The 60,948-nt window shown below is 41.6% G+C and overlaps 3 protein-coding genes across 3 annotated transcripts in view; 1 reads left to right on the top strand and 2 right to left on the bottom strand.

Moving 5' to 3' along the window:
• Positions 1-3,291: 3,291 nt before the first annotated feature.
• LOC140993623 (syntaxin-10-like) lies at positions 3,292-17,041 on the bottom strand. Its single transcript, XM_073463120.1, has 9 exons — positions 16,974-17,041; positions 16,398-16,473; positions 14,326-14,419; positions 13,570-13,664; positions 12,275-12,337; positions 11,213-11,314; positions 10,229-10,335; positions 8,107-8,201; positions 3,292-7,150 (listed from the first exon to the last, which is right to left on the bottom strand). Exons 1-9 carry the CDS (start codon positions 17,039-17,041, stop codon positions 7,074-7,076), a joined length of 777 nt encoding a protein of 258 aa, XP_073319221.1. The 3' UTR covers positions 3,292-7,073.
• A 10,449-nt stretch (positions 17,042-27,490) lies between these two features.
• ier2b (immediate early response 2b) lies at positions 27,491-29,078 on the top strand. Its single transcript, XM_073464033.1, has one exon. The coding sequence runs from the start codon at positions 27,661-27,663 to the stop codon at positions 28,210-28,212; it is 552 nt and encodes a 183-aa protein (XP_073320134.1). The 5' UTR covers positions 27,491-27,660; the 3' UTR covers positions 28,213-29,078.
• A 21,750-nt stretch (positions 29,079-50,828) lies between these two features.
• Positions 50,829-60,948, bottom strand: part of cacna1ab (calcium channel, voltage-dependent, P/Q type, alpha 1A subunit, b) — a 121,073-nt gene continuing 110,953 nt past the window's right edge. Inside the window, exons 45-49 of the mRNA XM_073489847.1 lie at positions 59,891-59,908; positions 59,280-59,315; positions 53,681-53,879; positions 52,258-52,496; positions 50,829-51,557 (exon numbers count right to left, since the gene is read on the bottom strand). Coding sequence (XP_073345948.1) covers positions 50,829-51,557; positions 52,258-52,496; positions 53,681-53,879; positions 59,280-59,315; positions 59,891-59,908 — 1,221 coding nt within the window. The remainder of the gene's footprint in view (positions 51,558-52,257; positions 52,497-53,680; positions 53,880-59,279; positions 59,316-59,890; positions 59,909-60,948) is intronic.

Genomic DNA, 60,948 nt, shown 5'->3' with positions numbered 1-60,948 from the left:
TTTAGGATTTTTTTTCAGGAGAAATTTTTCCTTTTTTTGGGAGATTTTTGTTTTGTTAGGAGAACCTGTTTTTTTCCCAGATCCATTTTCTAAGCCTGATCTAAATAGTTTTCTCTCCTGTGTTTATGACTTGAGAACTTTTTTTCAGGATTTTTGTTTTGTTAGGAGAATTTTTCTTCCAGGAGAATCTGTTTTTTTTTTCAGAATTTCCATTTTTTTTCAGGAGAATTTTTAAATTTTTTCAGGAGATTTTCTTTTATTTTCAGGAATTTCTTTTTTCATCATCTTTTTTCATCTGTGAAAACATGAAGGAAAATCAGGGAAATTTTTTTTCAGGATTTTGTTTTTTCAGGAGAATTTTAACTTAACTGTTTTCAATAGATCCATTTTGTAAGTCTGATCGTGTTTTCTCTTCTGTGTTTATGACTTGAGAACTGGTGGAAATGTTTTGCCATCTGTGAAAACATGAAACATGAGAATCTTTTTTTACAGGATTTTGGTTTGTTAGGGGAATGTTTTTTTCAGGAGAATTTAAAAAAAATTTCGGGAGAATTACGAGACTTTTTTTTTCAGGGGAATTTTTTTTCAGGAGAAGTTTTTCCTTTTTTCCAGGAGATTGTCTTTTTCAGGATTATTGTTTTGTTAGTAGATTTTTTTTTTTCAGATCCATTTTCTAAATCTGGTCTACATAGTTTTCTCTCCTGTGTTTATGACTTAAGAACTGGTGGAAAAAAGTTCTGCCAGGATCATCTTTTTTCATCTGTGAAAATCTGTGATAATTATTTTTTCAGGTTTTCGTTTTTTTAGGAGATTTTTTTTTCAGGAGAATTTAAAAAAAAAAAATTCAGGAGAATTTTTTTTCAGGATTTTGTTTTTTTAGAATTTTTCTTTATTTTCAGGAGAATTTTAAATTTTTTTCAGGAGATTTTCTTTTTTCAGGATTTTTTGTTTGTTAGGAGAATTTTTTATTTTCAGGAATTTATTTTTTCATCATCTCATTTCATCTGTGAAAACATGAAGGAAAAAAATCAGGAGAATTTTGGTTTTTCAGGACAATTTAAGATTTTTTTAAGGACAATTTTAAATTTTTTTCAGTAGAAATTTTTCCTTTTTTTGGGAGATTTTTTTTCAGGATTTTTGTTTTGTTAGGGGCAGCTGTGACTCAGGGATAGAGCCAGCATCTTGTTATGGGAAGGTCGCTGGTTCGTTTCCCCTGGTCTGCATGCTGAAGTGTCCTTGGGCAAGATACTGAACCCCCAGAACTGCTCCTAATGTGCCTATCGGCACCTTGCATGCAGGTATGTGTGTATCAGTGTATGAATGTAAGTCACTTTGGACAAAAGCGTCTGCTAAATGCTGTAAATGTCAGGAGAATCTTTTTTTTTCAGGAGATTTTCTTTTTTCAGGATTTTTTGTCTGTTAGGAGATTTTCTTTTATTTTCAGGAATTTCTTTTTTCATCATATTTTTTCATCTGTGAAAACATGAAGGAAAAAAAATGAGAATTTTTTTTTCAGGAGAAATTTTTCCTTTTTTCGGGAGATTTTTTTTTCGGGATTTTTGTTTTGTTAGGAGAATTTTTCTTCCAGGAGAATCTGTTTTTTTTTTTCAGAATTTCCATTTTTTTCAGGAGAATTTTTTAATTTTTTCAGGAGATTTTCTTTTATTTTCAGGAATTTCTTTTTTCATCTGTGAAAACATCAAGGAAAAAAGGAGAATTTTTTTTCAGGATTTTGTTTTTTCAGGATTTTTTTATAGAATTTTTTTTCAGGATTTTGTTTTTTTAGAAGTTCTTTTCAGGAGAATTTAAAATCTTTTCAGGAGAAATTTTTCCTTTTTTCGGGAGATTTTTTTTTTCAGGATTTTTGTTTTGTTAGGAGAATGTTTTTACAGGAGAATTTTAAAACCTTTTCAGGATAATTTTAAATTTTTTTCAGGAGATTTTCTTTTTTCAGGATTTTTTGTTTGTTAGAATTTTTCAGGAGAATTTTTTATTTTCAGGAATTTCTTTTTTCATCATCTCATTTCATCTATGAAAACATGAAGGAAAAAAATCAGGAGAATTTTGGTTTTTCAGGACAATTTAAATTTTTTTTAAGGACAATTTAAAAAAATTTTCAGGAGAAATTTTTCCTTTTTTCAGGAGATTTTTTTGTTAGGAGAATCTGTTTTTTTCAGGAGAATTATTTTTTCAAGATAATTTTTTCAGATTTTCTTTTATTTTCAGGAATTTCTTCTTTCATCCGTGAAAACATGAAGGGAAAAAAAATCAGGATTTTTTTTTCAGGATTTTGTTTTTTATGAGAATTTAAAAACATTTTCAGGAGAATTTTTTTTCATTTTGAAAATTGGTTATTTTTCCATCTGTGAAAATGTTTTCACAGAATATTTCTGTTTTCATGAGTGAAACTGAGTGGGGGAAATAAGTTTTTGTTTTTTTTTGTCTAATTTTATTTGTCCATCTTTTAATTTCTTTGTATAAACGAGTCGAGCTCTTCTGTGTGAAAGTTCCTGATGTTACAAATCTTTACTAAACCTACAACTGAAACATACATCCGTCTTTTTCTTTATATTTGCACTTACCTGTTGGCAAAATGTAAAATAAGCTAACTCACTCTACTAACCACATTCCCACATAAAACCTGCTCCTGCATGGGACCACCTACCTTTATACGTCCTGGAAAAGTAGAATGCGTCTCCAAAAGGCCCAAATAAGCATTAAATTTAAGTGTGTGATACCTGCAGACACCGTTTAACACTATATTTCACTAAATGTGGGATCTTCTATTGTAGTTTCTACAACAGTGCATTCATATTCAGATCGTCCCTTGTTGCCACAGTGTGAGAGTTGATATTGAGTCCATCACTGACAGCTGACAGATCGCTGTGATGCTGTCAGCGTCTCTCACTCCTGCAGACTTTCAACAGGACGTCTGCTGCTGCTGGTCTGAATGAACAGGACTCCTGCGTGCTGATTTTCACAGCTCCTGCTCGGTTCCCTGAAGCCACCGGGGGACTGGCGTTCTGCTCATTACAGCTAAAGTAAATGTAATTTCACATGATGGTCCCGCTCTCAGAATAGGATGCGATGATGTTTCCATTTTTGAAGAGTGCCTCTCGATTAAACCTCGCTCCTGTGGCGTCTGCAATTTGATGAAAGCTTTTACCTAAAGTACAAATCACAGAGGGAACTGGAGCCAAAAATACTGACTTCAAACAAACACAGCGAGGGAACTACATCAGCTCTGAACAGATACTTTTATTCATGTTTAAAAAAAATCACCAGAATAGCTTCATGTTGAACAAGTTTAATGAAACTCAAAACCTCACTGAACCGTTTCATAAATCTCCAGCAACCAGTAAGAAAACAATCATTTTCACTTCACTTTATGCAGATTTCGTGTTTTGTTTTCGTCAAAGCAGCGACGGAAGCATCGTGACCTTCATTCTACATGTAGTGTGTGAAAGCTAATACTTCAAATATCTTTTAGCAGAGCAGTGAAATGAAGAGCAACGATCAGTCGCCGCCGTCACCCTTTCTTTTAGCATCATACGGCACGATGGCAGACAGTATATTATACAATTATCTCCCTCCTTACCTTTAATATCATGTTACAATAACACAAGTCTTTCAGGAATAAGTTTGGATACATTCAAAGGACAAACTCTCTCCGGCCAGAAGCTGCTCTCTGATCAGTGGCACTTCGATTAAAGGAGACGTTTAGTTTCATTAACAGTTTTGAACCAGTCAGAGGTCAGTTCACAGGTTTGCTTGATTTTACCAAAAGTCACGACTGACGTAACCTCGATCTAACTCATCTTACAGCTCTGATGTTGGCAGGTGATGAGCTATAAGCTGTTTTGAAATATGCTCCTGAAAAAGTTTAAAATTTCAGGCTATGTGCAGTTTCTGTTGGACAAAACAAAGACTAGAAAACCTCAAATGAGTCTTCCTTCAGACCCAGATCAAGCCAAAAAAGAATGAGCTCCCTGGAAAAGCCACGTTTCCACCCAAAAGTACCCGAAACGTTTAGTCCCAGGGACTGCTTTTCTAGAAGCTAAAGGTTCCTTCAGTCTGTTGTTGTCTGCGTTTAGAAAATGAGTCTGCTGACGTACGAAGAAGCAGCAGCTGATTTCACACCATCTTTGTAACAACACTGAACGTCGGTCCATCTGTCGTACGCTTTCTTCTGTAACTCCGGCTGATGTATACTCATTTTTTAAGCTGTTTTTTCTTTTGCTGGCCTTTCTACAACAGGAAGTCATGCACCACTGCAGTGCTCACATAGTCCCACCTCCTCCAGAAGTAAATTAACTTACATACATACATCTTTGTAACTTAACTTTAGATATTTTATGCCCCCAATGTTGTCAATTTTACCCCATGGAATACATTTTTTTTAAGGTATTGATATTTTTCAAGGTATCAAAGCTAGAAATTCCAGTTTCGTGACAACACAAGCGCCTGAAATAAAAAAGTACACGAGCTATCAAAAATCAGCCTCACAAAGTTACCGTACTTTTGGAAAGCACGACCCCACAATCAAGGACTTTTTGCGGGGTAATTAATTTAGATCCCTGCTGTGGAAACACTCCCACAAACGTTCTCAGTCGCTGCGGTGGAAACATGGCTTCTGACACTCTCGCACACAGATGTGACGTTACAGTATCAGATCTGTAAAATCCTATTCAGTCAAATCCAAACAGAAAAGCACTGAACAGCCGGAACAACAGAAAACTCCTCTTCAAGTGTTTCAAGAAGCCGTTACCTTCACATGCTGTATTAAAGTCTTACAGTGACTCATGACTTCATTTGTGCTCGCAGACGTTTTTCCACGTATTCAGTTAATACTCCCCACTGAAGCAGTTAAGGAACGACGGCTTGCATACGTAGAAGCACATTAAAAAAGCATATGTGATGAACTACTGAGAGAAAAGGATTAGAAGAGGCTCTGGCAGTGAAGCATCCTGGACGTCTGACCTCTGACTCGGGGAAATGTCTCCGAAGAAAAATCTCATCTAACTACTGAATTCATTATTTTCTCTGCAACTGGGAGACGAAACACAAACGTGAAAAGAAATCTGGATCACACAGGATTAAAAAATAAGATTCAATCTGGATTTATACAGGAATAAAGTCCATTTACACACACATTTAAAGCATTATAGTATACTGTATATCATCAGTACAGCACTGGAACACACCCTAGCGTGGGCAGCGTTACCTGACATGACACAAAGAAAGCAACATGACCCACAGCCTCCAGCAGAGGGAGCTGTGAGCCCGACTCTGGGCTGCGCGTGGAGACATCCTGCCCAGCAACTGTTCATCCTCTCATTAGCTAAAGCTTTTTCAATAAAACAGGCGAACCCATTCGCTCGGAGCCAAGCTTCTCTCTCATCATCACCCAGTGAGAGTAACAAAGCCTCAGCCAATCGTGTGCTTAACCGCCTGCAGCGGCGCGAAGGCGGTTGTCTGGGCTGAGGACCTGACTTCACCTCACCTCACCGAGACGCATCACGATCAGGGGCAGGGAAATGAAACCGTTATTTCTGGCCGCCGCAGCAGAAAATCAAAAACAGGCATCTAGAATGAGAGATGGATGAGTCTACATGTTTGTTTTGATCACAGACATCACAGCAGCTGATTTCAGAGGACGAGTTCATCGGTGAAATCAGCAGCTGTCGTCGGTACTGGAAGGAAAAAACCTGCAGACTTTAACTGCCCATTCTCCTGATTTAACCGATGACTAATACTCGGTGTTCATTTCCCTCCCTGATTCACATGTAGGCACAGAAACATACTGCACTTTTCACAATATAAAAATATATTTAAGGCAACACTGAAAACCCCTCCTCTCCTCCTCCCTCCCACGCTGCTCCTGTAAGCTTAAAACACAAATAACCGCATTCTTCTCTTGATTTAACAGTTAATAAATCCATTTTTAAAACAACTTTTTGGCTGCTAACTGCCAGGAATCAGATCTCACCACCCAAACTGATTTAATGTGTTACATTTTCTTTACAAAAACACTCCTTTCTCTCCTTCTATAAAGCATTATGAAAACCTTTTTACTTACAAAACAGTTTATCAATAAGTTTGTGGTTCATCGTGGAGTTAGTCTGAGTCACATCGGGCGCCTATTTTCAGATGGCACTCTCCCTCCCTTCTGTTATCCAAAAATCTCCTTCTCTATGGGAAACGGCGACTACCACCTCCGAGCCAACAACCTGCACACTGGAAATCACACGCTACACTAACCTGGTCGTAACCGCTACAAAAATAAACACGCTAGCAGTTGTTACCGTTTCTTTTGCTGGGATTTAGCCATTTCAGTGCCAAGTCGCCTCCTGACACTTTTGTGCAGAGGCTGCATCCCGAGTTTAGCGCCGTCCGAGACTATTTCTGATTGGTTTTAAGATTTACAAACAATCCAGAGCGTTTCCCCAACACCACTAGAGAAACTGGTGCAGCCAGATTTTTCTCCAGCACAATGCGAGACTAAAAGTTATGAATCGTGACAAAAACGAGACTGTTTCGTAGTTTTAAAGTGAAGATGTGTTGATTACTTATTATTATTTTTATTTATCAACAGAAAAGATTTTTCTGCCACTTGTTGGATGTGAATTACAAACCCTGACGTACACCGACAGACATGAAATGACGTTGAACTGATTTGCTTTTTTAACCTGACAGCAGCAGCTTCCTGTCCTGACTCTCACATTCAGTACCATTTTCAACAACAATAACCGAAATGCACCAGTTTGAAATCCGTAACACCTCCGGGGGTTTCCATGTGTTAAGCTCCTCCGCTGACAGACACCAGCAGGCTTTTTTTGTTTTTTTTCCACTTGAATGATTAAAAGCAGAGAGGAGGAGGATTAATATCCTGACTTCTCTCTGCAGGTCACCAGTTTCTCCTCAGTGTGAAGAAAAGGGAGGGGGAAGGAGGAGAGACACGTCCCTCCTCCTCTATCTGTCCGTCCATCCATCCATCCATGTATCGATCCATCTGTCCGTCCTAACGGGGAGGAGTCGCTGAACTCAGTCGGGAGGTCAGAGGTCAACTGGGATCAGAGGGCGAAGAAGAGGATGAGGACGACGATCATGATGGCGACCAGCACGCCGATAGCACACCACTGTCTGCGACCTGAACGACACAGAGACACAACACACACACAGTCAGGCTGACATCAGTGACTAACATCATTAATTAAGTATTGATTGTTGTTGTTCTTTCCAGGCAACCGAGTACCGATTGTTTTAAAGGGAAGGTGTTTGATAATATTTAAGGAATAGTTCAGACATTTTGGGAGAGATATTTATTAGCTTCTTCTTGCTGATTTTCTAAAGTTTTTACAGAACCAAGCTAACTATTCTCCCTTTTTAAGCTAAGCTAACTTAACCAGCTGCTGCCTCTAGTGTCATATTATATATGTACAAACACACCTCAGAGCAGAATCTGTGTTCTCACTTAATTACTGGCAAAGAAAAAGGAGAATAAGCATTTTTCCCAAATCGTCAAATGATATACGTCACCTACATTCAGAGATATGAGACATGTTGAAACTATCTTAGTTACTACAAGGAACTTTCCTTTTTTTGTTTACTTTATGCTCTTTGTTTGTTTATTTTTAGCCTATTTCAATACATTTTTACATACAGTCTTTTAATTAATCATTATTTTTATTGCTCGTATTAATCTTTTATTATTTCAACCACTGTTGGCGTGTCTCGTTTTTCGATCACTTTTTAAGCACTTTGAAATGCAATTTGATTTGTTTGAAAGGTGCTATATAAATTAGGTTTGATTGATTAATTGATTGATGATAATTAAATTCCACCAGTGGAAACCTGACGCATCACAGTCCTGAACAGAAACTGGAAATTTCAGCTTCAGCAAAAAAGGAAGTAACTGGTTTTGGATTCGCTCTGACACAAGCTGGTTGGTTTGAAGACTCACGCTAATCAGGCGTCTGTCAACACGTCTGTATTGCAAGTAGTCAGATTCTCATTATTACAAGTTACGATTAGCAGTAATTACAAAAATGTTTCTGTGTGTGTGTGTGTGTGTGTGTGTGTGTGTGTGTGTGTGTGTAAACTTACTGCTGGTCATGTGCGACACCTTCTCCAGCTTCTTTAAGACCGAGTCCATGCGGGACGACGTCTGGTCCATCTCGTCTCCAAAATCCCCCAACATACTGAACAACAGGAGGACAAAAACGTCAGCAGAAGCACCAAACACTCGTGTGAAACATTATTCACACTCATTTAGCCACTAAAACCAGTCATTGTAATCGGGTCCAAGTGTCCTTGGCCGTTGCAGGACATTTTAAGTGCTGCACGATTTTGAGACAGGAAGAAATTTAATCTGGGTGTCTGAATGATGTAGAAAAACAAACTTCTAAATAAAAGATAGCTGGAACTCTTGAAGGCCACAGTGGTTATTACATCCGGAAGTATTAAAGTATGGGTTTAAAAGAGATACACGGACAATTTTGCTTTTCATAAAGCAGCAGTGGGGCTAAAAATGTGATGACTGTCCTGCGGGTGGAGCTGCAGGGAAGCTGAAGGAGTCATTAAAAATGAAAACTGCTCTGAAGATGACAGGACCGGCAGCTATCGTGACGGTACCGTGACGTCCTGCGAGTCACTGTGTACAGATGATTAAAAGGTGTTATAGTTTGCGTACGTTGCTAGCTGCGTTTCTCCTGACGAGCCCCGCGTGTTTCCATCGGGGATGTTTTAGTCAGTGTTGTTGACGCGAAAGGAGCAAAAAATAACCCTCGCTCTACTTCCTGAAGACGTGTGCCACACTTGTTTTAATCACCCTTCTGTTGACTAAACACGTCTCGATCCTGGACAGTCACGGGAAACATTCAGAGGAATCCAACTCAGATCAGATAAAAGAGCAGCTTTAAGAACTGTGTGGGAGGGTGGTGGTGCTGGTGGGAATGTTCAGTTCTAGCACACGTGTTGTGGTCGCTGGAGAAACATTCACAGTATTTAATTAAACCGGCATAAAAAATAAATAAACAAATAAATAAATGAGAGCACCCTTTGGCTGCAAACACGTGGCGTACTCAGACTTGGCCGTTAAAACTCTTATTACTGAGCAGTAAAGGGATTCAAACCCTCCAACTACTTTCTTTCCGTTAATGATGCCGTAACGTTTCCCAGAATCCTTTCTAATACCTCCTAGAAGAGAGCAGAGAGGTGAAGTCCTTCCTCTTCCGTTGGACCACCATGGGATGTTGTTTTAGAAAAGATACGTACGATAGTGAACGATGAGAGGCAAATAATTTTTGCCATGAATTCAAAAATAATGGTTCATCTTGAGAAAGTCACAGGTACACCCAGGTATCGTCTTTAACACAAAAACCCAAAACCTGACCCTCCTTTCACATAACATCAGCTGTCAATAAGACCAGTGCCGAGGTGACGGCCATGTTGGTGTTGGCGACATACATTATGCGAGTCGAACGGCCTCCCACAAAACTAAATGGTACGAAAAAGTTTGACTTTCTTGACTTGCAAAATGATCTTCTAAATCGACATCATACCTGTAATTCATGGCACAATTCAAACAGGAGGCATGAGGGACTTCACCTCTCAGGGGTTGATAGATACATTTTGTATTTGATGGTAAGGGACGATGTTTGTTTTCATTATCAGTTCATCTGCTCATTGTTTTCATGAAAGATCAATTTATCCACAAGAAAATGCAATTTTTCGTAAATATAATTTCCTGAAGCCCAGAGTGACGTCTTCAAAAAGCTTGTTTTGTCCGACTGACCGTCTGAAACTCCAAAGATATTCACTCTACTATTACGTAAGACAAAGAAAAGCTACAAATGCTCACAATTAAGAGGCTGGACACCAGGAAATGATTGTCAATTTTTCTCAAAAACTGACTAAATTCATTTTAAAAACAATTTTCTTTCAAGGTTTTTGTCCACTGACTAATCATCTAAATGTTTCAGCTCTATGAGGGACTGACACCAAAGCGTGACTGAACTTGAATGTTTAAAAAAAGACGTCAAAGTAAAAAAAAAAAAAAACACACATCACATTTCACTTTCTCACAAGGTCAGACAGAAGAAAAGTCTTCTTGACCTGAGGAATGATATATTTTGAAGTCATCCTGAGGAGATCTGTAGTTGCTAATAATCTGTTATTTACAGTCAGTCAAGCAAAAGAAGTCAAACAACGCATCGTCTACACTCACACAGCCTGCTCATCCAGCTCGTCCCCGATGCGTCCCGACATGTCTTTGAGGACTCTGATGCTGCCTGACACCAACTCCAGCTGCTCGTCCTGCTCCTGCATGATCAGCTGCACGCACGCAAACACACACACACACACACACACACACACACACACACACACACACACACACATTCATGTCTGTTAACATTGAATTTGCCTGTTTATTGATTATAAATCATGTCAGAGAGTCACAAGTACTGTTGGAGGATCTGGTGAAACTCCACAGGAGCACACATCTACTCCTCCATCGCTAATCAAAGGTGTGAACAAGCACGTTTTTTCATTCACTTCCTACTAAAAACCGACGACCTGACACAGGATGTGTGAAGAAACAGTTTCACCGTTCAACACCACAGGAAACAGAAACCGACAGCTCATACTCTGACTCTGAAAATAACCTTTTACACGTAGATTTCATTTTCATTCACAGCTTGAAGCTTTGTAAAGCGGATAAAGATCTCCTCGTCTACCTCGTCTTTATTAAAAGCGCTGCAGCAGGAGTCCTACGCTCTCTGTGCTCATCTGCTATTCATGTAACGTGACGCTTTGATTAAATCCGTCTCCTCATCTGTTAACATAACCTCGTAAAAAACAAACATCACAACATTTTTTCAGCTTCTGTCTGACGGTTAGGAGGCTCTCATATTGGAGTTTATGAAGTCTCCTTTTACATGAAATCATGTGTAACTGCAAATAAAGTCACACTGAACTCAATTTAAAATGTCTGACGATGCACATGAAGAATGTGGAGGGACTTTACAGGAGGAAACTAGTCCTGGTCACTTTTCTTTACACTTTATTTTTAAAGAGAAATTTAAGTCAAGAGTATAAATAGAGAATACAAAACTGATGAACAAGACTTCTCCCTTCTTCCTTTTCCCCGCTCCTTTGTTCGCTGCTTCCTGTCGCCCAACAGTTTCCTCTTTTTTTTGTATATTTCTACCTGCTGTTGTTCCTGCTGCTCCTCGATGTATCTGGAGTTTGCAGACACCATGTGAGCCTCAAGTCCTGTTGACCTGTCCTGGCCTGATGAAGTCAGCAGAGCCTGGACAAAAAGACGCACACAAGACACAAAGAAGACATAAATATAAGTAACATTTATAAAACATTTACTCGTGATATCAAGTTTTGGCGTCACATAAAAGTCAACCATGAAGTTTAAAAACATGAGCCCACAGCAGCACTCGGATTAAACTACACCAAACTGTACACTGAAGTTTCATGTCAGCAGCATAATTACTTTATTCTAACATATTGCACAATAACATCTATACTTAAAGCATAACATTTGACAAAATTAGTGCGTATGTGAAGATTTTCTATTGTGGATGAACCCGCTAACATAGACATTGACTGCGTTCCAGTTGCAGGAGACAATTTTGCCTTTGTTTTGTTTGCTTTTTGTGTGTGTCACGTTCAACGTCATGAAATCACGAGAACACAGGGAGCAGTAGACAGCAGCATGGAGGCCGGTGACAGTGGTTACTTTTTAAATTTTTCCTCAGTTTCTCGTTCTAGAGAAAAACTACACACCAGTATCCTCAACTTCAACGTGTGTCATAGCGTCACGCCTGAAAAAGGGTGAAAATCAGTGTGCGTCCACCCGGGTGTTGTGTTTCCATGACAAAATTGAAGGTGGAGCCAAACAGTCAAACAGTCATTTGACCTTTGAATGAAGGCTGATTGTACTCTTTCCCATTGAAGACAAAAGCCAGATGTTAGCAGGGTAACATCTGGCTTTGGACCCAGTCTCGATGGGCTGCTGTAAATGTTAAAAGCCACCAGATGTCACTGTGTTCGCTGAGTTTGAAGCCCTGAAGCTTCAGCACATACATTAAAGGAAGCGCTGAAGCTTCATTAAGGCTTCATCCACCCATCACTGCTGTCAACCTCACATTTCTGAGAGTTACATCATTCAGTCCGTGTATCTGTAGTTCATCACATTTCACCCAGTAAAGTGTTTATATTGTTCATGTGCTCATCGTGTGTTTGAACATCCACCCACCTGTCTGTTCTTCTTCTCTGCCTGAGCCACAGCAGAAGGGCTGGACAGCTGATCCTTCATCTCCTGCACACAAAAACACAAGAAAACTTGACATCTCTCCCACAATGTTTCGCAATTGTAGCAGAAATGACTTTAAAAGCCCGGCTCAGTGCAGACAGCTCCATTAATTACACTTTCTGCTTGGCAGCTGGGCAAATCAAAATGTCAGAAGCACTTCTGTTCCCCCTCAGTAAAGCTCCCTTCTTTGGCTCAGATGACTCAGTTCTCTTCGGCTCTATTTAAAGATGGTACCTTTGCCTACAAGACTCGTCTGCTGGTATCTGACTCATATTTTCCACTGTGCATACAGCGTGGCCATTGATTCAATTCAGTCAGGAGCTGAACAGCTGCGGTGCAGGTAAAACGAGCAGACAGCCACCGATGGATAATCGATATCGCATCTCTTTACGATAAAACTCAGTGAAAACACAGAAGTTATTCTGGGCTTTTTATTTGTGGGAGCTGCTGCTCTGACGGATGTTTGACTTTGTCTGACCTGTTCAGTCTGTGGGCTTTATTAGAAACACTTCAGTTGCCAAAACACAACAGAGGCCTCCCAGGCAATGCTTGTGTAAGTGTTTCTGCTCCAACATGACCACTGGTAACCACGGCTAACACCATTCAAAACAAAACACACACGATCTGTGACGACGATACGTCAAGTGATATTTGTTATATCTGAAGAAAACATAGGATTTAAGGATCCTTTAATTAAACAATGAGGATCAAAATATGGGCTGAGCGCTAACTGTTTCTAGATTTGGCACAAACATACAGTATCCTTGACATTTCAAAGTTTGGATATTGTGTAAAAATATATTTACACCTGGCATTAACTGGCATCGTGTTCGGATCTCTCTTTCCTGCTCTAAATGCAAATAAACCCGTACATCATTGGTGTACACTCGTACAAACCAACACGATGTTTATTACACAAAGAAGGAAATCATTTTGTGAATAACATTTGCCGAATTTACAAGAAGCGCCAAATAATTAGGAATTTGTCATAGACAGCGTTCACAACATTTATTATGTTTTCTCTGACTCAACAACAACAAAAATTCAATGATTTGTGAAGGAAGTCTGGGGACTTTCCACACAGGTGACAAACATGTAACCTATATTAGTTACTATTTATAAAATTTGACATGTTTACTGTTCCAAAAAGAGTAAGGATGCTGCAAATATAGAGATTAATAACACGACATGCTAGAAAAACGTGTTTAAAAAAATAATATGGTTGAGGTTGAGTTTACCTGGACAGATTTCCTGGTTCGCTCCACAAAGTCTCTCCTCTCCTGAAGTTCATTGTCACCCAGTTTGAACTTCCCCGGGTTCGACTCCACGATATCCGAGCCAGTTAAAGACCAAACGGACTCACACACTTGTCTGACCCTCCTCGCGCTTACTGTTAAAGACTCTGCAGCACCTTCAGACCATCTTTAATGAAGTCATAAACAAAAGCTTACAGGACTTCAGGTGGTTTTAGAAATAAAATACCAAAAAAAGAAAAGAGGTTAACAGGAAATTGTCGTGTTCACTTTGAAAGCATACAAAACCCCCACACTTTCTCTGTCATTTGAAGTCACCGGGAAACTTTTTACATTTTCAAACTACTCGAGGCTCCATCGTCCACTAATTTCAATCCTTTATTAAAACCCTGGTGAACCAGCTTTATTTGTTAGTGGCTCTCCCATCAAACAAATTCAGCATCCTCTGATATAAAATATAATAACCAGTCATGAGTCACAATAAGTGGTTCAATCACTGAGTGGATGCAGGTCGTGTTCCCTCTTCTGCCTTAAGAATCTGCTCTTTAATAACTAATTTCTGATTTTCCTGACAACTGAGAGGGTCTTTTTATAATTCTGATCTTAATTGTCATGTAGATAAAAATGTCTCTGGTCTGAAAGAAAACAAAGGATCTGTTTGTTTTAAAAATACTGGCGGTCATGTGAAGATACGAGCTGTGAGGATGAGGGAAAGAGATTTTTCCTTCTGTTAAAGGATACTGATGGTCTCACTGAGGTCCTCCAGGTCCCAGTCTATGGCCCTCAGACAGTTCCTCAGTTCATTGGTGCTCCAGTCCAGCTCGTCACGACTTACCTGAGAACACAGAAACCAACAGACACTCACTTACTATGTTTAAAGATATAAACACTGTACTCAGACTCTGTGCGAGCAGGTTTTCACTCCCACTACAAAATTCTACAACGTGGCGCTCACAAATTTGGCATGTGGGAGGTAAAGGTCTGAAACCAGGCGATGAGCACCGTCCTAACGTCAAGATGCATGATGTCAGACACGGAGGACTTAAACCGCTGCAGTAAGGAAGTGTACTAAAGTGTATATTTGCAAAATATTGATTTAACGAGGCAGATAAAATACCAACAATATGATGCGAGATTTGTTGACAATGCACACTATTGTATTGCAGGAATACTGCGTTCTCATCCGGTAATTAACACAGGCAGCAGCCTCAGACAATTGGTTATTTCCACGAAGACGGAAAACTAAATTAAAAACAGATGTTTTGAGATAAATTCAGAACATCATTATATAACTAACTGTTTTAAATAGTTGTGACGATAACTGTAGGTCCAGCGGCACAACGAATTGGAAACTTTTTTGAAGGTTTTTCTGACAGTATTAGTTTAGTGTTTTCCTGTAGGTGCCACAATGTGATAAACATTTGTTCCAGAAGGTTTTTAGTAGAGATTAAAATTCAAAAACAGATTTGAAACTTAACAAAAGCAGAGAAGTGTGTCCACTCCTTTATCCACACAACAATTTCTCATGAAGTAATCATTAACTGATAAACACCTGCATCATCTACTAGAAACGTGTGGAACACAGAGAAAGCTTTCAGCGCAGCAGGTTGCTGATATGCATTTGTTTAAAAGGCTGTTTGAGTTTGGGAGATTTATTGTAATGTACATTATGCACCGTTGACTCGACAGTCTTTCCCTTCATTCACAGAAGCATTTGCATTTGAATACATTGCATGTAGTTTAAAGATTATAATCCCAGTGAGTTCAAAGTGCATTTTAAATGAATTAACAACTATATTTAGAAGTTTCCCCACTTGTGATCAGACCGTGACATAATTGTTTATGCCAAGGTTGACCTACTTAGCTGCCACGGGCCCTCAAAGCACTGCATTTTGAGAAAGTACTGTACATGCAAGTAGACATAACACGAGCAAATGAAATACACAAAAAAATAAATGTTAACCAGTTTGACAGCAGATATGCCTCACAGAGAAACACACTGCACAATCATCAAAAATACGCAAAAACAGAAATGCTGCAGGCTGTACGGAACAAAACAGAAATAAGTTACAAGAAAATAAATGTTTCTGAAGGACATTAAAACTGATGAACACATTAATTAGCAGAAGATAAATGCTTTCTGTATAGCGGATATCTACAAGAATGTAGGAAACAAGCAATCAGAATTTTCAAAGCTACAATAAAGATTATTCGCACATTTTCCTGCACGTCTGACAAGTCGTGTTCAACCGTTTTTAGTGTCTCCCCGAAACTTTTGTTGTGTTGTGAACATTTTTTCATGATTCTGTATTTGCATCATGTGTTTTTGTATCAGACATCAGACAGTCATGTGCATGTCTGTCTGTCCTGGGAGATAGATCCCTCCTCCATGGCTCTTCCTGAGGTTTCTTCCATCTTTTTCTCCCTGTTAAAATGTTTTTTTTTTCATAATATGGAAAGTTTTTCCTCACTTGATCGAGGGTCTGAGGACAGAGGATCTCGCTGTATGGACTGTAAAGCCCACTGAGGCGATGTGATTGTGATTGTGGGGTATATATTTAAAATCGGCCTATAGGTCGTCTTCTTATTCTCTTGTGTTTCAGTTTGCTGTGATGTTTATTTCCAGATTTACTGAACGAGAATTAAGCTTTCTTGGCCACCGTAGACCTGGGCTTTAGACCCTACCCTTTAGTTTCTGGTGTATGTAACGTGTAAGGAAGTCATTGGTAAGAATCTCCATCTATATATAACTTTTATGAGTCCGACAGTGATATCCTGCAGTGATATTGTTGAGGTGGTGCAGGGCTGCTCACCTGTGTCCCATCCTGCAGCAGCTCCTCCCATCTGTCAAACAGGCTCCGGGCACGAGAGAGGGCCTTCTGCACCTCCCTGGGTACACAAGCACATTAAAAAGGACAACATTACCAGCACAGACAGTGTTAGCTAACTGACTTCACCCTTGAGACACCTGGCTGTTCTTCAAGCTCAAGCCCAGCAGCTACACCCCTCAGTTTTAACCACAACAAACACAGGAGCTACATTTCGCATCCCTCTCTTAACTTCGCAGCGGCTTGTAAACTGCCTGACAACAGAGCCGAGGAGCAGCTCAGCTGTTTGCAGTGAAAGCCAGATGAAACAAACACAAATAACGCAGATGTCTCGGTCTCGTTAGCCCCGAAAACAAACATCAACACACTGACCGACCACGTAAGCTAGCAGCGCTGATGCTAGTTAGCCACAGCTAGCCGTTTGGCTACACTTCGCTTGTGTAACTTTGTCCTGAGGGGAAAACAACAACTCGCTGTCCACTTCTGCTTTTATACATGTACTCTCTTGACTTATCTCGATGTAAAGCCGAGTTTTAGGTCTTAATTTTGTTAATTTCTTACCCCTTCACGACGAAAAATGGGTCTTCTATCGACATGATGCCTTCTTCCGCGTTCTCCCCTTCGCGCATGCGCACTTCACAGACAAGTCTCCAATGACTTCATCAATCAGTCAGATGTTCAGTTATTCAGCTATTTCACACATTTAAACACAATTATGCTGATCCACGACACTTGAACAATATAAATATAAACACCATGTACCACCACAGGTTATTATCCAACTGCATATCCTTGGTTTTTTTCATTTTCTAGCTTGTAAAAGTCGGAAAAAGTAAAGAATTTCATCGTCAATCAATCCATTCCTGTAGAATAAAATGAAAACACCAGGCTGAAGATGGTTAAAATGAAGCTGAACAACAAAAGGGGGAAAAAACTGGCTCGTTGGGGCAGAAGAGGAGTTACTAGCACACATCTGTAAAAGATTAGTTGCCGTGGTAACGTCCATGCAATGGTGTAATCGCTGGCTGCGTTTGCAGTAAAATGGCAGGAATCGATACACAGACCGAAACAATGAACTGCACTTAACTCTTTGTATACACAATGTCCAAATATTTACAAAACAGACCGTTTTTAAAACAAAAAGGTGGACACAGCAGACTAAGTAGGAGGATGTCTTCCTCGAGAGTAGGTCGTATACAGCCTACAGACATAAATCTGCACATCTGCAGTACAATTTCATGACAGCTAGGCACTCTTAAACGACCCTGTGGTGGGTAAAATATGATAAAGGATTCTCTATGGTTGCCAAATGTGCAGTAAAACATGATACAGTGCCCCCGAGGGTGCTGTTCCAGTGGAGGAAAAGGGATGTGGGGCCAAAAAGTCGAGCAAATGAGTTGGCCTCAATGTGCCTCTGAATGCAATAACTAATAGTTCACTGTGTGTTTCTATTAAAGAGGAGTAGTTCAACTTTAAATCAGAGTCACATTATAAAAATCATTATAATGTACCAGAGTTTTCACCATTAATACATCATGACACGATGTTAAATATAGTTATTTTGACTTATTCAACAGCTTTGAGCAGAAACACGATGCACTCGTAACTATTTGCTCGTGTTTTCTCGCCTTGTTCCAGACCTCTGAATTTCTGCCTGTATCTTCTCACAGATGGTGATTGTTACATTCACGGCCTGAGGTAGAAGGAGTCAACTTCACTCCTACATCTCGAAGGAGCAGACAGATCCCTTTTTTAAAAAAAAAAAAAAAAAATAGGCATCTCCAACCTCCAGAAAGCGGTCCAGAGCAATGACCGCTGAGCTCTTTCTTCATCTCGGGGTAAGTGGTAGAAATCTGAGGGTGCCAAGTGAGGCGAGTCGGGCAGACGTTGGACAAGTTTAAATCCACATTCCTGGATGGCAGCCATGGCCACCGTGGACTTGTGAAGCTGGAGTGTTGTCAGTGCTGACTTGCAATTTTTCAATTACTCAAAACAGAAACACCACAAAAGGTATTAACTTCTAAACTTTCTGCAAAATCACTCAAAGATTTGAACAAGAGCTGTAAGTCATCTCATTCTTCCTTAGGCCATGAACACATCAATAACCTCTTGTAAATAAATGAACCGTCGTGTTTCTCATGACGTGTCGGGGCCAGATGCACAAAAATACAATCTAAAAAAATACGTGACCCACATTAGACTCTTTGCATACACATCATGCTTCCAATCATAGACGTTGGTGTGTTTCTAATATATATTTATTAATTTTCCAGAACACAAAGTGAGAAAGAGACTCAGGTATTACATCACATACCACCAACAAACCTAACAATAAATCCATTCAATATAAACCCTCGAGTAAGAATAGTAGAAATATCTATTCCAGTGTCGGACGTAAAGGCTCCCTTGTTCCATGACATACATTATCTAGTCGTAACTAGAGAAACATATTAAATTATTACCTTATGCCACTGTGTGTTGCGTGTTATCCACGTCAGAAGTTTACACCATGCACAGAATGTTAGCATTTTAAAAAGCTTTCCTTTAATATTTATCAGTGAAAAAGCTGCTTTGTATTCCAAGTAGCACGCATACTGGATCACTCTCTGGATACAAGTCTAAGATTTTATTAATTTCCGGCCTTATAAAGTGCAGAATCCTCTGTATTGTGGCCAAGACCACAGGCAGTGGTTGAGACTAACCAACTCCAGTTTGCACTTGAGAGAAAAAGGGGAAAGGAAAGTGTTAGATTTATGACGCTGGTGGGAGATATGTGAGCTAACATCCTCTGTTACAGATGCTAAGGTCCTTACACTCTGCAGGGCCTCATCCACAGGCTTTACTTAAACTTTAACTTTAAAATAGTCTATATTTTAATGGACTGTTCAAGTATTTATGTGTGAGATTGTATTTAATTGCTGATGCGCACATTTGCATACTGTAGTGGGGGTGTTTAATGGGTGATTAAGTGGTTACATAAACACTCAGGCTGACCAACAAGCAATGCTAAAACCTTGAAATCATCTTAAAATCACACCACTTTCTTTATAGTATGTTAAATTTTAATGAGTTTTCCAACAAAATGATGTTAAAAGATTCCTGGACGTCTTAAAACAGACCTGCAAACTCCCTCACAGTTATAATTTGTAAGTCGAAGGAAAAGGAGGCTGGTGAATCGTCTGGACAAACATGGAGCTCTCATTAAAAATGAATTAGTAAAGGATCCACGCAGACACAGACGGACTGAGTGGATCGATGTAGAGTGTTGCAGGAAGGAAAAAAAAGAAAAGAAACATGCATGCTCAGCAAATCCTCCAGCTCCAGTTTGCATGTTCTCCTTCCTGTCCCACCCATGTGTCTCTATCCTGAGGGGGTTTGACTCAATCCCACCCTGTCCTGTCCAACTCCTGCCTTCCTGTCTTCATCCTGTTTCCTCCCCTCTTCTCCTCCTTCACTCCACTTCCTCCCTTCCTGTCCTGTGAAAATTCACAGCCAGTTATAAACGTCACTCTCTTCAACACACACACACACACACACACACACACACACACACACACACACACACTGAAGGAGTCCTCTCTGTGGTATTGCTACCACTGGTATTTATCCAGATCAAGACTTCACCCCACCTTCACTCTGTCACAGACATCTGTTTGCAGTTTGCAATTTAAAAACAAATAGATCGTTGTTATACATTTTTGTTCAGTTGCATTCTTAAGTTATCCCAAATGTTTCCAACAACGTGCAAACCCACAGAAAATGTGTCTATGGCAACACAAGAAACATCAGGTGATACATCAGAGAGGGAGGAAACATTACCTCGTCTGTGAACATTTCTGCCTGAGTCACATCAGATAGATTTTTATTAGCAATAGTTGTTGCTTAACACTAAAGACATCAACTCCCATGATCCCACACAACACACAAGTTTGTTTTGTCTTGATTGAGAGCAACCCAAACGCCAGTATAGATCAGTACGTTTCCATGCACACTGAAGTCGAGCTACGGTCATAGCTCCATTAGGCCGTTTAACTGGACTACTGCCATTGTCCCAGTACACAAGCACCAGGGGAGAATCCATTTATTGACGGCAGTACGTCCGACTCGACCACGGTAGGTGGTGATATGCACCGTTTCAGCTGGTTGCTACTGGACCTTCATCCAGTTGACCTATTACATCACATACCAAACAAGTTAAGAAGAAGCAAACAGTGAAAACGTGGATGACTTTTAGGCGCTGTACGTTACATATACTATATATTCGTAGTCGTCTTCTTCTTTTGATTTTTCCAGCTTCCTGCTGCAGATTTATGCAATGGACGACTTCCTGGTCAATGCCCAGGGCGGGGACTGTTGTGCATGCGCAGAACGCCGAGGCCAGTTTGGGTCCGACTCAGATGTATACATGTGTACATCGACTTCTTTATGTTGCAACTTTAGGTTAATTTTTCTGTTCCTCTCTTGTCACAACACTGTCGTTCAGCTCTGGTTAGGTTTAGGCACAAAAACCACCTGGTTAGGGTTAGGAAAACATCATGGTTTGGCTTAAAATACTCATTTTGGTCACCATGATTGGGGATGGAGAGCGTCCGACTTCTTGTGAGAATAACTGGTTTTGGTTGCCACAAAAAATGCAGTGGAAATATCCCGAGGTGTCCTTAAAACTAGGCAGGCTTTTTGCTGGCTTGTTGGCTTGTTGGCTTGTAATAACAGCACCACCACCCTCTCATAGAAAAGCCAGGTTTCATAAAAAAGTCAACTTTGTACATATCTGTGGTTTGCAGAAACATTAACTGCTAAAATTATCTCTTGGTGACCAGGCTGTTTTCTTGATACCGCCCCAAAATCTAAAATCTGCCTTGAAACACTTTACAACCTGTCCAGCAGACAGCAGCATCTATCCCCTACCCTTCAGTACAGATAAGGAAAATAACTCCAGTGTGTAAAAACCCTGAAATACTCAATGAAAGAAAACATGTAGATGTTTTCTTTGTACAACTCGGAAAGTTATTTTCCACCTGCTGCATCTCTTGATTCATCTTTACTGCTCTTCTTCTACTGTCCAGCTCAGCTGTGGAAACTTTGCGTCATTTTAAAACACAATGATGCAGCAGGAAAATGTCCACTGGAACAAAAACAAAGTCTGAAAGGAACCAGGTTGGTCTGTTATAACAAAAGAAAACTGGCTGCGAGTCAACAATCAAAAGGAAACAGCCAGAGAAGCGCTGAGTCTATAAATAGGCACCATGACCCATTCCCTGACGATGCCTTCAAGTGCCGCTCGTAAGGATGACCTACTTTCAAGCTATTTGAGTCGCAGATGCAACTTGCTGTTAGTGCGTTCAAAAGAGTAACTTGCTCTGCTGCTGTCTTCTTTCACAGCTTAAGTTTCGTGGTGCTGCCGTTCAGAAGGAGGAGGAGGGGAAACACACGTCATGATATTAAATTATAGTGAATGAAGCCAGGATGCAACTGAAAACCACAACAAACACCAGCCTGTGCGTCAAACACCTGCAGCACGATGAGACAAGTGCAACCACTTTAACCGCCACTTGTCTCTCAACCTGATGTCTCTGAAACCTTTCGAACGCGGCTCAGAATCCATTAAAAACATTAAAGCGTGCTAAATAGTTCAGAATTTTAAATTGAGAGCCGGTGATGTGGCCGTTACAAAAAATTAATATATACTTTTTTCACAGCCAGCCAGTTTGGCCTTGGACTCTAGGAACCCTTTGGTTTCCAGTTATTTTGTGAATATGTATTAGAGGACGTAAGTTTGAATTAAATTCAACTTGCTTCAAGTTAAATCGTCAAAATGAGTCAGTGCAGTGCAGTCTGACCTTAAACCTACATTAAGTGATATTTTGGCTGCTTCGGGGCAGAGTTGTCTGCAGTTTATTTCCTCAATAATCAATAATTATTGGTCTACAAAATGTCGGAAAATATTGAAAAATGGCCCAACGTAATGTCTTTAGATGTCTTGTTTTGTCCAACAGATAGTTCAAAGACATTCAGTTTGAGAGAACATACAAGAGACTGAATGGGAAATGCTTAGAAAGTGCTAAAACAATCATTAATATGAGAATGAAGCTGCTCCAATACAAATGGTTTGACTATGACACTGCCCCAGTTGTTTAGACTGTATCCGAGCTCTTTGTTAAATACGTGAAGTACGTGAAAAGTTAGGTTTATTTTTCCTTTGATGGTGGAAATCATGTCTAAATTTTTTTTTATTGTGAAATGTAAACACTTGTATTGTTTTCGTCAATTTCAAAATCAATAAAAACATGGTGGAACCTTAACGTTGTCCAGTATTCACTGTTTTTTTCCTCTATTTTGGTCTCCTCCGATCTCAAAGGAAAACGTCCATCTTAGTGGCTCACTGAAACATCTTGTTCACCTGCTAGTCGCTAACTACGTCTGGAGCTTTTGTCGCTAAAATCGGCGGCCTGTTGTGTCTCTGAAACGTGGTTGATGAGAGTCGTGAGCTCGAATCAAAACAGTAAGGCTGTGGGCTGTGAAACCAAAACAATGAGCTGAAAGATGCTAAAACGCTCCAGAGAAGCTGCAGAGTCAAGCGATTATTCTCTGTGGGTTTGTCTTCATGAGCTACCATTTCACATTACACACAGAGTGACACAAATAACTTGGACTCTGAGTTGATTTCACATCTCGAGCTAGTTTCAATAATCTTTTAATTAAGTTTTAATCTTAGAGAAATTAATGGAAACCAACGGTCGCCTACAACTACAACTGTATGAGAAAAATAAACGTAAAAAATGCACAAAAATGATCAGCGAAAAAAAAATTAAGGATATGTGATCCGCAGTTTGGACGCTAACACAACGTTATGGCCCTTTAAAGTCTTTTTAAAAGGAAGTTTAAAGTTGCGATATGTAAGAATTTTAGGGGTTTGCATGCTAACCAGCTAGCTACTGTCTCATGATACCACTCTGAGCTCCCAGTCTGGACAGTTAGCTGCATGGCTAACTGAGCAAACAAGCTAACAGCAGCTACAGTCAGCGGTTACTCTGGTGATGTGCTGCCTCATATTCATTTGCAGTACAGCCAATTCTTACATATTGCACCTTTAACACACTGCCAACCAACATACACAGAGTGCTTAAAGTGCTTTATAAAGTTGATCTTCTTTACCTTCATGTATTGTTAATCGTGGCAACAGTCTCCAAGCTTTCTACCTCTAAAAGGTCATATTTTGGCAACTAGGTCATTTCCCAGTCCTACCAACCAACCAGTGTTTATACAGAAGCAAATACTGCAACTCTTTGAACCAGCAGGCCCCACCCTTTGGTCTGCACACACACACACACTTGCACATACAGTCACACACACACTCTCCAACGCCCATTTTGGCCTCAGGCAGAGGCAGTGTGTAAGTATAATCACACATAACACTGTCACCATAGAGACCGGTCGGGTACAGACCTGAAGTGAAGTCATGTTTGGTTTGTGTTTTCTTTGCTTAGGAAGCGCTCGGCTTATAGAACGACTCATCCGACAGGCATTTAAAGTGCAAACGGCTCGTGATTTAGTCTGTTTAAAAACTTGCAACACATACCAGTAACAACACATCAGCTCATGTTTCACAATTTATCATTTAATTGCCAAACGTGATGAGTGAGAGCAGACAGTGAAAGTGGACATGAGGAGCATAAGTTCTCCTTTATATCCTTTCAGGTGGCCAAATGTACATTTTTTTCTTGAAAACTTTGTACCTTGCACCTTGGATTTGTCCATTTATCAAACATATTTTGTGAGATTACATTATGTGGATGCATTTAAGGGTCAAACTTGAAAAAACTAACTGAAAAATGATCTGCTGACCCGACCAACAATCCCAAAGCGCAAGTGTTTCTCACTTTCTTACATATTGGACCTTTAAGGCATACAAAAGAAATGATCTTATGTTAGTCTGACGTAGATAAACACCTTTCTTTTTGCAAAAAAAGTACAATTTCCACATTAAAATCCTTACAATTATGACTTAATTTAAAGTATATTTTAAATGCAGTGAGATGGTGAGATTTTTGGGCCGTAGTAATCTCCATTATATACAGTAACATCTTGGTGTAATTTTCTGTGAGGACATTTGGTATCCATTACAGTGTACAGTGTTTCTCATGCCACGTTCACGTCATGTGGGGAAGGCAAAGAAGCGATGGGGAAGGTTTCCATGGTTACAGCTTGCATGTTTTTTTTTACAGCATCGGACCACCGAGGGCGGTGACTGCCAGTGTTACTGATAACAAGTGTAATTTGCACTCAGAGTTACAGTTGTATTGTATGACAGGCAGTCAGTGCTCATGGGTGTATAAAGAAATCTGTTTTTTCAGCAGTAAGTCAGAAACGTCTGGATTTGAATTAAACGCCACCTGGATGTTGTCATGACAAAAACAAATACAGATGTGGTTACTTCAAAATTTCCATATGTTGCGTTGGTGATGTGCACAATCTCCCTTCAACACTCACACACTTCGCTTTCTGTCTCTTCATACATTTTTTTTGACACCCAGGAGGGAAATTTAGCTTTAATAGCAGAGATGTAGTAAAAAAAAAAACATACACATGTTGTTTTATTATATTTTAGTGTCTAAATGAGATGAAAATGAGCCCAAACTGTGGATTATTTACTGTCTTTCTCTGAACAACAATGAGAACTGTCCATGAAAAAATAAAATGAATAAAATAAGCAAAAAAAAAGCAAATAAATCAAAGTTTGGTTTTCGTTGGAGCAGCGTGCACGAATTAAAGAACGTGCAAAAGCAATATTGCCACATGTATACAATAATAGTAACATTTTATAATAACTGTCATAAATAAACGGTACGTTTATAGTAGATTAAACTTTAGTTAATAGTTATTTCACTCAAAGTGCTGTATCGTAGGCAACTGGACTTTCACCTCTCATCCAAGAGGCTTCTTCACTTCTAACTAACTGGAGGGGAGCTGCAGGCTTTGACACTCTGTGTGGGAGTGTCCTTACAGAGTCGTTAAGGACACGTGTGAGCTCTGAGTTTCAGAGTCGACTCTGAAACTCAGAGCTCACACGTGTCCTCAGTCAGACCTGAAGAAGCCTCTTGGATGAGAGGTGAGACTTCTGCAAGAAACTGAAACACGTCTGGTTGTCTACGATACAGCACTTAGAAATTACCCTGACCTGGATGACTGAGAACGTTCAACACAGTTATTTCACCGTTATTAAGCAATTGTAAAGGTTAAAAACATTAGTTGCAACACTCTAATGGCCATCCAAATAATGTTTATGAATGAACGACATAGTATTTATGATCCATTTACAAAGTATTATAAACATCAGTTGCAACTTTCCAATAAACAATTGCTAATAAATAGTTTGTAAAGCATTTCATTGCTTGTTTACAGTGAAATTACTATTAACTAAAGTTGAATTAACTTCAAAATAATGTTGAATTATAGATAATTGTTTATTTTGATGACATGATAGATATGATAAAGTGTTACCAAATATATATATATTTAGATATTATAACTTATTGTCTCGTAAGATAACCTGATTAAGTTGAGTTTTTCCTAAGCACCTGTTGCACCACATGTGTGCAAAAGCTGTGACTCTGTGACATTAAAGGGTTAAAAAAAAAAAAGTAATAAGCACTGTCTTGCTGCAGAATTTGCCTCTTTTCTTTTTGTTGTCAATCTGAAATGCTTATATTTCCAACAGCACCTGAAAGCAGCAGCGCGGTGCTCTGGGCGGACTGCCTCCTGCAGTTTGACCTCAGCTGCGCTGCTGCTGCTTAGTAACCTAATTTACACCGGTGACAGCTCCTTATATGGTGCAGAGATGACGACATCACCGCTGTGCACGGGCACACACACACACACACACACACACACACACACACACACACACACACACACAGAGGGGGGAAGAAGGGGGGAGCTGCGGTTGCGCGTTCGCGTCATGGCTTTTCCACTGTGCGCGTCCCCACGGGGCTTTACTACCGGATGGACCATATATGGAAGCTGAGCTTGCGAGTGTTGTGACGTAGTGAGTTGTGTGTTAGAGAGAGAAGAAGAAGAAGAAGCGCAGCAGAAACTCCCGACACGTTTTTTTTTCTCTCCCACGTAAATTCTTCGAACTGCTGACTGGATTTTTCACCAGAACGTAAACACTCACTGACATAATCTCACTTTTACTGAACCGACCGGACTCGTTTCTTCTTCACATCACTTCCTTGTATTTATTTTACACAACACTTCCTCCAACAGCCCTGTCAGACACTTCCTCCTCATGCTGGGAACTGTGAAGTGGGACTTTAATGGACAGAATCTCCCATTAAACCTGATTTTATTAAATAAAATCGTTTATTCTTGAGAAATATAGCCATATAATATATAATTCCTCATAGAAACATTATTTTATAGTAGATTAAACGTTAAACAAATATTTTTATTATTATTATCTCAACAGTTTATCTCTTAAAAATACTTCACCGGAGTAAAATGTGCTATAAATAATGTTTTGCCTGCCTGCTTCTAATAATCTTGAGTTAAATGCTATTTATTTTAATAATATAAGAATATAGATAGATAGATAGATAGATAGATAGATAGATAGATAGATAGATAGATAGATAGATAGAGTAATTTGCATATAAATGAAGACATATTTAAGTGAAGGTATTTGGCTAAAATGCGTTTTTAAACAAGAAAAAAACACCTTTTCCTTCATGTTTATAAAGAAGCTACCAAAAAGAGGCTTAAATCAAAGAGAGGAGAAAATAATAAAGTATAGAACTGAACCTTTAAGAGTTTAGCTGCGGATCTAACGAGCTGCAGCAGCGATGAATGATCTGCAGCAGAAGCTGGAATAGAAATAATAAGAGAAGATCAACTGTGAGAAAAACTCGGTAGACGGAACAGATGGTGTGTGTGTGTGTGTGTGTGTGTGTGTGTGTGCGCTCCCTGCAGCTTACAGCAGGTGTGGGCGGCGCCTGTTTGTCACTTACTGAGGAATGAAGTCCACGTTACGTCAAAGGGGAAATAAAACGCCACCCTGCTACTCGCACACTCTCATTTCTCTGAGTACAACAACTGGTGAGGAGCGGAAGTCCGAGCCGAGACACGTTACAACACTAGAAAAACTAAAGTCTAACTCAGGACAGATCGAGCTCGTCGGGCTTGTTCAGCCTTTTGGTGTGACAGTGCCAAAACAACCGTGCGTAATTACGCGTAAAGAAGACCAACAACAATGAGTGCCACAACCGCCATGGAAGTCAACGCCGAAGCCAGACGGATCCTGGCCGTGTCGATAAGCAAGCTGTACGCCTCCAGGACCCAGAGAGGCGGACTGAGACTCCACCGGAGCCTTCTCCTCTCCATGGTCATGAGGTCTGCCCGGGACATCTATCACTCCTCCCGGGAGATCGAGGGGCCAAGCGGCGCGCAGCCAGCATCGGAGGAGCCGATGGACACCACCCCCAACCCCGAGGAACAACCCGGGCTGCCCGAGCCTGAGCCCCAGCCGGCTCTGAACTCTACCGAGCCACCCCAAGAGGAGCCGGATAGCTCGGAGGAAGACAGTGACACTGAAATCACAGAGGACAAAGAGAACTTGAGCCCGGCGAGGCAGTCCAGGAAACGCCGGGGCAAGGCGTCGGCGGCGCCTGACTTCCTTCCCAGCAAGAGGGCGAGGCTGGAGCCCGGGGAGGAGAGGTATGCGGCCCCGCTGGGCAGCTGCCGCGCCGGGGCCGGGGACACCCTGGCCGCTTTGTCTCTAAATCGGGTTATACCTGCCTTCTGAACAGACGGGGGAAGAAAAAATAGCCTCCAATGAGACTTTGGAGCGGAGTGATTCTCAACTCCTCGTTAGCCTATAAGGGCGGTTTGATCCCTTGGCGCACCAAGGAGCTGACCTACATCGGCGATCCTGGGGACAAAGGGATTACCGGGGCCACGGTGCGAGCTCTCCGGGTCGACCTGAGTGTGCTTGCCGGGGCTGGCAGAGCCTCCCCCCCTCCCCTCCACAACCAGAGATCAACGGGGCAGAGAGGGGAGAAGAAACTGAAGCAGGCCGGAAAGTTTGAGGAAGAAACCGAAGGGGGAACTGGCCGTGTCGCTTTCTCGTTTCCCGGTGATTCACCTTCAGTAAGAATGAGTCCAAACAAGTGACTGCTGCTGACTCAAAGTGTGTGTTATGTGTGAATCAGCAGTGAGTGATGTGAGTCAGTCAGAGGAGAAGTGAAGTGGTGAACGGCTGACCACAAAGCAACACACACACACACACACACAAACACACACACACGAGAAGGACTTCTGGGGAATTTCCTGCCTTTGTGCCGGAATATGAGACTCTGAAAGAGGAAGGACAGCTGAGACTGTCACACACACATTCACACACTGCTGCTGTGGACTTTGGTAAAATCAATACTACTGCTTTGGGACTGTGTCATATACAGTGTTCACATGGTGCTTTGAGAGAAAAAAGAAAAAACCAGGCTCTCCATGTGGTGTTGGAAGCCTGATAATCTAAACTCTTTGTGCGTTTATGTCACTGAAATGTTGTTTTTCATGACTGACATGTGGAAAATAATATTACCTCACATTCAAAGCTGCTTTATTTTATTTGTATGATGGATTTAATGGTGTAATAAACACGTTGAAAGGTTACTCAGCTGTCTCGCTCACTTTGTTCTGAAGTTATTTGAGATTCAGGTCCAAACTTCTATCTTATGTCCGAATTAAAGAGGTCTATATTGGGCCACGGTTCACAGGGTCAATCCTTTTATAAGGGGGAGGAGGCTGGTACAACCCCAGAGCCAGTCTGGCCTCCTGCCGCCGCTAATCTGATACTTACACTAAGACGCACGCACATTAAAACAAACAAACTCACACACACACACACACTCGCAGAGCTTCCAGGGTCGTACCATTTCCTGTTGGATTACGACAGAATTCTGAATCACATCCTTCCTTCCCAACATGACCTGACACCGATTCAAAAGAGGGATAATAAAAAGAGTTACGCAACATCAGCTGGGGGCCGATGAAAATGTGGCTGCTGAACAACACAGAGAGCAGCAGGTTGTGTTTACAGCCTCAGGGGCCTCTTCATCATCATCACCATCATCATCATCAGCAGCAGCAGCAGAGTCATCATCACGAGCAGCCACTTCCTGCCAGATAACTACACCCTGAAACCTCGATGACTGGCAGGGACGTCGAGCTGGTTGTACTGGTTGCTCAGGGTTTTCACCATCAGGTGACAAAGTGTTTAACTAACAGATATCATCATGAAACTCCCCCAGTTGATTACTGACATTATGACAGGTCTTTTTTGTATTACAAGTCGTCTAATCTTTATATGTAAATATGAAAATAAGAAAGAAATCTGAACTTTGGATAAACCCAGGTTCAAAAGGGTTTTTACAGAGGGACATCTCTTGTAAATAAACATTTCCACCATTATTTAGGAGGGAAATCTTTTATAAATCAGGCTGTGAGTGATATAAGAACAGATCCCTCAGTAAAAAACCTTCAGAATATAGAGAGGAATAAAAGTGGAAAGTTTGGTGTATGTAGGTACGACAGAAGTAAAGATTCAGACGAAAATGGTCTTTCTCATCTTCCCCTGTTGACTGCTCGCATTAAAGATGCAATATGTAAAATCTTTAGTTGATGTAGTGTGTAGTTAACAGAATGTGAATAGAGTAGCAGTAATAATGTCGATGTCTATGTGTTGCATGCTTACCCCGGCCCTTCCTGGTCCAGAGCTCCTCAGCCAAATGGTGTAAACAGCAACACTTCCCTGGTGCTCCAAGTTCCCAGTCCTGACTGCTAGCTGCGTGGCTAACTGAGCTAACGAGTCACTTAAAGTGACGTTTGTTGCTCTAATTTTAAGACGGTTAAGGAAGCAAAATACCCCAAAATCTCCAAACTGACTAATTCATGGAGAAGAGGAAGAACAAGAAAAGCAGATAATGATACAAAAGCTGAGGAATGATGATGATTTCACCCCTAAATAGCTCTGAGGAAATGATGATTCTAGTTTTATCACAACTTTGGCCTCATTTTTCACAGTTTCTGTCAGTTCTAACAACAAAGTCAAAGACACGGCGACATTAGTACAGCAAAGTGTGAGAAGCAGCCAGGTTGTAAACAAGCCCAGTCAAGTTTGTTTTTAAAAGAAACTGAATTAACTCTTAATGTGACGCATTTCCTGTTGACACGCTCAGGCAGCGAGGCCGTAGTGAAGCCGTCAGACGCGAGGGCGAAGGTTGTCTCATTTGGTTAGAGAGGCGTTTGAGTTTCACTCGCGGTGCAGCATGAGGTCACCACTAAAGATAAACAAACTTCCTGAAAGTTAAAGTGTCCACGTCATGGTATATTTTCACTGCAGTGTGCAACTGTGAGTACTAAGAAAATGTACATTCAATACATGTAATCATGTTTTTGTGTCCTTTTCATGATGAGGAAGAGAAGAGAGGGCAGGCAGAGTTTATGATGATGACACAGGAAGGAAAAGGGAAGATTAAAAAATGAACAGAGGTCGTGTGAATATAGGAAGGAAAGCTGTTCCATTTCCTGGCCCGTTATCACCTTCATCTGATCACCGTCAATTTCCGCATGTTCCTTTCCAGTGAACGTCCACCCACAGGCCAACACGGACGAGAATCCCCACGAAAAGCTGCAGGTGATCGTGTGTCAACAGATGAACGCTGATAAGACCGCGACGCCGCAGACATCACTGGAAAAAGCTGCGTCAGTGGACTTTGAGCTGGGTTGTTTTTTGTTGACTCATCATCATCCTTATCTTTAAATTGAAGGAAAATACCTTGTTGGCGTCACAAACGTGTGGATTCCCTCTCTGTTGACCTTTAAACTGTTTAGATTGACAGTTTCTGTGTCTGCTGCTTCTGTCTTTTATTTTGAAGAAGACCTTTAAACTGAAAAATGTCATCAATCCATCTTCCCTAATCATTTTCCAATGTTTCTGTTCATTATTTAATTTATGAAACGTCAAAAAACTGTGAATATAACGCTCATCACAACTTCCCAGATCGAAGATGACGCCTTAAAATGTCTTGTCGCGTCCGACCAACGATCCAAAACCGAGAGTTATTCAGTCAACAACGATTTATGACAAAGACAGCCAGCAAATCCTCTCATTCAAGCAGCAGAAACCAGAGAGTGTTTGTCATTTATTCCTCCATTTTCACTACATTTTTCAGTGCTAGTCATTTAATCTTGTTATCATCGAATTTCTTTTCCTCCTACCAACAATCACCACCTTCTTTTCCCCCCATATCGGTCATCAAAACCCTGCATGCTCCCTTTTCTTCCCCTCATTGTAAGTATTTGGATGAAGTGAATCCAAAGAGTGTTTTTCAGAGGCCCGAAGAGGAAAAAGTATTCATGAAAAACAAAACAACAAATGTGAGAAAAGTCAGAAAGAAAATAAATCAATATGTTGGGTAGAAAATCAATACACTTTTCTTCATATCTCCTCAAATTATTCTCTGGGGGACATTCTGACCACCAGGCTTATAAAACGCTTCATGTTTTCATCACGACTTTTCCGCTCACGGATGTTGTTTTGGTACATCGGAGGCTCAGCAGCTGCATTATCACACTGCCAGTGTTAATGCCCCCTCAGTATCCACACAGCATATGAACGTACACATGAGAGTTTTATCACGGTGACCCCGATCTGCTCGATACGTCAGTAGCTTAATGTGAAAAAATCTGGGTCATATAGGAAGTTCACGCTTTTATTTTTTTAAACTGGTGTTAAATCCTTCTTTAAGCAGCCGTAATTATTCATCCGCAGAGGATTCCAGCCTGTAATGGTGTTTATCAGTCTGTGCGGCGAGGACTTAAGTCACGCAGGGTCCTTTGAAATGTGCTTACTAACAGAGTCAATGCCACTCATGTATGTAAATGAGTTTAGTGAGAAGACGTTTTATTAGGTGTTTCATCTCACTGTGGGTGCTGTGATCAGAGAGGAGGAGGCAGAGTGAGGGAAGAAAGGAGTTTTGGGTGAAAAGCAGTGAAGAAATGTAACTAAGTACTTAGACTGTCTGCTTCTTCTCCACTACATCTGGAGGCAAATACTGAACTGTGTACTCTGTGATATTTATTTGAAAGTCTTGATTGTTGAGTCTCGTTCTCAGGCTGTCAAACAGACTTGGGTGAAAACATGGCGGAGGTGATTATAGTCCAGTAATATTTGACTTTCAAACATTCTGTGTGAGTACGTTTGCTGTTTTCCACCATAAAGAACTTTTAATTGGTTATGAAACAGTCTCAATTTAATATTGATGGCCTCTATATGACCTACATGAGCAAGCAAGGCCATCAGTGAGAGGATATTTGAGTCGATCTTAATGCCTGTCACTGGGCACGCAGCTGTTTGAAGGATGCATATCAATGAGGTGATGTTTCTATCTGTGGTTATGTGAGGTTAAGGTAAGTAAAGTATTGAAGTGAGTGTAAAATGACAAAAACAGCCACTCTTGTCGCTGTCAGTCACCAGGATATAATGTCAGCAATTAATGTTTCTGCAAAAACACAGATACGTCCAAGTTTGACGCGGCACAGGCTGCGTACCATACACACAAAACGTGCCATATCTGTACACGAACTGGGAGCTGGAGCAGATGGCGGTGGAGTTACAGACAACAACTGCTTGTGGTATTTGGAACTGGATATTTCTAAGGAGAGCTGGGGACACTTCCAGACGTGTTGTGGTGACCATGACCGGATATTTTTCACGGGAAGTCGGGCCGTCTTCAGCCGTGTTTGTGGCAACGGAAGCCGGCGATTTGAAGGAGACGTTGTGACATTTCTATCCATGTTTGTGGCGACCAAAAGACGTATTTTAAGCCAAACCGTGATGCCTTACTTGCCATAACCAAGCGTTTTTTTTGTGCCTAAACCTGACCAGAGCTCAGCAAACGTAAGAAGTGCACAGCTTGAAGTTGTCTGTAGTTTTGCAGAAATGTACTTAGATAACACAACCCGATTGTGTTGTTAGGTCTTACAGAAGCATCAGTATTAAACATGCTTGTAACAGAGTATTTGCACTGTAGCGTTGCTACTTTTACTGAAATGAAAGAAGGGAACACTTCCTGGTGTGAGCACTGAGACAAAGTGGGTACAGGTTGCCACAGGAAACTGAACGACAATGAAGGGCGGACCTCAACATAATCATAAAACTCAATTTTTAAGTTTTGTTTTCTCAATATGTCGTATTAATCATCCACGTCTGTCATGACTGGGCAGTTGAGAGTTTCGAGCAGAGGCGGGGAGGTGAGCTGTGAATGACAGAAATCTGTCATCGTACAGTCACCGACATCCATCATCAGTTTTCTCATAATGAGGTCACTCTGTGGTATGAATCTGAAGTGTCGTCCGCTTTAAATGACATAACATTAGATTTTCAGTGACTTCTGTGCACCTCAGATGTGTCGCTTTGACGCTGCACATGTTTTGAATGGATCACATCCAAGACGTAACGGCTCAGAGGAGCTGCAGAGCCGAGCTTCAGTGGGTGTTTGTCTGAAAGCGGCGAGTTCTCCACAGACGGGCACAACAGCAGCCGTACATAATGTTCCACACCGCCACTTAAATAAGAATACAACATGTCCTTGGGCTGGAACATGTGCTCAAATCAAAACGGACTCATTCTGGCTCAAATATCCGACGCACTGAGCAGAATTACCAGCTCACAGACATGGTGTTATTGCTTTTATTGTTATTTATATCAATTTGCAGGCTTGTGCTGGTGCGGTCGTGCTGAAAAAGGGGCATTAATGGAGCCGGAGGTGCAAATCTTCCTTTCAATAAAACATGATTGTTTTGTTCCTTTTATTTCACAGTGTTCTGCATCTTAACCAAGAAAAAAATCTGCTTCTCTAATGGAGTCCCTTATTAAAAAACAAAAACAAAAACAGCACAAGAGGAAATTGGACACGACCTCAAGAACAACTGATTCTCTGCTCTGTGTCGCTGTCTATTCCTTGTCACTTAGTTAAAGGACAAACTGACATAAAACAATTATTACTGCTGTATAATGCTGTTGTTGTCCTTGTGCCACTGTATGTAACAATACATGTAATACATGTAAGCCAAGTACGTTTCTGCAAAACCAAAGATAAGTTAAAACTGAATGTTCCTTTATGTTGCAACTTTACGTTTATTTAAACGCTGTGCTTTGGTTTACCCACAAAAAAAAACACTTGGTTAGGGTTAGGAAGACATCATGGTTCGGCTAAAAATACCTGTTTTGGTCTTACTTCCTGTGAAAAATGTCTCCAAGGTGTCCCTAAAAAATATCCAGTGGTGTGTCTCCAGTCACTCTTTATACTACGTCACCTGGCTGCATCCTGCTCCTGTCACAATAGAGCGCTGTATGAATGGGTCCTAAAACCCAGAAATCAGTTGCATTTCTGCACTTCAGGTTCCCTCGTCTCAAAGTCGGGACATTAAACGTCATCACCATGGAGGCTCATCTATAGTCCGTCTTTACAGGCATAATCAATTTACAAAAAACGTGTAGTAATTGTGTAGTAAGACGCTTAGTGGTGGTGAGGCTTCAGTCATGTAGTCTGTTTATAGCCTTACATTAGCTTTTTACCTCTGCTGGTTTCATTTACCCTTCAAAAATCATTACAGTGGTGTTCATCTGTGAAGATTATTGAGAAAACCTGTAAGTATCATAAGCTTTTTTTAGCCACAGAGCTTATTTTTTGCAACAATGCAAAATCCAATGGAAAAATCCTGTAGGCTTTTTTATCGAGGGAACCAGGGCGATGCTAACTTCAGGGTTAGCCTACAAAAATGCATCATACCTCCAGCTCTCTATTACTCAACAATAAACGTAAATATGCCTGTCAGGAGGGAATGGACAAAAACGGAAATGATTTAAGAGGCGATGTATTATTTACACAATACACACTATCAATATTTCAATCGTAAGAAGCTGCCTGTAGGGCCATCTTGGAAAGACCAAGATATCACATTTCCCTCTCCTAATACTTTCCAACATCCATCCTCTGTCTGTGGCTCTCAGCTCCAAGTCCTCTGAATAGTCTGTTTGTTATTTTTTCTATTTTCATCTGTAAATTAATCAGCATTTGGTGCTTTAGTGGCTATTTCCTGCAACTGACTGGTGCATGTGGGTCTGAGTCATGATAAAACTACAATGTGTGTGTTCACGGGGACACAACATCACAATGTGCCACAGTGTGACTCACTGGTGTGGTTCAATAGTTTTTGGACAACAATGGAGTTCAGTCTTCAGTCTTTTGGATAGGAAACAGAATATGTATCAGTAAAATCCATTTATTGCTGGTTTTTGGTCTTTTGATGTTTTTAGAAAAATATAGAACATCTTTAGCCTTAACCTTTAAAATGTAACAATAACCTCTAACATTTCCTGCTACACAAATATATTTTCTGTTTTTCTATAAAGATTTACCGGTGCTACAGCAGATAAGCACCTTTTATAGCGATGGATGGACAAAATCCTGCACCGTGACGACTGCACGCACTGTGTGAGGTATTCTGATTAAGATGCAGAGTGCAGAGGCCAGACAGTCACAGTGACGTGGAGCTCTAACAGCTCCGAGCTAAAAAAAGAAAAAACACACCAGCGCAGGAAATGTCTTCACACAGGATGCATGCAATGCATCGAGCGGGCGCGCTCCTGCCTGTGATGGAGGCAGATACACCGTGCAACCAATCAGAGCGGAGGGAGTCGTGTGGTGCAGATGCGCGGGGGCTAAAACAGGGCGTTTGATCATGTTTCTCATACCACCAGTATGATGACGATGCCGGTGTGTGTGTGTGTGTGTGTGTGTGTGACGGATGGTGTGGTTTTCTTTACGTATGTCTTTGAATAACCCACTAGAGGGTTTCACATTAATATGAATGAGATTGTTAACGGTGATGATAAACATTTATATATTACAGGAGTGTTAAAGAATGACCGGGATGTGGATCTGAAAGTGAAGATAATGCTGGATTGTCTTAAAGCTGCATTCTTCCAAATGACCATCCACTGGTTGCGAAAAGAAGTCCGATTGTATGTAAGCTTATGAGAAATGACCCTACTTCTCACTTGATTCATTACCTCAGCAAACAGTTTCCTGAATGAGTGTATGGTCTCAGTCTCTAGTTTCAAGTCTTCTTCAACACAGCACGATCCCATTTAAAGCAAAATAGCCTTGTGACTGACAAGATGCACCACCGCCAGGTATTCAATCAGGAAATCCTCCCCAGCTCCACCCTCTCGTCCAAATATGGTCACTTTCGGCTCCTAACCACCAAGATGGCGACCTTCAAAACAGACCACAATCCCGTGGGTGACGTCACGGTGGGTTTACACTTGGCTGAGATGTAAAATGTGGTTAATTGATAAAGGCAGAATGCAGAAACGTGTAATAGAAACAGACTTGGCAGATAAAATCATGTTGCACATGAAGCATGTTAGCTCGCCTTTAGCATCTGCTGCTAAGAAATAGCATAACTAGAGAATTAGCACCACCAGCTGTTTAATCTTGATGCAATTATGCTCAACATTGGATGCTGACGGAGCCTTCTGTCCGTATTCTACGTACATTTCTTCCGTATTCCTTCACTTTTTCTAAAAGCTTACGGATACGGAAGAACGGAGCAGTACCTCCGATAGTCGTGTGGGGGCAGCGTAGCAGTGTAGCCACTAGTTCAAGCGAGACACGACCGCAGGACAAGAGGAAGTTTTAAAAAATGCTGAACTTTTTGAGGAGAGGTTATGCAAAGTTTTAAACATCTGTATGCTACTTTTTTTCTGGTCAAGGTGGGAGGAGATTAGGAAGGAGGATTGGACTCTGAGCGGCGCCTTCTAGTGGCTGTTTTGCTTCACATGCACGCCAACGTGAAGGACGCATGGAAACACGTGGGCAGTGATGGTAACGATCGTATCTATTTCCATACGTAAGGGGAGCGTAAATGAGCCTTAATAATCCCATAATGGTAGTAGATGGAAACATACACCAGTTTGTATCATCTTTTACTGATAAAAATGAATCTCTGAAAGCCGTGATGACTTCATCCTTTTCTTTTTTTAATCTCGCAAGTGAAGGTTGAAATGTTAATATGGGCTGAATAAAAATTGATAAAATAAAAAACACCCTCCAATACTTGATGCAAAGTCAGACTGCCTTCACTTCAGCAAAAAGAAATTTAGAAAAATGTAATCCTCCTCCTTTTGACCTCCACTTCCCCCTTTTTTTTTGATATTCAGCACAAAATGTCAGCTAGAAACTTCAAATGTGAAAGGATCAAAAGTGTGTGACTGTGGGAACAGGAAGTCAGTTGAAATTTGTGGCTGTTTCTCCAAAAATGAAGAGGAAGTAATTATGTGTTGTGTATCTCCCTCTGTGTGTGTGTGTGTGTGTGTGTGTGTGTGTGTGTGTGTGTGTGTAAGCAGTTGATGATCACATGTCAAGACGCTGTGATCACATGACCTCACGCCTCTCATCACAGCGCTGATTGTGGGGCTGAGATGTTTCATTACACCAGAGGACTACTGACTAACTGTGAGTGTGAATGAGTGCGAATGCCTGCATGAGTGTGTGTGTGCGTGCACGTGTGTGTGTGTGTGCAGCAGTAGCAGAGCTGGCTGAGACAGGAAGTGATGCGTTGATGCCAGCGGGCGACAGAATGTGTAGGAGGATGCTATTTTTAGACTCGGCTGCAGGAGAACACAGAGCACTCCAATACATCTGGCCTGGTACTGGTGTGTGTGTGTGTGTGTGTGCTTTTATCTGGTGTGTGTGTGGTCATGATGCAGCAGGCAGGCTAATGGCCAGAGGCGGTGCTTTTAGTGTTTTTTAAATGTCCTCAAAGCCCAACAGATAATTGCATCTTTGCACAAAAAATCGAATTAGGACATAATTCTTCTTCATGTTTTTAAGCCTGTGTCGGTCGGATGCCACCCAGAGAGTGTTTTGGAGGCGGAGGTGGGAGACAGACAGACAGACGGACAGACAGATGAGTGGACAGGAGGAGGAGGAGGAGGAGGAGGAAGGACAGATGTGAGGACGGCTGCAGGAAGAGCAGCAGCAGTGTTCAAAGAGAGGACGGGAAGGGAAAAAAAAAAGAAATAGCCGGAGGAAGGATGTCAATAAAACGTGACTACGTGGGGAGGGGGAAGGAGGACACAACAAATGGTTGTGTGAGTGTATCAGTGTGTGTGTGTGTGTGTGTGTGTCTTCCACAGCCCACATCCGTGACGTAGCACCAGACGTAGACAGAGAGGAGGAGGAGGAGGGAGGCAGTCTGAGGACACTCAGTGAGGGGGCGTTTGATTTCAACATGTTTTACATTGTTAAATGGAAAGAGAAGCAGCCCGGCTGTCTCACCTGCGATGAGTCGACTGCCTCCGAGGGTTTTTAAAAAAAAAAAAAAAAAAATCTCTCTGCAGGAACGAAATGAACAAAATGTTTCATTCAGCGCTCCTCGCCAACATTCAGGTACATGCACTACCTGCATTCATCTCCTCTCCGATGAAGAGTCCAGTAAAAAGAAATCAAGCTTCCCTCAGGTTGTTGGGATGTTTGAAATTCTTTTGCATTCAGAATCAGGATACTATGACCAGTTTTAAAGGGGAATTCCACCAATTTTACACATTTAAGTGAGTTTACAGGACAAAAAGAAGTCAGGAGTGTGACATCAATTAAACATAAACACCTGTAGTCTTTTAAAATCATTGTCCACCCTATAAGTCACCTTTAAAATGCTGTTAGCTTTTGAATGCTAATCCTTAAAGGGTAACTCCACCAATTATAAACGTTAAAGTGTGTTTACAGGTCTCTGGGAGTACTACTGCATACATGAAAAAGTAGTATAAAGCCCGTTATCTGATAAATTGCCTCCAGTGATGTCACTCAGTTGCATTGTGGGTAATGTAGGCACCAGGATTTGAAAAGCACTTCACTGACTCCTATAACGCCGTTGGCCTCGTGATCAACAGGTTAAAAACAAATGATGCAAGTCGATGCAGCAGAATCGGAGATATCACCCCCTTTTTTTTATTTCATGCAGTCTTCTTCCCTTTCAAAACCCGGTGCATACATTACCCACAATGCAACTTAGCCAGTGTGTGAGAACATTGGAGGCAATTTATGAGATTACATGCAGCTTTTTGGAGTTAAAGGTGTTAAAGGTGTTGAAGGTGACCTATTAGTGTTAAATAATCTTGTCACATCTTTCCTCTTCTCTAGATTTGATATAAACAGACTCTGACTCAGACTTTATTTAAAAAAATGTTTAAACTAATTTGTTTTTCAGTATTTCAACAGTAATGAACAATGATGCTTTGTTGGGTTCTTTGAGGAAATTGGGCCTGGAAAGTCCTTTAAAAAAGTCCTTGAAGTGGATTTTTAAGAAGGTGTGTGACAGCTGTTAAATGAACATGTTATATTTAATGTTATAACTGAGCTGTAATCTGTAATAGCGTCTCTAAAATGTAATCCTGGCATGTATAATCATATTAGCTGTGTAAAAGCACTGACCAGCAATTACTTGTATACAGTAGTTTATGAAACCACCTTCAAAAAGTTGAATCCTGTTACGTGTAATTACTAAAATCATAATAGGTTTTTTTCTGTTACAGGTTGTCTTTGCCACTTTGTGTGTGAACTAACTGAATAACAGTTATTATGGATACATGATGCTGTTATTGTCCTGTTGTGTGTCTGAAAGCTGTCAAAACTGTCTGAACTAAAAACAGTCATTTATGTAATCCTCAGTGATGAAGGGAGAAGCAGGCTGCTCACCGGTATAATTACAACTAGTCAAAGTCCTGCAATGACAATTATACTCAAGATCATACTCAATGATGATACGTACGTGCTTAACTTCTTACTCAGGGATCAAATGCTTGCTGCGACCAAAGTGTGGACAGACTGACCATGAATGATGTTCGATTTTAATAATTTGACACTTTACCGTCACATTGTATTCAGCAGGTAGGCGTGGGTTGGACTTTCCCGTTCTTTACAATACGTGGCATGATGTTTTCATGCGTAATAGTTGGACGCATCTGTTTCCTACAGATGGCTAATGAGTCGTGTTATTTGTATGCAGGCGGAAGCGACTTGACTGACAGTTTCATCTGTACCTACAGCTGTCACACTAATGTGTCAGAGTAAAAACTACAACACTTACCCCTGAATGTTGTTAAGGAGCCACAGGGAAAACACTTTGTCATCCCTACTTTGTGTAAGTACCCTGTCACCTCCAAGTTCACATCATATACTGCATGTATCATGTAAAGACTTCATGGTCCCAGTCCATTTTTTAATACCAGTCAGCTTGACCCAGTGGGATTACACCCTTATTTTGTTAGGAGGAAAATGCGCACTGTGATGACAGAATTAAAGAATCTGAGGTCTTAAAACTACATTTTGATTTAAGACCTTCTACAAGACAAGAGCCACAAAAGATTAGGTTTAAAAAGGCAGGACTCAGTCTGTGGCTACTGTTGCTTAGTTCCTTAACACATGTATGATTAATAAAATGTACACCCACCTAACACACTGTGAATTTAACACTATGTTTGTTTAATCCTACCAAGTGAAAAATACAGTTGTCTTTGTCATCGGTGGTAGAGGTCTTCTTATTTAACTCATTGCAAGAAAGTGAACATGCACATGAACTTTTCCTTTAAATAAACAAGAGAAAGTTAGGAAAGTTAGCAATGTTAGCAACTAGCTACTAGCTAGTGAATTCTTGGGAGTTGGTGGAGACCAAAACAGAGCTCAAAACTGGACTTAATTCACCTCATGGACACCGACACGACTCCCAGTTAATGCTACGCTGCTCTGTGTCTGTAGCTAACTGTTAGCCATTAGCACTTCTTAATGCTGTCACATATCAGGGTTAAAACCTGTAAAACCTGTAATCAAAACCGTGGAAACATAATGTGATCATGTGTAATCTGAGCGAAGTGGGTGCAGGATCAATAAAGCAGACGGGAGGATGGGTAGAATGCATTCTCTCTGGTTTATTCAGGTTCTTTAGGAAGAGTTCTGTTTGAAATTACAAAATGCACTGGTAGAAACAGCAGAGATAGATAGAGAAAGAAAACAGAGGGAGAGAAAGAGATGGTCAGAGAAAGAGAGAAAGAGAGAGAGAGGGAGGGAGAAAGAAGGGATCTCATAGCCGGAATAAACGGGAATAACATCACCAGATTCAGGTTTCAGGCAGCTCTTTACTCTCAAAGGGATTTGTTTTTCTATCAAGGAAAAAAGTTTTGTATTCCTTCTCCCTCCTTTTTAAAATAATTTTTTCTTTTTTTTTTTTGTAATGTTAGTTTAAAGTGTTTATCTATCCTTTTGTTCCCCCCCCAACGGTTTTCCCCCCGTGAAATAACTGGCAAATATAACAAACAAACATTCTTTGATTTCATCACCAAAGTCATTTCCATTGTGTTTTTTTTTTTTTTGTTTTTTTTTTTTAAATCAGGATGATTTTTTTTTTTTTTTTTTCATTTTTGTTATGTTTTTTTTTGGTCGGGTTTTTGGGATTTTTTTGTTTTTAAAAATAGAAGAAAAAAGAAACACGTTGCTCTTAAAAACATCTATCTATATATATTTTTACATATATATACTTTTTTCTTTATATTTATTTATTTTTTTAATTCCTGAAGTTGACTTGTTACCCCACATAGTGGCATGCACATTGCACATGCAAATCTGTAATTAAATACTTCTCTTTTATCTTAAATTGCCATGTATGTTTTATTTTTTTCTCTTTTTTCCCCAACTTGCTGAGTGAATCCTGTATGGTTTTCTACTGTGGCACTGGTTCGGTTTCTACTGGGTCTGAGTGTCTGATGGTTTGCGTGGTGATGAGATGGATGGTTGGGTAGTTGCTTCAGAGCGTTTCCCACCCGGTGCATCTCCACCCTGATAACACCTCTACACCTCTGCTGATCGGATCTTTTGTAATGATATTTAACCCTTTGTAGCTAGTTTTTAACATCAGATGGTAGTATTAATCTTTAGGGGAAGGGTTTTGTTCCTTATACATACTTATACTCCTTTAGCTTGACCTGGTTTGACGATTTCACGCAGTGTTGCAGCATCATACAGCTTAAGTACCAAATATAAGGACATATAAAAGTAAATAAAGCTTAAAAATACATGGTTTTAAGTCGAAAACCACTGTGAATACCAAAGAAGAAGAGACTGAAATGTCCCTAATCTTTGGCTAAAGTTTACAGGATTGGAATCAAATATCTTTTGACACCTCAATCTTACATCTATCAAATGATCGGTTACCTGAATTTTGTCAAATAAAGGAGTTAACAGTTCATTTTGGTCGGTGCAAACCTAAAAACCAATCGAGCACAAAAAGCCACATAACATAAAAATGTGTCCATTTCTGTTATGATGAACTGTGGATGTGTCACTTTTCCCCTGTTTGGTTCAAGGATGTTAAGTCTTGTTAAGATATAACAATCAAATCAAATCTGTGCTACAAAGGGTTAAAAAAAAAAAGTGATCCTGCCAATTCCCAGATCTTGTGGCACCTCGAGATGTTTTTTGGGGGATGGTGAGATCGTCCTCCTGTCGTCAAGACGCAAGGACAGTTCTTCTTGAAGCAACTCGGTTCACTGGGTTGATGGTGATGGAGAGAGAGAGGGATACATCCAGATAGATGGAAACAGAGAGAGGGACCTTGAGGGTTGCTATGGCGACAGCAGGAGACACTTCACTCGTGTCTCTGAGGAATCATTTCTACTCTGAAGTACCGAGCCCAGCGTGTATCAGAGATGAAAGTTTGGATAACTTGCACGGAAATGAATAATTCACTCCTCGCACTCGTAAGTCCTGCCTTCACAGTAACAACCCTGAGTGTTAGCATCAGGCTAGCAGCAAAAACAACTGCAGCTGTTCAACAAGATGTCATATTAAGTGCATTAATACTAAAATCTTAAAACATTTTTGATGCCGTCTTCTTTTTTACTCTTTTTGATATTTTCTCTGGAGTTGGTGGAGACCAAAACAGAGCTTAAAACTGGACTTAATTCATCGTGTGGGCACAGAAACGACTCCCGGTTAATGCTATGCTTCTCTGTGTCTGTTGGATTTGTCAGTAGCTAAGTGATAGCTAACACATTAGCCATTAGCACTTCTTAATACCATAACAAGTCAGGGTTTTGTTCATTTCTTGCCCTTAGAAGTTGATTAGCGCAGCTTTAACAATGAAATATTTCATTTTTTATCTCGTGTTAGTTTCTTCATAACAAATTTAGTCATTTGAGATTTCAAATAATTAATTCAAATGAATGAATTACAGATTAATGTGCATGAATTGTCAAGAAATTCACCCCTAATACCTGCTGGACCCCACGAGGAGCTGAAGACCTACACAAAGACACTTCAGACAGACCAAACACTCCCACAGCAAGCATGAACTCATTCAACCTACACAGACACACACAGACACACTGGACTGCACACCTTTCATAATGAGTGATGATGGCGAAAGCTCAACCCCACCACCTTGTGTTTTATGAATGGTACTACACGAGGAGTGAGGAGAGAGAGAAACGTGAAGAGTGAAGCACAGCGAGAGAAACAAACACGATGAGTTTTTCCAGAAAGTTTATGGATTATATACACAAGAATTACAGAGCCCAAAATATACAGTAGACAGCATGGGAGAGAATGGGTGAGAGAAATGACATGATTATCTACTGAAACCCTCCTCACCCCTCCTTCACCCACCACCCTCATCAGTCCAGGCTTGACTTCATGGTCCCAGAGGAAGGTGAGGAGTGGGTGAGGGAGGGAGGCAGGGAGGGGGATGAAGATGGCGGATGGCAATGAGGACGTTAAAATCTCACGTGTGCGCGCTGTGATTGTCTCAGTGGGAGAAATCATCGTGTCCTGTACAGTGTAAGGCACTGAGGGGTTACCTACTGTAGCTGATGGCGGCAGGACACGTGCACGCACACACACACACACACACACACACACACACACTAACACACACACTAACACACACAATAATAAATACTTGCAAGTTCACTCGCTTCCATGTCTTCCTCTTACGTGCACACACTCACAGTTAATGCTGAAACGATTAGTCGATTAGTTGATTAATCAACCGACGGATGATAAAACAATAACAACATTGATAATCGATTAATTGGTTGAGTAATCTATTACTTACAACATTCTCTGATTCCAGGAGGATTATTTACTATAATTAGAGCCCTGAGCACAAACCTTGTGAAGGCCCGCTTGAAATGGAGGGACTTTTTTATAATTATTAGTTGTCTGGCGAATAAATTGATAATTTAAGGCTTTAACTCATTAGCTCAACAACTCACAAAGCTCTGCAGGAAATTCAAAGGTGGCGGAAATGTACGTATTTTAATGGTGTATCGCACCTTTGCCCGCAAAAAAGTCTCTTGTGGCCTAAAACCAACAGGGAGTTGTTAATTTTCAATTTAGTGCTAATGTTTTGGTGATTTACACATGCTGTGCTTTAACAAACTCCTCCAAGAGCTTTAATTATTATAATTTGCTATGTTTGATATCCTTGTAAATTAAATATCAGGACTGGTGATGTTAATTGTTGTTTCAGACTAATATAGCAACATAAACACACCACCTGTGCATCATTTTTATTCGTTGTAATTAGTCATATTTTATACTTTTATTTAAGCGTTGCACCTTCATTATCTTATTCATTTCTTTCTAGTTTACTTTTTATTTTATATATTACATTTCAAGAAATACTACACTGACCATCTTGGATGCAAAAATTCCTTTTATGTATCGTATCTTATTGGTATTTTGAAACCATCTATGTAAATATTCAAGGTTTAGGTCAACAACTAAAATGAACCCATAGTCTTAAAACAGATAAATATTTTTAAAAAACATAATTAATTAGCATTTTTCTAACAATTTTCTGATTTCTTGATGAATTAATCAATAATGAAAATAATCTGTTTCAGCCCTAAACACACCGCGCACTCACATCTCCACACAAGTGTCACACATACACACTCAGACATCAACACACACACACACACACACACACACACACACACACACACACAGTAAATGTCTCCCTGTCGCAGCAGTAGCCCCGCCCCTCTCAAAGTGTGACCAAGCGGGTTTGACGGTGACAAAAAATGGCTTCTGAGCATGAGGATGAGCCCGAAAAGTGGTCCAGTGCCATTGTGAAATTGTGTGTTAACATCACTACGACCTCTGCTGCTGCTGCCCCCCCCACCTCCCACCTCCCTAAGACTCCACCCCGAACACCCCTACATCATTAAAATCTCTCTCATTGCCTTTTTGACCCTCCCGCCCCTCCCTCCCCGCCTCGCTCTTGACCCCCCTACACACACACGCATGCACACATTTAGTGCTGTACAAAGGGGAGACCACGGCGTGGCTTCAGCTACATAAGCACGACTTTTGGCAGCACTACTGTACATTAAAACCCACTGTATAGCTTTTTTTTTTTTTTAAAGAGAGCCCTTATTCGTGTTTTTGTCGACACGTTGCCTCACGACTGACCCACTGACACAATTTCACAGCCGACTGAGTGGATGGGTTGGTGCGTTTTGTTAGTTTTTTCCTTCGTCCGATAACGAAGAAGAACATAAAGAGAATGATTAGTCGGAAGGTTTAAGACTTGATGGGAGACAGAAGCCGGAGGTGAAGACGTGGAAAGCGGAGGTGGAGAGAAAGCATGACTGAGCAAAAACCTTGTAATCCCCCCCAACTCCATTCAGGAAAGTCAGTGAAACAACAAGAAAGAAAGAAAGAAAGAAAGATCGGATGTTCACTTTTCTTCCGAAAGAATGGGATTTTGTTTTCTCGGAAAAAGCACACACACAACATGCTTTCACACAAGGGCAGTGTTGTGTGTCGGCCATTTTGGATCCGCTGTTACAATTCTGGACAAGCGAGTGGTGTCGTGGAGAGCCAAAATGGAGGTGGGTTTTTTCCTGCCTGTCTGCCAACACGCTTGGCGTCGAGTGTTGGTGCGTCGGCAGGCTGCTGATGGGGAGGTGAGGTGTGTAATGTGGGTTAGTGAGGGAAGAAGGGGGGGAGGTTGGGGGTGGGGGGGTTGTTAACATTACAACGTCTGACGCCATGCCAGGTAAAACCATACAATAACTCAATCTGAGGCCTGCTTGTTTGTTTTTTTTAGCTTCCCTACGTGGTCTAACTATCTAGCTACCTAACTCTAGAGGGACCTGAGAAGTAAGCAAACTGCTTTGCACCTCTGTAAACCTCTCACTACACCGCCTGAAACTGGACCCACGACGTATCCGCGATGGACACAAAATGCCACACCTATTCCTACATAGGGAGGTGACACCAAGAGGAGCTAGCTTGCTAGCAGCATCCGGTATATCAACGATGAATGTTTGAATCAGAGCTTCGTGGGTTTCGAGTTTTAAAGATTCAAACTGCGTGGATCTCTTTTGATTTTTTGGCAACTTTTACAAAAGATTGTGTATGTTTGGATGGGAAGTTTAAAGCCCATACCGGATGTGATATTGATTCCTGCTTCAGGTCTAGCCTCTTGGCTGTTTCCTCAACGTGGCCCAGTCTCAAAATCACCGCTCTCCCTGTTTCTATGCTAGCATGGGAGCCGGTGGGACTCGACTTTTAAGGCGTAGTGTGGTTGATCTCAACTACTACAGAGGGTAAGGGGGGTGACGGACGGGAGCGGCCAGGGGCGAGGAGATCTTGGGGGAGGTGACGGATGTGACTCTGATACAGAAGGCACTGTGGCTCTGTAGGGGGTATTTGGGAAGTATCCCCACATGCCGTAACCTCTCTTGATGGGAGGTGAGGGCAGTAGGGGTTTCGGGTTTGCGCCCCTCGACTCCCGCCAAACAAATAGACAATCAACACAAAACAAAACCCCCCTATCCCCTTCTTCACTACGCTATGCTCAACTATGCGAGGCCTGGAGGCAACACATTTCGGGAGAGGAGAGAAGGATGGAGAGGGGGAATCATCTGGAGGAGGGAGGGAAAAAAGACAGCGACAGAGGTAACATGAACGAAAGGGGGCTTCACTGCGGGTGTGATGTCAAGTGACGTGTGCAAACGTGGTGTCGATCTTCACATTTTTCCCCAGATCCGTTTTTTTTTTTGTTTCATTAATCTGTTGTTACAGTACCACAGCGTTGCAGTTTCCGAAATAATACGATGAGGATGCTCATGAGGTCTGCATAGAGTCAAAAACACGTGGACTGGGGTTTGTTTTCTGGCTTCAGCGACTGCGACGAAAAACAGCGCGAGTTTTCAAGAGTAGCTAGATCGTCGACCGTGTCATGAGCATGAACGGTATGCAAAATAAATAAATATCTGAAACTCTAATTATACTCTGTTATCTATAACTACATCTACTGCATTATGTCTAGATTTAGTTTATCATCTATAGTTATCTATACTTTATCATCTTGTCCTAGAGTTATTGAATATTCAATAATTGTTGTCCCTCATATAACAATAAGGATGAAATTATTATTCCTAAGTGTTTTCTGTCCTGTGATGCCTTTTAGTGTCTTCAGTGTCGCTTCTCTGGCAAGCTGAAAGAACAGATGTCGAAGCAAATGGACAGAAAAAAAGGAAAAGGTAGATGAGGATAGAGAGGTTGGTGGATACTGAAGTAGGTTTTGGCAGAGGAGGTTTTCAGCTTTGCTACAACCTCATATGATTGGTGATTTTGGTGACTGTTCTCTGGTTATCCAGACCTGAGAGTAGGGGCTGGAGGGGAGGTCAGCATTGGCACAGACAGGCAGACAGAAGGACTTACGAACCGACAAACGGACAGATATGGCGTCTCCTGGGCTACATCCACGTTTCCTGACTAGGACTGGACTCCCATCTATTTATCTTACAAAGATACAGGAGGTTTCACTCTGGGGTCTAGAAACCAGGATGTGGCCCGGAGGCTGTCCTTTAGAGGGGGGAAGGCGGGGAGGATGTGTGCTGATAACTGCCCCCTGGTGGCAAAAAAAGAGAACAACACCACCTAATACTGACACCAACACTGTACCACCAATACTGTGCTGTCGCTGCCGGCAACCGATCTCACTACAAAACACAGAGCCTGACAGAGGGAAAAGATTAAAATTGGTAGTTTTTTTTGGCTGCAGGTGGAAGAAATTCAATCGTGGTGGAAGTTTAACGTCAGTAAAACAGGGTTGTCTGAAACCTCTGCAGTGTAAAAGGCAGACATGATATGATCTACCCCTGCATCTGAGTGATCAGAAGTCTTGATCTTTGGGTTGGCTCGACAAGAGTGCTGACCCCACGAATCGTTGAAAAGTCAGGTACTGAAGCTCCCCTGACCTCTACCTCCACCATTCAGAAGAGAGAGTGTATCTTAAGAGTTGCGTTACAACACGCAACGCTGCTAAGTGAATGTTCCCAAGCCGTCATTGCCCCGAAAAGTTGCAGGAAGGCATCAGGAACCCGGTAAACGTCATTGAACGGGGGGGGGGATAAAAAACATAACGAATGTAAACAAGATGGACATAGCATACTTAAAACTCCAAATAACATGACAACAAATCTACAGCAACAAGTTCTATCAATCAAACAATCAATCAATCAACCAATCAATCATCAGTATCATCATCATCATCATTGTCATCGTCATTTTGCATTGACATTGATATCATTATTCATAAGACTATCATCATTAACAATAATAAATCAAGTGTGGTAGAAGTCCGCTTCTCTCCGCTCGTTCTCCCTCTTGTTTCTCGAGCACGACAGGAAACGAGAATGTGATCCTGCCGTGTTTCCTGTCTTTTTAATAGGTCGTAGAAACGTAGCTTTTGAACGGCGTCGGCAGAAAAACTGAGACGAAACAAAACGGCCGACTGTCAAGAACCTGTTTCGGGTAAAAAGTAAAACTTACAATTTGAGATGTTAAGAGAGAGAGAGAGTCTGAAAGAAGAGAACTTCTTTTTTTGAAAACCTAAATGCAAAGTTTCCTATAAAGCCCCCAGGTCCCACCCACACCAGTTAGATTTCCTCTCTAGTATGTATTTTTAATCAATCATGCAGGTTTCCATCAAATTTTGGACTCCGAAAAAGATCAAAGGAGGCTGAGCGAATGCAACAGAAGAACCAAGCTCCAATGTCCGAAGAAGAACAAGAAGGAGAAGTAATCGATAGAAGAAATACTGAAGAAATTAGTCTTTTTCCCCATCCCTCCTTTCCTCTCCTCCGCCCCATTCGACTGTGTGATGTCATTTCCTGTCAGGTCATCCCTCGCCCTTGCGCCGGGTCGAAGTAACTGAGGAGGAAGGGGCTTGACGAAGTGTCCGACTCCCCTCTCAAGTTACCTGAGCTCACTGTCCCCGCAATAGCGCACTCGAACAGGAAGTGAGCCCACACCGTGCCCCGCCCCCTTCCTCTACCACCACTACCACCACCACCAACGCCGGACAGGAAGTGATGTCACACCAGTTCCGTCAGCATTAAGTGAGTCTTTAACAGTAAACAGAGATGATAAAACTCATCAAATATCAGCCAGCACTGTGATTGGCTGGTTTTTGCAGTATAGGCGGAGCTTCCTGGTTCTGTCCCTTGGAAAGGAAAAAGGTTAAAGATAAAGTGGTTGTTCTCCCTTTTTTTCTTTTCATTGTTTGTCATGTAAAGTTTCATTTTTGTTCTTCATTGTTCAAGTTTGATTTTTCTGGAGGCATAGCTTGGCATGTAAGGGTTAGGGGGTCCTGGCTTTTTGATAATTTTATTCTTCTTTAAACATATTAGTTCAAGGAGCAGAATCAAAGCGGTGGACTCTGTGTTCCAGCTCATTTTCAGGCTTTTACATTTGCAGACTTGGCCAGCAACAGATAGCACACATCTGGCGAGACTAACCGATCACGCGACAGTCTGGGAGAAGTGCTGTTAGGCCTCGTAAACGGCGATCAACCCCCGGCCATTTTTACATGCTCCTCCCTCGCTTTTCCGTCCCCACGCCTCTCTCTTCCTCCTGCAGCCTGGCCTTGCTGGTCAAGCAGGGATTTCTTCAGTTCTGAGACTGAGAGAGGCGGAGGTGCACTGTGCCCCGGGTGTCTTGGCAGTCTCTTTTTCAGTTTATCCGTTTGCTGCTCTCATTGATTTGAGTCTTACACAAAATTTGTAAAAGGCTATTTGCAGCACCTTCACCCCCCTCCCCACCACCCTTTCCTCTCATTTAGAGTCCAAGGGCTGAAGGTAGAGGGTTTGGAGGGCGTTCAACCCCCCCCAACATTTTCACCACCCCGCTTTATTAAAAGTCTACATATCCAAGGCCAGAGCACCGGAGGCTGCTATTCTTCTTCTCCTCTCCTGCCCTTATCCCTCGCTCCCTGTGGTTGCTAGCACCAGTCATCCTCATCCGTCTCACTATAAGGTTCATGCAGGCCCTTGCGGGGCCCTCTGGCATGTGGGGGGCGGTGGTGTGGATGGGGTGGTGCCCCAGGTGGCCCCCTCCGATGTGGAGAAGGTGAGGATGAGCGGTAGCCATTGGGCACCCTACGTGGATGAGGGTGAGGGGGCGGAGGGGGCCCGTGGCGGGCAGTCCTTGGTGAGCGCGGGTGTGGGTGAGGATTTCCCCCATGTGGGTGTGGGTTGCCATGAGAGAGGCTTTGCTCGTAGGCAGGGGGCTCATGATGGCGCTCGTACTCGTAGTCGCGCTCGTAGAAGGGCCCGTCGCCCTCCAGGCTGTCCCCAGGCGGGGGCCCGCTCCAGCGGCCTCGATGAGGGGACCTAGGTGAGCCGTGGAGGGGTGAGCGCGGGGACTGGTGCCGAGGGGAGCGCGGAGAACCGTGCCGGGACCCGGAGCCCCCGTGGTGTGGAGAAGCGTGGCGTGACGGGGGCCGGTGGTGGTAGCCCCTGTCGTGGTCTGGTGGGGAGAATTGCCGGGGGGAGGGCGAGCGCAGTCGGCCCGGACCCGGGGGACCGTAGCTCGGCTTTCGGACAGCGGGGGAGTAGGTGACATGTGGACGGGGTACAGCAGGGGTCTGGGGCAGCTGGCGACGGCCTCTCCTCGGAGTGCTGGTCCCCGAGGTGGAGGGGACCGGGCTGCCGCTCACCGAACTACTGCCCTACAGCAAAATGTAAACAAGGAAAATCAAAACGCACCACAACAGCAACAACAGAGACCAGAATAGAGCAGAGTGGTGGTAGATAGATAGAACGATAGACAGAACGATAGAACGATAGAACGATAGAACGATAGATAGATAGATAGATAGATAGATAGATAGATAGATAGATAGAGAAGAGATAAACACCATTGAAAATCATTCAAAAACATAGTGATGAGGCAAAAAATTGACACCAAGAAGCCACACGTCACATTGAAGAAAAATGGACAGAGAGAGAGAAACAGTGATAAAGAAAAAAGCATAACACAAAAAAGAAGAGATTGAAATCCATAAGTAGGTGTATGACTTTGTGTGAACTCTTACTGGATAAGAGAACAGTAGTTGTGGTGGGTGAAAAGGATCACTTCACACAGAATAGTGTCTCTTTTAAAATCAAAATCTACATCTAGTACAATAGAAACACAGCTCACAGGTACGATGTAAAGTACCAGCATGAGCACTGAAGCGTCCACAGTGACAGTACAGAACATCCTTAAGGCTACAAGGGCTTTTATCCCACCTGCACTGAGTGGAAAGCTTTATTTAAGCTATTCTTCATATATGGAAATTAACACAAGAATGAACAGAAAAGACAGTGTTGGACAGACCCTTATACTTTATGCCCCTTGGCATTAATCTCGGTGTCTGTGGAGCCCACCTGTCTGTGTCCTCGTCCATCAGGCCCCTCGCTGGGTGAGCGGGACCAGTGGTGGTCATGGGGATGCCTGTGGGGGTAGTCGTGGCGTTCGGGGCCGTAGCGCTCCTTGTCCATGGAGCCGTGATGGTGATGGTTGTGGTGGTGGTGACGACGGTCCTTGGTCCGGCCGCGATCACGCTCGCGCTCCTTGGGTGGAAGGTCGCCCGACTGCGTGGTGGTGCTGAGGTCTGTGCCCAGGCCTACCAAGGAGATGTCTCAGTTTACATTTGAAAATACAAGATTGTTCTTTATGTTGTCAGCTAAACAAGGCGAGGGCACACAAATTAAGATTACAAAACAAATTACAGTAGTGGGGAAAATATTTTCATCGGGGAACAGCGAGTCAAAAGTCAGTTAAATGAAAATGAAACAAATAAATGAAATACCATCCACGCAAAAATGCACTACACCTGCAGCGACGTGTAGAGAAATAAAAAACAAATTTCAAACACCATCATTACTGAAGGGTAAGTAAGCAGTGGAGAGTCTCCTCCATCAGATTAGCGAGCTCTCCAATTACAATGGGGATTTAGAGTTTAACCGTGCCAGCCTTGTCGCATTAGTTTTACAGCTGAAGCCTGCAATTTGCACTCGCAATTAGTGATGAAGTGAGCTATCTGCACGCACCACGTTCTTTTTCAAGGACCTCTTTGTGCCAAGACTTGACTTACATAAGATGTAGTGAATACAAACTTGGCTGTCTTAGTTCCACAAATGCACAGCTTTCTCTTAAGTACTACAGAGTTGCTCTTCACCAAGGCTGTCTGACATGTTCTGGTTGAAGAGGCTCTGAGTGAGGAGCACACTAGTCTTCAAAAGCTGGACCTGTTTCCACACTTTGTTTTCGTCGCTGGAGAAGTAACAAACGCTTGTGAAGTTAACTTTCGTTTGTGAGAGCTGTCCGACAGTCACTCGTCAGAGCTAACGTTAGCCTGTCTGCCCTGGCTAGCTTGACTTTTAGCTTCATCATTTTTCTCCCTAAAAGAGCTTTCCATGTGTTTAGTCTCAGAAGCTTTTGATGTCATAACGTACTCGGGCTTGAGGTAACGTTACCTACTAACTTTTCTCCCTCTGGCTAGGAGTGATGTGATCGTTGGTAGCGAGCCATCCTCGGACATGGCAGCGGGGCGTTGGTTCTTAATGTGGTACGGCATAGTGCTAGTAGTACGACTAAACTGAAGAGTAGCTTCACACATTGTAACGTATATTTGACTTTCAGTCATTAAGGTCTGAGGATGTGTTGGCCAATGGAGGCTGCTGCTTTTGAAGAGAGACTTTTAAAGTAAGCAAATTGAACCTTGGAGATACATACACTTTTAGATGCTGTACAGATGTCAGGTAGGACTTATAGGAAGCATATAGATGTCTACTTTGAGTGACTCACCCGTGTCTGGGTCGGTGTATCTGGTGAGGGAGCGCTGTGAGGTACGGTGACTCATGTCCCTGTGTCTGCGTCCTCCGTGTCTCCCCTCCTCAGACACCACCCTCTCCAGGGAGTAGTCATCCAGCCTCACGCCCCGGCCCGGACGCCCGTGGACCAGGCTGGAGGTGGAGCGACGCATTGGACTGGTGTCGGTGATGGTCTGAGAGGACCAAGGACAGAGCAGAGAAAAAGGGAGAGGGGACAGGCAAAAAAAGGTAGGAGAGGATGTGATGAGAGACAAAGTGGTGGGAGAGAGAGAAGGAAACAGAGGAGAGAAGAAGTGAGATTTAAAGCATCGTGACGTCCATCATCAGCTGTGAGAAGGACGACACTCCCAACACTCACTAAGCTGATTTTAATGAGTGCATGACACTACTACAGACCTGCATATGGTGGGATGTCTGTCAGATTGTGCATTCATTCATTTGTTTACATGCCTATTCAATGACAATAACTGACTCGGGTCAAACAGCAGTAGCAAGTTGTCTCGGTTTAGGTGGGTGGTGGTCGACCACACCAGGACAATTCAGGTTTTGTTGCATTTTCCTCATGATAATATGAACAGTTTGTCTGTTGTGCTGTCCCGTGTGGCAACCTGCACCCATCTGATCTGAAACAACACACCAAAATCACCTGCTGACCCGTCTTAAATCTTATATATCTGCTTACGATCTTTTGCATTCGTATAGCTTGACCCGTAGCCCCCTGAAACCCCCAAACTACTAAGCCTTTGACAAGCACATGTAATACCATGCTTCTTCACCATAAACATGGAGGAATGAAACATACAGGAGGATAAACAGGGATCTGACAGGAAGAGAAGAAAAAAGGGGCAGAGAGACAGAGAGCAAGCATGAAGGAAGGCCATAGAAACCATGCCTCACATGCACAATGCAGAGGAACCTCTACTGGACTCCAGATGGCAGCCGTACTTCATTTAGATCACACTCAGGATGGAAAGCCGGGAGAAAACCCTGATCTTGTCCCTATTCTCCCCTTTTTGTCCTCAAATGTTTTGGAAATATTCAAAATGATTACTTAAAAAAACAAATTATGATCCTAATGTGAATTATGGCAGATTATAACTAGTTTCAGCACATAAACAATAAACATATTGCTGCATTATTGATACCATAGAGGCTTGTGATAGCTGATTAGTAAAATGATTAAATCTTATTGATTAGCAGGGAAACATCTGGCAACATGTTAACTCGTGGATCGTGGATTTCCATTTAAATTTGAATTTTTTTAAAAAAAAGCCAGTTTTATAGAACATACAGATGCTTTTCTTGGTCGTTAACGTCTCACATAGGTTATTGTTTCCCAACACAGAGTATGACATAAATCAAATATGGCAGCCAGGTGGATAAACTCACATTACATAACCTTAGAGCCTGGTCAAAATGCTCTGAAAGAACCCAACAGGAAAATCCTACAGGATGAATTATTGTGTTTAAAAAGGGTTTGTGTGTTGCATGTTGAATTAAGCTGTTGATCAATGCAGGGAGGTGTTCACTGTTGGCCTGTTAGGGCTGTACTGAATGATATTTCTATTGAGGTTTTTTGTATGAAGCTCATCAGATATAATCACTCAAATAAAACCCAATTTTAACACATTTCTTTAACAAAGGTAGCTGGTCAGTGTCATCAACATAAATACATGTACTTTTTGCAAACAAATATGGACTGAAGCAGAATATTTCTTCAGATAAAAACATTTTCCAAAATAATTACATATTTTTTCCAATAACTTTTGACCTTTGGACTTTACAAACGTTCTGGATTTATTGGAAATGCTTGACTCACACAAGTCGGAAACAATCCTACACAATTTTACACAAAGTATAACACTAATAATATCAGTGAAGCCTAATCTTTATCTGCAATTGTGCAGAAACCTCAGGTGTAAACAGAATTAATAGAAAAAACTGCATAGAATTTAAATGTTAATATAAAATATCAAAGCTTCAAACTTTTTGGTACAGCCCAACGTAAAAGTGTTCAAATACAGAATCAACTAAATAATGTGGAGAGCAAGTCACACTACCTTTGTGTCCTGTATAGTGTGTGTGCATGTTTTGAAAATCTATGAACACGTGGCTGTCTTTTTGCATCAAGATACAGATAATCAGTCAGGTAAACAGAGAAACTGGCTCCAGTTAAAGTCTACGTGATGTATTCTGGAGCCAGTCTTGTGTGATTTTCCTGCTGGGGTCGTTATCAGGCTCTTCTGACCTGGACCGGACCCTGCCGACACTCTGAACCCCCCAGAAAGCTTCACATCACCCTGATGACAAAGCAGGCCGGACAACGGATTCACCGTCCTGAGAGGAGCTGCACTACACACACACACACACACACACACACACACACACACACACACACACACACACACACACCGGTCCGTACACTCTCTGAGCAGCTTAACACAAGCCATGCACGCCCACTGGGTTGCCGGCAGCACTGGACTACAGATCTGCACACACTGAAGACATACACACACGCACTCGCTTGAAAAGGACGTGTTACTTTCCACATTTTCTTTATCGCCTCCCTGTTCCATGTGTTGTGACTACAGATGTACTAACACATCACAAAAATGTTGTCAAAACAATCAATGACCACTTGGATCGTGTTCTTAATGAAGTATAGAAAGTTTAATATCAATGAAATGATTTTCATAGCATTAGATAACACGTTATATAGACTGATATGAATACTGCCTTGAGATTTTGGCTTGTGCCTGTAAACACCTGCCATATAGCAAATTCCAGCTCAAACTACATGAGTAACTAATATGAATTACTGACACCATTACAAATTGTTTGTTAGGGATAAACAGATATGTTTATTTTCAGAGGTTGCTACGGTCACCAATAATTAGTTATTGAGGAAACTATACGATATTTGGAACTGATACAGATTTGCAGTATAAATGAAAATCTAGAACAAAAGCACAATATACTCAAGTACTGTACTTAAGTATACATGTGAGGTACTTTTACTTGAATGTTTCCATTTTCAGCTGCTTTATATTTCCACTCCGCTATTTTATCTTGTTTTGAAAAACACTGATTCAGATAATTGGAAAAAATGCTGAATCTGATAGTCGCCCATGCCGATAGTCGGTCTGTCCCTACTAATAATTCTTGTTTTTAGAGGGCACACAACTCTCTTTGCATTACCTCATCAAACAGATATATGTCAGCTTTAATCTGGGGGCGTAAAAGACTGAAAATACTCATCTGTACACAGTGACGTTATGATCCTGGTGACTTGTGTGTCCAAATGAACTGCTGGCTAAACGTTAGAACAACATCATCCAACTTAAGACAGACAGAAGTGCTGAGCATGACACAGCCACTCTCCTTTTTGTCCAACGTTCACTCCACCTTTCAGGCTACAGAATGAGCTTTCCTTTGTTCGTACACTTCCTCTCCATCACATCCACGGCAAGACTCAGCTCTGCCACGTCATGCACGAATTATGACATGCCGGTACGATGCCAACCCCTGCGTGTACAGGCCAACAGTTGCACATCAGGCCAGTCCATGCTTCCGTCATACACTGTTGACCCGGTCTGCAGCGATGCAACAGACTAAAAAAAACGCACACGTAACACACACAGAGGAACACACACACACACACGCTGCATACAAGCAGAACTTCAGGGGAAACTGGTCACGGAGAACAAAACGATGGAGAGCAGAGCGACCTGAACACGAGCAGACACGGGGGGAGAAAGAGAAAAAAGGGAAAAGATAGAGGCAGAGAGATACCAGGACGGTTTAAAGAAAAGCTGACAGGGTAGGTAGAAGAAGGGAGATGTGATCAAAGTAGATCTGAACAGTGACAATTAGGTCACAGTTGGTTTAAAGAGCTCCGGGTACCAGGTGGGTGGGATTCACTGCATCAACACGACTCAGATGGCGACTCTTTGAAGCTGAGGAAACGACTGAAATCCGAGCTGTTTCGAGTGACACTTAAAACAGACTACACAAACTATAAAATCAATAATACAAAAATGTGATCCGAGGGAAGAGGAGAGGACATAAAATATAGAAATTTGTCCCACAAATGATCGTGACGAGGCACAACGGTACGAGAAGTTTTTGAACTTTTGCAGTACATCAACTAAAACTGAGATCCTGTGATTGTTTTTCTGTGTGTCTGACAACGTTATAGAAAAGGATCTTCACAGAGAGTTGTTAAAGACTAAATTGGCGATCTTAAAACCTCTTTTTTCAAAGCCAGCAGACAAAAGTCGCACAATAATACGAACAAACTAACCGATCGAAGGGATAGACCAGCAACTCTGGTGTTCTGAGAGGTAAGATTACTGTTTTTGTCAATGGAGTCTGGTGGCTTTGAAGACAGCAAGAATATGCTCGTTTCTGGCTAAAAAATAAAATTACTATACTATTTAACAAAAAGGTCATTTAGACCAATAAACACATAAAAATAGCCTCTTTAAAAGGCCTTTAAACACACTGAATGTGCAGTGTTCACTACATGGTGGCGCAAATGCCAACCAAAGTTTTGGTTATGATGATTGGCACTCAGGTCTGGAAAACTAGATCTTTTGTTGGTCTGTCACTAAATTGAGTCCCTGTTTAAAGACCAGGCTTTGATTGTTGCCTGTCGTAATAATCACATTATCGACTTAACGATATATGGACATCGCCAAGCCATCCCTGTGCTTAATGTGTAATATTTATAAGTGGAATTTATTGTTAACAGAGCCAGAAAGTCCATTTTATTCATGTTTTGGTTGTGTGGCTTTATTTTAATAATATTTAATCTATTGAGGAAATTTAATTTGTCTTTTGTTTTTTCAATGTTTCAATATTCTTAAGAATTAAAATTCCATCGCTCTTTGAAAGGTCGTACTTGCGTTTAAAAGCTATCATATTATAATTATATCAGTGGTATGAAGTAGTCCTAAAATGACAATAAAATCGTTTATCGCAATTACTTCTGGCCCAGAAGTAATTATTAAGGACTATTATTGTCATACAATGTGCAGTATTGCCCCAGAAGTTCTGGGGCAATACTGCACATTGTATGACAATAATAGTCCTCCCGATAGACCTAGTTGTTGGTGAAAATGCAGATATGCTTGCAGTATTTTTTTTCACAGGGAGTGAGCACAAAGTGTGCGCGCATTATACAAATTCAATTCAACCCATCAACCCACCTGGTTCCCCCCTTAAATTTGACTTAAGACTTCGCTCTTGGCAATAAAAGAATATAAATATAATTAATGGCGATGGAGAGAATATGTTTCATAAATAAAACCGACAGGATCATAACTTTAATCTGTCACGAATACCAAACAGGTAGTGTCACTATCACCATCTGACCTTGTCCCAGTGCAGTTCAAACCGACCCACATGGCATCTCACGAGGGGGTAAAGAACAACCAGCAAACTACATTCTGGTTCAGATCCAGTTTGAAAAATGATTGACAGAGAGACAGAAGAATCAAAGGGAGAGAGAGAGAGAGAGAGAGAGAGAGAGAGAGAGAGAGAGAGAGAGAGAGAGAGAGAGAGGTACATACACTGAGGTTATCTCCGCGAGGCCTGTGTCTCCTCCGCTGCAGAGCAGGCAAACACAGAGATGATACGTAGAGCAGAGCAGTGTAGCACACACACACACACACACACACACACACACACACACACACACACACACACACACACACACACACACACACACACACACACACACAGCATAGGCCCGACATAGCATAGCCGCCAGGACCGAGAGAGAGTAGAGGCAGAAAACGAGTAGATAAGACAGGGAGGCATGAGAAACGAACGACAGAGATATGAGGAGGGAGAGGAAGGATAATGAGTTCAGTTTGAGGACGTAAACATGTTTTTGGGAGGGAGGGGAGAGAAAAAATACAAGGGCAGGGATGACGGAGATGCAGGACGAGTATATAAGTGAAGGAGAAGATGAAGGGAAGGATGACGAAGAGAAAGAAACGTACAAGAATAAGTGATAAAGAGAGGACAGAGAAAAGAGAGAGAGAGGACCCAGTTGATTTAAAGGAGGCCAGTGCACACACATATAAGAGCGAGGTGGGTGTGTCAGTGAGCGAGAGAGGACAGAGGACAATATATAAGACACACACACACACACACACACACATACACTCACACTTACCGAAACACCATGAGCTCTCTGTAAGGCAGAGCAGTGTTAGAAAGCAGTAAGTAACACACATATATACTGTATACACAACACACACACACACACACGCACGCTGGACATTTTCTACACTCCCGCAGCGGTCTCTATCTTTATTCATGATTAAATTAACATGTCTAATTCTTTCAAAGTAGCATTTAATTATGTTAACACCAAGACTTGTGATAACAGTGTTGACGCACCAAAACCTGAGTCAGGTGGTGTTTGTTTTAATGAGCAGGGAGTACCGAATGGGTGGAGCTTGTCTAAATATATAGAGCAATAAAGAGAAGTGATTGTTCACTTTCTTTTTTGGAAAGACAAAGGAGAGTCCCTAGAAACTTGCTATTTCAACTGACTGACTGACTGTCGGCTCGCATCTTGTCACTTTTAATTTCGATTTGTAGAGAATCTTTGACTTGTAACTGAGATGATTCATCTATTTAAAATTTGTTTGTGATCATCGCTGTTTGTGTCCTGTGTGAAATCAAAACCATAATCTTCTCCTCAACCTAACCAGGTAGTCAAATAAACAAACAACAAAACCTTGACTGAAAACTACAAATATTTTAAGTTCATTAAATCTAAAAATAAAGTCCAGATTTCTGATCGTACACGGGACACAAACTCTCGTCTCCCGCAAGAAAGTCCTGTGCAGAATCCAGTCATCCAACGTGTTTTTTGCTGTGTACTGGGCTGCCGTCCATCTTTACACTACATCATCTGACTTCTAAAGGCTTTTCCGGCAGAAAACCTCCCAATATCCCAGCCCAGGCAGACTATTACTTTCCATGCACATACGTGTGAAGCCAAATACACAAAATATATGAGAACGATGTGCACTCAGAGCGCAGGCTGAGGCGGTCACGTGGTTCTCAGACGCGTCTACTGCTACGTCCTGCAATCCATCTGGGTGAAATAACAAGTTTAAAGGGAGACCCATACACAAAGAGTGTTTTCATAGTTTTTTGGAGAGTGTTATTTTGTTTGGTTGGAAGTGCATTGGATTTAAAATGAAACAATAACTGTCAGCT

This window comes from Pagrus major, chromosome 1 (genome assembly GCF_040436345.1).
Source record: "Pagrus major chromosome 1, Pma_NU_1.0".
Classification (NCBI taxonomy): Eukaryota; Metazoa; Chordata; class Actinopteri; order Spariformes; family Sparidae; genus Pagrus; species Pagrus major.
Note: the sequence above shows the minus strand (reverse complement) of the source record. Positions and strands in the feature narration are given on the sequence as shown.

Coding starts and splice junctions, on each gene's coding strand:
- LOC140993623 (XM_073463120.1), bottom strand. CDS start 17,041: ATGCGCGAAGGGGAGAACGCGGAAGAAGGCATCATGTCGATAGAAGAC. Junction 16,474..16,973: donor CCATTTTTCGTCGTGAAGGG/GTAAGAAATTAA, acceptor TTGTGTACCCAG/GGAGGTGCAGAAGGCCCTCT. Junction 10,336..11,212: donor AGCAGCAGGAACAACAGCAG/GTAGAAATATAC, acceptor GCGTGCGTGCAG/CTGATCATGCAGGAGCAGGA.
- ier2b (XM_073464033.1), top strand. CDS start 27,661: ATGAGTGCCACAACCGCCATGGAAGTCAACGCCGAAGCCAGACGGATC.